The sequence below is a fragment of the Miscanthus floridulus genome, chromosome 6 (assembly GCF_019320115.1).
Source record: "Miscanthus floridulus cultivar M001 chromosome 6, ASM1932011v1, whole genome shotgun sequence".
Taxonomy (NCBI): domain Eukaryota; kingdom Viridiplantae; phylum Streptophyta; class Magnoliopsida; order Poales; family Poaceae; genus Miscanthus; species Miscanthus floridulus.
In genome coordinates this window covers 129,837,107-129,908,901 of record NC_089585.1, presented here as the reverse complement: position 1 = coordinate 129,908,901, position 71,795 = coordinate 129,837,107, and the positions used below count along the sequence as shown (strand labels likewise).

The following is a 71,795-nucleotide window of genomic DNA, read 5'->3' as shown; positions in this document are numbered from 1 at the left end:
ATGATATATTTTGTACAACTGTTTAAGGAATAAAGTGCATTAGTGGAAAATAATTTCCCAACCTCTCAGAAACATTTTATCAAACACATGGAGTGTGGATTAGAATTGATCCATTTCAAATGATTTTTATGAATATGTATGCACGTGATGGATCATTAACCAATTTAGTAAAACAAGAAGAGGAGGGGAGGGAAGACGTGACCTTGTATATGTTCAGCGAGTGAATTGGTGTTGTGTGCCTAATAGCTTTGATGGATTTTCGGCATACCTATTCAAACACCTGGTGCCATGCTCGAGTGGATCTTCACCCCCCATGCACAGACAACCATGCAAAAATTGTGGCTTCGTTAAGATCATTCAATCATCCATATGAAAATTGAGGAAATGATCAATACCTCATGGACACTCATGGTTGAAGGGGAAATGCAGGCAACGGGCAAGGCGATGCTGATGTAGATTCTACCATCGTCTACCGTGTGCTTAACACTGCTGGATTCGAATCGCCTGGTGGGGGAAGGATTGCAGTGCAGCTAGAAGGGTGAGGGGCGGATCTGAGGGTGCCGAGGAGTTAGCCACATGGAGGAAGCCGGAGGGAGCACCGCGAGGGAGAGGATCCAAGGGTGGCTAGCGGTGGCCCACCACCCGCACCCTTCCCCACCCCTATCATAATGGAGAAGGGGGCTTGAGTCCAAGGGTAGGATTCTGTCATGCCGAATAGAAGCTCTAGGGGATCTAGAATGGGAGTAATGGTACCTTGGTCTGCAGCCATGGAGTAGGCCGCTGGTGAGGCCGTCCATGGCACACACGCATCCCTCCCAAACCTCCCGAGTAGGAGAGCACCTAGTCGGCTACAGCCACCACAGTAGGGGCGCAACGGTCCTCCCTGTCCTAGCCACGACCGTGATAAGGCAGCAGCGACCGGTGGAGGGCCCCCACAGTGGGTCATGCGGCCATCGAGACACATGCAACGACGGCGGCGCGAGACACGGTTCTCAGTAGGCCAATAGGATTTCTAGCGTCTTCATTTTTCTTCTTTCTTTTTTCCAGAGCCAGCAGGTTTCGATAGTGGGTGGGCTTGCGGATGGGGTGGTTTCAATTATTGGTGACTTATGGGATCGCACGAGGAAGGCAGACCGACGTGTTGACATTTTTGTCTCACGAAGAGGTGACGGCAGACTAAAAGCTCTAGTTTGGTTTTGGTGAATTGATGAAACCCTAAGTGCTAACCTAGTTTATCAAGTGATCATGAGATAGGTAGCACATTCCAAGTGATGAAGCAAATGAAGACCATGACATGATGATGGTGATGCCATGGTGATGATCAAGCGCTTGGACTTGAAAAGAAGAAAGAGAAAAACAAAAGGCTCAAGGCAAAGGTATAAATGGTAGGAGCTATTTTGTTTTGGTGATCAAGACACTTAGAGAGTGTGACCATATTTAAGTTTTATAGCCATACTATTAAGAGGGGTGAAACTCGTATCAAAATGCGGTTATCAAAGTGCCACTAGATGCTCTAACTCATTGCATATGCATTTAGGATCTAGTGGAGTGCTAACACCCTTGAAAATGTTTGTGAAAATATGCTAACACATGTGCACAAGGTGATACACTTGGTGGTTGGCACATTTGAGCAAGGGTTAGGAACTTCACCGGCGGAGTGTCCGCCCGTAGAGTGTGGACAGTCCGATGGTGCCACCGGCGCCCTATACAGAAAAGACAGAAGTCACTATAAGTGACCGGACGCTAGTCTCAGAAGGACCAGCATGTCTGGTCAGTAGAAGCAGCAAAGACGCTGGCGTCGATCTCTAATCGGACGCTAGGTCACTTAGTGACCGGACGCTTGAGTGTTGCGTCCGGTCCTGCTGACGTGGTAGTGCACAGAGGAGACGCCGAGTGACCGAATGCTGGGTGAGTCTAGTCGAGCATGACCGGACGCGTCCGGTTGTGAAAAATCATTTCTAGATGCTTACTAGAAACGACCGAACGCTGAGGTCCAGCGGCCGATCACTTCATAGCAGTGCGTCCAGTCATCACTTAACCGTTGGAATCAGGCGCTTAGTATTTGAAGAGAGGGGGCACGTGGCGTGCATTGCACTACCAGACGCTGGGGTCCTGTGTCCGGTCACCCCGTGTTGTGCCTAGTGAAGGGGTACAACGGCTCTATTTCGTGGGGGCTTCTATTTAAGCCCCATAGCCGGCTCAAGCTCACTCTCTTGGCCATTTGCATTGACATAGCAACCATGTGAGCTTAGCCAAAGCTCTCTCACTAATCTCCATCATTGATTCATCATCTTTGTGAGATTGGGAGAGAATCCAAGAGCATTGCTTGAGTGTCTGCATCTAGAGGCACTTGGTGTTCGTGTTTCGCTGTGGATTCGCTTGTTACTCTTGGTGGTTGCCGCCACCTAGATGGCTTAGAGCAGCGAGGATCGTTGAGCAGAGGTTGGTGATTGTCTCTGGCTCCGATCGTGGTGATTGTGAGGGGTTCTTGACCTTTCCCCGACAGAGAGCCAAAAGGTACTCTAGTGGATTGCTCATGGCTTATGTGATCCTCATCTTGTGTGGGTTGTGCGGCACCCTATTGAGGGTTTGGCGTGTGATGCCAATTAGCACATGAACCTCCAAGTGAGTGAATCACCACAACAAGGAGTAGCTTGCTGGCAAACAAGTGAACCTCGGTAAAAAATATTATGTTCATCATTTGATTCCGAGGTGATTGGTCTTCATTGGTATTCATTCTTGTGATTGATTGGCTTCTTCTTCGACACGGAAGTATAAATAAATTGCTCACTCTCTTTACATTACCGCAAACTAGTTGTCATGCTCTTTAGTGTAGCTAGTTGTGAGAGCTTTGTTAGTTTGGTTAGTGTGGCTCTTTAGTTAGCTTTTGAGAGCACACTAACTTAGTGTAGTGTCATAGCTATTGTGTGGATAGAAACTATATAAATTAAAATTGTGGTAGGTGGCTTGCATTTTTAGTGGGCTAGCGCAATACTTGTTTCGCCTCATAATTGTCTAACCCGTTTGTTAAGTGTTGTTGTAGAAATTTTTAATATGCTATTCACCCCCTCTAGCCATTAGGACCTTTCACAGACCCAAAACAAATGTCGCATCAAAAAGTGTCCACACTTTGTTCTTTTTAGTTGTAGGAGATTTGAGTTAAATGCACCTTAGGTCCATTAACTTTTGGTGGTGTGTCATCTAGGTTCATCAACTTTCAAACTATATTTTTGGGTCCATTTAGTTTTGGTGGTGTGTCATACAGGTCCATCAACTTTTAAACTGTATTTTTAGGTCCATTAACTTTTGGTGGTGTGTCATCCAGGTTCATCAACTTTTAAATTGTATTTTTGGGTCCCTAAACTTTTTAACTGGTTCACCATAGGCCCATACCCCTTCGTTTAGCGAATACATCTGACATGGCACGCCAAAAAAGCAGCCATCGTGGAGTACTGGACAAGATCAACATTCGAAGATAATCTTCATTATGAAAAACCTGATGGGATCACCATCTAGGGTTTCTCGAGCGGTGGCTCAATGGAGAATAAACTTCACAATAAAATCCAGTCTAATCTACCCAGTACAAGGATGAAGGCCACATGTATAGGCACGCATGACACCGGACACAAACAAAACTCGGACCCTAAGTCCCTGATTCGGCTAACATGCACGGCACGTCCAAACACAGCCACCAATTTGATTCACGTACACAGGTGCACGCAGGCACTAAAAGCTAGATGCTAGATAAAAGATCGTGTATCACAACTGGATATGGAACTAATGCATGAAAATAATAAAATACTACGACAAGGATGCTAATCACGTTGGGAAAATTCCTTTGATGATCTCCACCTCTGTAGAATTAGTACTGATGTATTTTGTTGGCTTTATTTTCTTCTCTTTTCCACGCAATAATAAGGCATCTCTATAAAATATCTTTGATGACAGTCCAGCAGTTGTAAATTTCTCCATGTCCATAATATATTTATCCTTTAAATAATAGTCTCAAATTTAAGACCAGAGGATATTAATGAATTACTAGCTGCTACATTTGAATTATTACTAGACAAGTCTCCATGAATCTTGAGGAGCTATGGACTCATCACCTACTCCACGGAGACTGCTTATTTGGCATGTCATGTCAGATCTATTCGCTAAATGAAGGAGTATGAACATACGGTGAATTGATTAAAAAGTTTAGGGACCCAAAAATACAATTTAAAAGTTAATGGACCTAGATGACATACCACCAAAACTTAATGGACCAAAAAATACAGTTTGAAAGTTGATGGACCTAGATAACATACCACTAAAAGTTAATGGACCAAAAATACAATTTGAAAGTTGATAGACCTAGATGACACACCACTAAAAATTAATGGACCTACGATGCATTTATCTCTAAATATTACGACCGCTATAATATTAATGGACCATCTTATAGTTCATGTATGCACGAGATAATGAGTTAGCAAAATAAAACAAACCGTGTGGCATGTTTGTATGACTTGACGTGACAAATATCCCAGTATATATAAAACAGGACCTATAAACGTAATGAATTGGCATGGCAATATTATTTAAAGAGAATAAGAACAAATTCCACGGCATGATCGACACCATTGGGATTGTTACGTTACAGGTCATGTTCGCTTGTCTTATAATCCTGTCGACACAGAATTTTCGACCCTTGCTGAGGACACAAGCAACAAGCTAGAAGGGTCCGCTCGATGGAGCAGATCCGCCTAGCTTCAACGCAGGGGTGGTCGATTCTCCCGAGATGTGCCAGTCAATTTGACCCTGCAATTGACAAGTAGAGAAAGTTCATCAGTAATTAAGGACGAAACTTGCCGGTGTTGCCGGACAGTCCCGAATGTGCGGCTATGACAGCCCATATGAAAGAAGATCGACTAAATAGTCGATTCTAGTATATTCATGAGAATAAATCAATTAGAGCTCATGGGGCTGTGTAAGAAGATTCGGTTATCATTCAGGATAAATATCATTAATCGAACATATATTAATCAATGGCAATAAAATGTCAACAATGATCGGTTTGTGCTGAGCCAATGATTATAATTAACCGAATCCCTTTTTATATAAAGAAACAATTCAACACCACTTAACCATTTAATAAAGATAAATCTAATGAACATGTTAGATCTCATCTATCATTATGACCAGTGGGACATGAGGCAGAATCATGCAGACCATAGAAATAACAATAGACTCGACGACCCTAACTCATTACTAATATCAGTGGGACATGAGGCAGAATCATGTAGGCCGTAATACAATAATAAGATCATGGGGCTAACATATCTTTCAACCTATCTTTACTTCAACGGTCTCATGATGTGAACTGTTCGTGAAAGTGCTCGATATCGGCTAAAACAGCCGATTCAGGCATAACGCACAGTTAAAGTCATGCCTTACCAGGAATAGATCTACTAAATATCGATCCCCACTCTATGGTGCTAACAGTGGGGTGTGAGGCAGAATCACACAGGCCATGATAACGGGTAGGGCCATGGAACGGTTCTCTCTAGCCAATAGATCTATCCAAGACGCAACATGCCTTAACCGCAAGTTATGCATGATCAAGATTGATGTAAAATAGCTGATAAGACATAACTCATCGTTTAAGGTGTAGATTGGATCAGTTTTAGGTTAGCAAACGATGGGTCAAATAAGATATAAGGCCGATCTATATCAATCTCAATCAGGCAGAATGATATTGCTGCAATTAGATAAATAATGAAAGCAATAAGCAATATCGACAACTTAATGAATCTACCAAAGAATGTCATTCTAAGGTAGAGCCGATAACTTGACCTTGATCTAATTCAAGCAGTGGGGTGTGAGGCAGAATCACATAGGCCATACTTGAATTAAACAAGAGTCGATAACTAGCTTATACTAGAGCCATAGTGGGGGTCGACCGGATCGATGCAACCATACGAATAGAGGCATGAACCATGACGGTACTTATAGATAAACAGTGGAAGTCGACCAGATCGATGCAGCCGTACTCGCTGAAGAACTCATTGAGATCTATTCTACTACTACTCCTAAGGGGTTGCCAGAGCCGAAAAAAGTAATTGGCTTGTATTTGGATTGATTGATTCCTTTTTATAATAGCCGGGGTTTGGTATTTATACCCGGGCCCTGTGCATGACTCCTGTCTAAGCACGACTTATTATAATTTTTTACCCTAGAGAAAACATTCCTAATTTAAGATAACTTGGACTCTAATCTTTCTCTTTTTGTAGAGTCTGGCATGCTTTGTCCTGGCGCCGAACATAGCCTCTGTTGTTATCTGCTGGCGCTATCTGTGGAAAGCCAATTCCATTTTCTGCATCTGAATCAGCTGGTCCCAATTTGCACATAATTGATTCCTTGGTGACATAATCTTGGGAGCTTTCGGGTCCCTGTAACATCTTCTTCCAAATTTTGGTGTAAACACATGCCCCCTAATTTTGGGATAAAAGTAATTTTATTCCAAAATTATCATGTCTGTATTCCTGATTGGTCCACAGTCATGGGTAGAGAACCTTGATCTAGGGTCCACCGTTTGTCGTCGCCTGCGTCCACCCATGAGCCTATGCCTCAAAACTTTTTACAAGAGCATCACTGCTTCATGGGCACTTGGATTCATCTTTCTAGGCCAGCTATAAATGCCTATCCGACCCTGGCGAGAGCATCTCAACAATTCAGCCATGCTTTTCTTCCATCTGCTCCCTCGAGTGCTCCCGGTTCCGCTGGACCCTCCATGGTCTATTTTATGAAGATTTCAAGCGGCTAGAAAAATTCTTGTGCATAGGGCGATTGTATCGCTTATTCTAACGCCTCGTTGGGCAAGAAGACCAGCCATTGTGGTTAGAAGAATTCTTATGATATCACCTGAGTCTTCTCTCCATGCTCACAAGGTTGTTCTAGTGTTTGCAAGAGCTAGAAGGTGTGATCATCTTCCCCTTGTTGCTCCTTCAAACGCCCTTCGGGACAACCTTAGGCTTCTTTCCCAAAGTTTCTCAATTTATCAAGAAATCTATTAAGCATATGTTAGGCGGGTAAACTTTCTTCTTTTCTAGTATAATTTATTGATGGGCCGATGTGACTTGGTTCACAATGAGTGTCGGCCTTGTGGAAATCTAGACTCCCTTCAATCCAAAAAAGTTCTGGTGGGTTAATCTCTGGTCAATGTATCCACCCCACGATATTTTGTAATCTGGGGAAGTAATAAATTCAGGTCTGTTATCTCTTCGTTATCCGTCCTCTAAATTTCTAGAGTGTTGATCCGTTTCTGTTTTTTGATTTCAATTTCACACCTCCATCAAAACCTATCTTCTTGCTTTTCCGGGCTATATATACGGGCTATGGCCGCGAATCAAAAAATAACCCTCTTCGTCTCAACCCCTCTTCGTCTTTAGTACATCCTCTGCCTTTTCGTAGGTTCGAGGTCATGGAGAACAACAAGAGGTCTACTGAAGAAGCCCTCAACGAATCCACATCATCATGCCAACGCCCTCGTCGTCAAGAGGACGCATCTTGGGGTGCTCCCATCGCCTTGGATAGAAGGGCCAATTCCGCCTAGCCCTCAGGGTCATCTTTGGCACCAATCCGCCACCAACTTCCTCGTCACCCGAGGCAATAGATTAGTAATGATGATCTGCTAGCCTCCATCGATCGGACCAACCAGCATCTAGCCAACCGCCTCTCCCTGGCAGAATCGGCTTTGGCCATGATTGAAGACCGATCTCCCCTTGAGGTTGGCCTGGTTAGGGAAAGGTTGGCCAGGGCTGAAGCTAGAATCATGGGCGAGATGTCTGCCATTATTTCTCTGTTTCTTCTTGATTTTACCCTCAAGATTTCTGATCACTCTTTCCTTGAATATTTTAGATTTAACTACTTAGTTGGAGAGTCTTCGATTAGCCGCGGATCATGCAGCGGGATTTGTTAATGCTAGGGGCGCCGTTCTGGTGGTTCGCTTGCATTACATCCCGAATCGTGTCAGGGAGGTCGCCCTTCATGGTGTTCATCATGGCGCCGCCATGGCGTTGGCTGCTGCACAAGCCCGTTCGGGCCATAATCTCTGGCTTCTTCCTCATGGTTTTCCAGATGCAGTGCACCCTAGGGAACATGAGCACTTGGTTGAAGATTTTATGAACGCCGCCGAATCTATAGCTTTTAATACTCTTGCCGATGATATAGTAGGCAAAGTGTTTTCTGGCCCGTAGCTTGTAATAGGTGATGTTTAGTAAATAACTTCCTCGCCTTGAGTGGTTTCCCATTGTTTCGTGCTTCATACCCATCATTTTGTTTATGTTTGCTTTGCTTCTATAGGCGATACACATTGTATCGGCTTTTACTCCTTTGGGTTCATCTTTTGCACTAGAGGCGATATCTTTTCAATATCAGCTATTAAAGCTATCGACCAAACAGATCTTTATCAAGTATTGATCCAAATGTTAGGATAATATTTCTTTAAATATTTCCTGTTGATTGCTTGGCCAAATTCTTCCTCTCCTTTTAATGTTTCCAAAATATAAGCATTACCAGACGCACAATGTTTGATCCGATAGGGTCCTTCCCAGTTAGGTGGCCATTTGCCGAATTTACTGTCCTTTGATCCGATCGGCAATTTCACTTTCCAGACCAAGTCTCCTTTGAAGAATTGCTTAATATTGACCTTTTTATTATATTATTTCGCAACCCTCAGTTTATTGGCTTCGATATTCTCAAGAGCACGCAGTCGAAGGCAACTCAAGTCTTCCAAATTGTCTATCATAAGATTCTTGTAAACCTCAGCTGACAAATCATTCTGTAGTGTAACACGCCTCGATCCAGTATGAACTTCCCAAGGAAGAAAGGCATTATGGCCATACACAAGTTCGTAAGGTGATGTTTTAATTGATCCATGGCAGGCCATCCTATATGTCCATAGTGCTTCATTTAGCGTTGAATGACACTTCCTTGGCTGTTCCTCGCTCTTTTTCTTGATCAGCTTAATCATAATCTGGTTGGACGCCTCTGCTTCACCATTAGCCTAGGCATAGTAAGGGGAGGAATTCAATAGCTTAATCCCCATACTGGCAGCAAAATGCCTGAACTCTTCTGATGTGAACATTGTCCCTTGATCGGTAGTTATAGTTTGAGGAATCCCAAAACAATACATAATGTGTTCCCTGACAAAATCAATCATGTTCTTTGTGGTTACTGTTTTTAAAGGAATTGCTTCAACCCATTTAGTGAAGTAGTCTGTTGCTACCAATATGAACTTAAGTCCTTTGCTTGAAGGCGGAAAAATTTGGCCAATTAAATCAATTCCCCAACCCCGAAACGGCCATGGTTTGATTATTGGATTCATGGCCGATGCGGGCGATCTCTAAACATTACCAAAACGTTGACAGTCCTGACACCCCTTGTAATATTCAAAACAATCTTTCAGTATCGTTGGCCAGAAATATCCAGTTCTACGAATAATCCATTTCATCTTATAAGCCGATTGATGAGCTCCACATATCCCTTCATGCACCTCACCCATCAACACCTTAGCTTCTTCTTGGTTCAAGCACTTGAGCAATACCCCATCGACCATTTTATAATATAACTGATCATCTAACAAAATATACTTAGCCGATTTATACCTTAGCTTCCTGGTAACTTTCCGAGACGGGTCTCTAAGGTAAGCGGCTATTTCAACTCTCCAATCATCACTTGATGTTTCACTACTCAAGACTTCTTGAAACACTCGATATCCTGATACACTTTGCGCTAGACGATTAGCTTCTTGGTTTTGTGCTCTCAGAATATGTTGGAAAGAGATATGAAGAAATCCCTTGAGTAACTTTTGGCACTCGTATCCTTTCAAAGTTTCTTCTTTGCACTCATATAGGCCGATCAATTGATTAATAATTAACTACGAATCTCCAAATACTTCAATTGCTTCGGCCTTTACTTCATGAAGAAGTTGCAGTCCCTTGAGAATAGCTTCATATTCCACTTGATTGTTTGTAATCATTGGCTCAATTGGAAGAGCGAACTCAAAACTTGCCCCTCGAGGTGAAATAATAACAATACCAATGCCACCACCCTGCTTGCATGATGACCCATCAAAGAACAGCGTCCACGGCATTGGCTCTACATAACTAATGCTTGGCTTGGGATGTTGGGTGATAAAATCGGCCATTACTTGTCCTTTGACTGCTTTAGCCTATTCGTACTTCAAGTCAAATTCTGCTAACATAAGAATCCACTTTCCCACTCTTCCATTCAGTATTGGTATTGATAACATGTGCTTAACCACATCAGCCTTGGAAACAACTATACACTCAGCTGATAATAAGTAGTGTCGTAATTTAGTGCAAGAGAAATATAGACATAAGCATAATTTTTTGGTGGGAGAATATCTCGTTTCTGGATCCAAAGTCTTCTACTTAGATAGAAAACAACTCTCTCTTTTCCTTCAAATTCTTGCATCAGGGCCGATCCAATTGTCTTGTCATCAGCCGATATGTACAATTTAAATGGCTTACCATGCTGAAGAGGGACCAGCATAGGTGGACACTTAATATATTTTTTTATTTCTTCGAACGCTTTTTGTTGTATATTACCCCACTTGAATTCTTGGTCATTCTTCAACTTCAACAAGAGAGAAAACGGCAGGATCCTCTCCGACAAATTCGAAATGAATCTTCTGATGAAATTAATCTTACCAAGCATAGATTGCAACTCTGTTTTGGTAGTCGGGGGAACTGCTTCATCAATGGCTTTCGCGCTTTTCTAACCAACTTCGATTCCCCTCTCGTGGACCATGAATCCTAAAAATTGTCCGGCTAATACTCCAAAAGCACACTTATTAGGATTTATCTTCAAACCATGCTTCCTCGTGTATTCCAGAGTCTCACGCAAATTAGCCAGGTGTTCTTTGTATCATTTGGATTTTATCATCACATCATTAATGTGGATTTCAATAATCCTGCCGATCAACTTATGGAAAATATAATTCATCGCCCTTTGATAAGTCACACCGGCATTCTTTAGTCCAAAGGTCATTACAACCCACTCGAATAGAATGATTATGCCGGGGCACCTGAAAGCGGTCTTTGCTATGTCTTCTTCAGCCATAAAAATTTGGTTGTATCCTGCATTACCGTCCATGAAGCTAATAACCTTATGCCTGGCTGCTGCATCTACTAACATATCAGCTATCGGCATCGGATAACCGTCCATAGGTGCGGTTTTATTTAGACCCCTGAAATCAATGCAAACTCCCAATTTTCCATTCTTCTTGTATACAGGGACAACATTCGATATTCACTCTGCATATCGGCATGTTCGGATAAATTTTGCTTTTAATAACCTTTCAGTCTCCTTTTTGATATCATCAAGCACGTTCGGGTTGAATCTCCTCGGAGCTTGTGTAAATGGCCGATATTCAGGTTTGATTGGCAGCCGATGTTCAACAATTGATCGATCTAAACTAGGCATCTCATAGTATTCCCAAGCAAAGCAATCTTTAAATTCCTTTAATAAGTCAATTAATTCCCGCTTATACTCCGGATCCAACTTAGCACTCACGTACGTTGGCCTAGGTCTATCTCTAGGACCAATATCTACTTCTTCTAATTCATCAGCCAACGTGAAGCCATGTCCTAGTGTCTCGTCTGTACCATCTATTAGATTATCCATTAATACAAATTTTCAAAGCCAACTACTTGGATTGACTGTTGGTTTTGACCATTGACTCTGAACTCTGATGGCAACAGAAAAACCATTTGGATATTAGCCGATGGTTGCTTTCTATAGGCTATTTGCTTGATATGCCACAGTTGAGTTTTACCGGATGCTTAAGCCTATTCCATCTCTTTATTCCTTAGGCGTTGCATCCTTCTCTTCTGGTTTCTTGTTAAACCTCCTGGGCACCACTGGCTTTTCTGCCACACATATCTTCTTTCAGTGCCTTCTTCTTCATGATCAGCTCAGTCCTGATCAATGACTCTTTTTCTAAGCCAATCATGAACACTTTTATTTTTTAAGCACCGATCCATGTTATTATAATGATATGCATCTTGAGCATGGATAGACCAGCGGTTGGTTTGAGACTGCCTATACTCCTGATATTGATTGCTGCATTTTGGACAGTCATGTCTGGTAGACAATTTCAAACCTTCATTCCAGCAATGTCTGAAGAAAGGACAATTCCAATATAATTTGGCTTGTTTTCTTTTATACCTTTCTTGCTTCAATTGATGCTGGTACGCTTGATCTTTTAACCACCTCTGATAATTCTTTTCCTTTTGCCGCTGCCACTTATTCAATAGAATCCGAGATGTGACCCGTGGCTTTGTTGTCTCTGCTCTTAACATCTTCCCCTGCTCGTATCGGCTCTTTTGCTCGGCACGCCATCTCCTAATTTCTCTGTACTTGTCAGCTGATATTTGCATCTTGGGGTCGACTGTTCCAGCTTCTTTTGATTTGGTTGATGTTAGGACCTTAGTTTTTCCTTTGAATAGCCCATCATCAACCATGTTTTGATCTCCTGGGAAAGGATTATCATCAACTTTCATTTTCCGAGGCATATCAAATTTGAGCCTCCCCAGCTGAATAGCTCTCTGTATATGCTGCCTGAAGATTCTACATTCATTAGTGGAATAAGAAGTAGCATTATGGAACTTGTAGAACTTTTTATTCTTCAACTGATTAGGGGACAACAAGACATAACCATCGGGCAACTTGATCTGCCCTTTCTCCAGCAAGAAATCGAAGAGTTTATCTGATTTGGTGACATCAAAGTCATAGCTCTCCTCGACTCCTCTTCCCCAAGGATTTGGCACCATCACTGTCTTCTTGCCCTAATTCTATTCAGCTGCAGCAATCTCTTCTTCTTCATCTTCATAGCCATCATCGACTGAATATGGATCATAAGCTTCGGCTACTAAGGTACTCTTCTAGAACCAGATATCTTTGCGCATACTCTAAAATTGGCTATTAAGCGCTGCTACTCGTTGAGCTAATTGTCCCAAGTTGTCAAATTCTTGTCCCAGCAGCTTTTCTTTCCACATCGGCAGCATTCCTTGAACAGCCAAAGCAGCTAGTTGATCATTAGCCAAGTTTAAGGAGAAGCACAAGTTCTTGGTCTCTCGAAACCTCTGAAGAAATTCAATGTCCAATTCATTAGTCTTCTATCTTATGGTTGTCAGATCGGTAATATTCTTTTCTCTAGTCCCAGTATAAAAATATGTATGAAACTTCTTCTCTAGGTCAGCCAAATTGGCAATGGAATTGACTGGCAATGATGAAAACCAAGTGAAGGCTGACCCTGATAAGGACAGAGAGAAGAAATGAACTCGATGGACATCTTCAACTAACGCTTCGCCTAATTGTGTAAGATACCGACTGATATGTTCTATCGTGCTTGTACTGTCTTGGTCAGTGAACTTAGCGAATTTTGGGAGCCTATAATTTGTTGGAAGAGCGACCAAATTATACTATTCTAGATATGGGCATTTATACAAAAAGGTCAGCCCTTTTGGCTTCAGACCAAACTTATTCTTCATCATCTCAGTCACCCTCAGCAATAACTCATCAGCTTGCGGATTTGGATTCCTCTGTACCTGTTGACCCATCTGTGAATTAAAATCCCACGTGCCTTGATATCCTGGATTTGGCATCATGTGGAGGGTGTTATAATCTATGCCATAGTGATACCCTTGTGGAATCTCAATCTGCTGAGTCCTTTGCTGGCTTGTTGCTTGAAGTCTCTGATTATAGATATAAGGATCTATATCTCTATGGATCCTTTGAACTGACGGTGCTATTTTTTGAGCCGACGATGGTATGTGGCTTGATACGCCAAAATTGATCACCTGGTTATGACTTTGCCCCGTCGGCTGTTGCACATGCTGTACTGGTGGTCTAGGATGGTAATGTGTTTGATTTGCGCTAGTTCCTTGAGTTTGTTCAGATGAACCCTAAACTGTCTGGACATCACCACTACCAGCCGATGCTGCTTCTTGATGGCTGGTACTAACTTGATTGGTCTCATGGGTCGACGGATCTACAATGTTGTAATAAGTTAGTCCGCCTTGACCAACTGGAAATCCATGAATTGCCTCTTTCAAGGCGTTATGGAATATGTCCATGAAAGCTTCATTATGGCTCGACATGGCATCACGAATAGATTTGTCCACAATCTCTTTAAAGAAACACATGTCTTCAGCTTCATTAGTGTCCGTCTGTCCGTGTAACAGAACTCTTGGTAGTGGAAATTTCTAAACAATTATGTTGTCACGTGTTTTGGTGTAGGACTACAAACATTTGTTCTAAAACTCTTCTATAGCTTTGCTGATGATACCCTTATCCCCATCAAGTAGATCTTCATAATGTAGCATAAGGATGTCGTCGTTGTTGTGAACCGCCATCAAAGGATTGTGGGTTCGTGTCCCACCGAGCGTGCCAGAAACGTGTGTCAACACAGAATTTTCGCCTGTGCCGAGGACACACGCGGCAAGCCAGAAGGGTCAGCTTGATGAAGCAGATCCGCCTAGCTTCAGCGCAGGGGTGATCGATCTTGCGCGATCCTCCCGAGACGTGTCAGTCAATTTGACCCTGTAATTGACAAGGAGATAAAGTTCATCAGTAATTAAGGACGGAACTTGCCGGTGTTGCCGGACAGTCCTGTAATGTGCGACTATGAGAGCCGATATGAAAGGAGATCGACTAAATAGTTGATTCCAGTATATTCATGAGAATAAATCAATTAGAGCTCATGGGGTTGTGTAAGAAGAATCGGTTATCATTCAGGATAAATATCATTAATCGAACATATATTAATCAATGGCAATAAGATATCAACAATGATCGGTTTGTGTTGAGCCAATGATTATAATTAACCGAACCCCTTTTTATATAAAGAAATAATTCAACACCACTTAACCGTTTAATAAAGATAAATCTAATGAACATGTTAGATCTCATCTATCATCATGACCAGTGGGGCATGAGGCAGAATGGCCGTAGAAATAATAATAGACTCGACGACCCTAACTCATTACTAATATCAGTGGGGCATGAGACAGAATCATGCAGGCCGTAATACAATAATAAGATCATGGGGCTAACATATCTTTCAACCTATCTTTACTTCAACGGTCTCGTGATGCGAATTGTTCATGAAAGCGCTCGATATCGGCTAAAACAGTCGATTCAGGCATAACGCATAGTTAAAGCCATGTCTTACTAGGAATAGATCTACTAAATATCGATCCCCACTCTACGGTGCTAACAGTGGGGTGTGAGGCATAATCACATAGGCCATGATAACGGGCCGTGGAACGGTTCTCTTTAGCCAATAGATTTACTCAAGACGCAACATGCCTTAACCGCACGTTATGCACGATCAAGATTGATGTAAAACAGCCGATAAGATATAACTCATCGTTTAAGGTGTAGATTAGATCAGTTTTAGGTTAGCAAATGACGGGTCAAATAAGATATAAGGTCGATCTAAATCAATCTCAATCGAACAGAATGATATTGCTGCAATTATATAAATAATGAAAGTAATAAGCAATATCGGTAACTTAATGAATCTACCAAAGACTGTCATTCTAAGGTAGAGCCGATAACTTGACCTTGATCTAATTCAAGCAGTGGGGTGTGAGGCAGAATCACAGAGGCCATACTTGAATTAAACAAGAGTCGATAACTAGCTTATACCAGAGTCGCAGTGGGGGTCGACCGGATCGATGCAACCATATGAATAGAGGTATAAACCATGACGGTACTTACAGACAAGCAGTGGAGATCGACCGGATCGATGCAGTCGTACTCGCTGAAGAACTCGCCGAGATCTACTCTACTCCTACTCCTAAGGGGTGTTCGGAGCCGAAAAAAGTAATTGACTTATATTTGGATTGATTGATTCTTTTTTACAATAGCCGGTGTTTGGTATTTATACCCGGGTCCTGTGCATGACTCCTGTCTAAGCACGACTTATTACAATTTTTTACCCTAGAGAAAACATTCCTAATTTAAGATAACTTGGACTCTAATCTTTCTCTTTTTGTAGAGTCCGGCATGCTTCGTCCTGGCGCCGAACGTAGCCTCTATTGTTATCTGCTGGCGCTATCTGTGGAAAGCCGATTCCATTTTCTGCATCTTAATCAGCTGGTCCCGATCTGCACGTAATTGATTCCTTGGTGACATGATCTTGGGAGCTTTCGGGTTCCTATAACATCTTCTTCCAAATTTTGGTGTAAACAAATCCGTATTTTTCAGTTTGTTTTTTTGGCCGGAACAGTATTTTTTTCTCACAACAAATCAGCCGGAACAGTGTTTCGGCTTGTTTTTCAGCGAAGCGAACGGGGCCACAACTTGCTAGCGATAATGGCAGCATTAATTTTGGCACATTTTGAAATCAACCCAAAGTGGTAACCAATTCACGTATGCAAGACACGTATAAGTGGAGGATATAGCAACATCACATCAACCAAAGACACCTGGTTTTAACATGGAAAACCTCCAAATCGAGATAGAAACCATAAAAGCAGGCTCACCAAATCTTTTTCCGCTATTTTCTTGTGGGATTACAATAAATTCATCTCTAAATATCACTAGAGGCATTCATATAACATGATTTACAAAAATCTTGGACATTAATAACAAGATTTTGGAGTTGCTTACTTAGGGCACAGACACCACCCTAGACTCATTTTCTCCCATGGGTGCACAGCTTTCCCCTCGGCGGCTGCGCAACTTCCGTCAGGGCCAGTTCAACATCCCTCGCGTGCACGGAAATACCGTCTGGGAAAGTCTCTCCTGTCGGTGGGGACCGTCACAGGCTGCCTCACCACCAATTGTGGCAGGATCGGCGCGCTACGATTTGGCTTTCATAGGGCTGAAAACGGTCGGAAACGATCGATAGGAGGTCAAATCATTTACAGTTACACATTATTTTTTTTTAAAAAAATGAAATTAATACGATATTGTCGAAAGCGAGAACGACATTGATATTTCAGTAAATGCGGAAACGAAACTATTCGATCAAAAGTACATCGAAAACGATCGAAAATTATGAAACCGATATCTAAAATACAATAAACACACCAATATGCACAGCATGACAATAGCAATATAGATTAACCCAGGTCACATGAAAAATAATAGTGTATTAGTAATGATCCATGGCACAAGAGGCAAGACACACATATTATATAGCAATAAAATGACACGACACAAAGGCTGTGCTCAGCGGAGATAAGATCGTGTGCCCTTGCCTGAGTTCCGTAATTATCGACGGTAGATTATTGACTAAATACGGTATTTTTCGAAAACGATCGAAAGAGAGCTAAATCACTTCCGTTTTCATTATCGGATGCTTTTACCGTTCTCGCTTCCATTTTATCGGTTACTGTTACCGTTTCCGTTTAGGGCACGTACAACAGTCGTCTTTTTGTCGTTTGGGAGATATCATTTTTGCAAAAAAAACCCTCGACTCAGCCAACAGACGGGTGTGCCGTCTCTTCGCGAAGAGACGACGAGGGCTCGTGCTCCCAAGCTATATCGCCCGCTCTAGCACCGTTGTACGACGGGGGCTCGTGCTCCCAAGCCATTTTTTATTACCTTAATTTATGAGTCTGTACAAGAATTAATTATCTTGCAGATAGCCTAAAAGACAACCCATTGTATAATTTGTCTGCATTGCTATCTCTATGTGACATGACCCGTGCTTGCAGACGACAGCCGTCTAAACTGTTGAACGTGCCCTCAGGGAGATCGGTAATTTCTCAAAAATAATTTTCAGTAATCGAGAATTATTGTTTTCATTTTCGGCCCTAGGATTTCGCGCCTGCATGCAAGCAGCTGGCCCACTTGACAGACAAACGCACGCTTTGGCCAAACAAAGAAAGCCCGTGGGAGGGGCATTATTGTGGCACGTAGCCTCACCCGTGACTTTACTTTCCCCAAATCTTTCCTCTTCCACCGCCCCCAGCCACTCTCCAGCCCCTCCATATGCCGCGGCAATCCGGCGGCTCCAGCACCTCTCCTCCCCCTAGCTGCATCCAAGCCACCGGTTGTCCCTATCTCCTCTCATGCTCCTCACTGCGCCACAGAGATTCACCGCGGCGGCGCAACCATCTGCCACCGAGACCACCCCAGCGACCTGCGTCGCCGGTGATAGAAAACCGAACTCGACGAGAGATCGATGAACACACGCGAACACACAGTGGAAGATACGAGAGTATTGGTGCTGCAAAGCGGCAGCGTTTCTTGTTGATTGCTATCTCTATTTAAGCAAATTACATGCAGTATATATGGATACAAATTGACTGAATCAATCACGGCACGCTCGTGATCAGCCACTGCCATCCCAATGCCCTGGGCCGTGCCGTGCACTAATCTACTTCCTAAAAAAGAAGATGTACCCTGGGCTTACTATAACAATCTCCTCCTAAGCCCTGGAGTATATTTACACAAGATCCTTCATGCCGATCCCACTACGGAGTTCCTGGAACCGGCTACGACCAAGCGCCTTCGTGAGGATGTCGCTCAGCTACAGCTCAGTGCCGACGAACTCGACGTCGATCAGCTTCCTGTCGCAGCATTCCCGGATGAAATGGAACTTCACGTCTATGTGCTTGCTCCGGTCATGATGCACAGGGTTCTTCATCAGCGCGATGGCGGACTTGTTGTCCACCTTGAGCTTGGGCGCGAGGACTGCTCCTCCGACGAGCTCAGCCAGCAACCGTGCCGGCCAAACGCCCTCACACGTAGCTCCAGCAGCCGCGATATACTCTGCCTCATAGGAGGATAGCGCGACCACCTTTTGCTTTGCCGATTGCCATGCAACCGGCCCACCGGCAAGGAAGAAGATGAGGCCACTGGTGCTTTTCCGATCATTGACATCACCTGCCAAGTCGCTGTCGGAGTAGCCCAGCAATCTTGGTGCAGCTCCCTTCTTTCCTCCCGGATGATAGTGCACACCCCAGTGCACCGTCCCCGCTACGTAGCGGAGGACTCGTTTTACAGCTCCAAGATGCTCTTGTCGTGGCGCCTCCATGAACCGGCTGAGGTACCCCACAGCATATGCCAAGTCCGGCCTGGAGTTGCACAAATACCTCAGACTGCCAATCAAGCTACGGTACTCAGTGGCGTCCATGCTCGGCGTTGAACCATCCTTCAGCAGCTTCAGCTTCATCTCCATGGGCGTGGCACTTGGATTGCACCCAGCCAGCCCCGCCTTCTCAAGGATTTTGGTGGCATAGGCACCTTGCCGGAGAGTGATGCCATCGGGACCTTGTGTGACCTCCAGTCCAAGGTAGTAGGACAAGGGACCAAGGTCACTCATGCGGAATGTGTTCATCATCTGTGCCTTGAACTTGTTCACTGCACCTGCATCACCTCTAGTGATGATTAGATCATCAACGTACACACCTATGATGAGGCGCGCTGCTCCCTTTCCACGGGTGTACATCCCATGTTCATTGGCGCAGCGGGTGAAGTCGAGTCCCATCAGCGAGGCGTCAAGCTTTTGGTTCCAGGCCCGTGGAGCCTGACGGAGTCCGTACAGCGCCTTGTTGAGTTGAAGCACCTTGTGTTTGTGCTTGCTGTCAACGAACCCAAATGGCTGTTGGACGTATACTTCCTCCTAGAGCTCCCCCATTCAAGAACGCCGATTTGACATCCATGTGATGGACGCCCCAGCCGTAGTGCGCTGCGATGGTGAGGAGCAGGCGCACCGACTCCAGTCGAGCGATGGGAGCGAACACCTCTTCGAAATCGATGCTGGGATGTTGCACGTAGCCCTTGGCGACGAGGCGGGCTTTGTACTTGACGATGCTCCCGTTCTTGTCGCGCTTCACTTTGTACACCCATTTCAACCCGATGGCTCGGTGTCTGCGTGGAAGTTCGACCAGTGACCATGTTGCATTGTCGTGGATCGACTTTATCTCCTCCTCCATCGCAGCAGCCCAGTTGGGGTCGCCGTCGGCTTCTTTCAGCGACCTGGGCTCCTCCACGCTCACGGCGTGGCTCACTGCGTGCAGCTCAGCCTCCACGATGTCGCGGTGTGCCAGTCCGAGTGCTGCATCCATGCCAAGGATGTTGTCTAGCATCCGGTACCGGTGCTCCTCCTCTTCATCGTCATCAGCGTCCAAATTTGGATCGGCGCTGAGTGGCGTCGCAAACTCGACCTGCGTCCCGGCCATCGGTGGCGGCGAGCTCGGTGAGGCAGGCGGCAGGGCTGGTGAGGACGGCTTAGGAGATGTCAACCCTTGGGCCGGCGCCTCGACACATTGACGCCGCAGCTCGTAGTCGTCCTCCATGGTGAAAGGGTACTCGTTGACGGCGTCTGAGGCAGCTCCCCAATCCCAGCGCGTGTTCTTGTCAAAGACGGTGTCGCGAGAGATGTGGACGCGCTCTGTGGTGGGGTCGTAGAAACGGCACGCCTTCGATCCGCCCTCATAGCCGATGAAGATGACCTTTTGCCCGCGATCGTCGAGCTTGCTGAGATGCGGACGGAGGCACTTGATGTAGGCGATGCACCCGAACACCTTGAGGAAGTGCACGGGCGGCTTCTCCCGTACCAGGCCTGGTACGGGGTCATCCCATCAAGCGCGCTCGTGGGCGCCCTGTTGAGCAGGAACATGGCGGTGTGCACTGCCTCGCCCTAGAAGTAACCTGGCAACCCCCGCGCACATAGGATACTTCTCGCCGTCGCCACTACCGTCTGGTTTCGGCGTTCCACAACGCCATTTTGCTGTGGCGAGTAGGGAGCCGAGTGGTGACGCTGGATGCCTTCTCCTACACAGTACTCACCAAATTCCACTGAGGTGAACTCACCACCATTATCGGTGCAGAGCACCTTCAGTTTCTTGCCGGTTTCATGTTCGACGCGCGCCTGGAACGTCATGATCGCCGCCGGTGCATCCGCCTTCGAGCGCAGGAGCGTGAGCCACATGAAGCGGCTCATGTCGTCGACCAGCAGCAAGAAATAGGCGTTCTCGGCCGGCGTAGGTGGCGAGATCGGTCCACAGAGGTCACTGTGGACCAGGTCGAGCTCCTCCTAAGCCCAGTACTTGGTAGCCTACGGGAACGGCGTCCTTTTCTGTTTCGCCAGGATGCAGTCCTCGCAGACCTGCTCGATGTGGTCGATCGCCGGTAGTCCCTTCACCATGTCACCGCGCCCGAGCTTGCACAGCGCCTGGAAGTTTAGGTGTCCATACCGCTCATGCCAGCGCCAAGCGACGTCGCCGACACGCGCGGTGAGGCACACCGGGCGGCGATGTTCATGTCGAGGAAGTAGAGTCTGCTTGGCGAGCGATGCACCTTGGCAAGCAGATGGCGCTGTAGGTCGTAGAGGCGTAGTATGCCAGACTCGATGTCGACCTTGAAGCCGTCCTCATCCATCTGTCCAAGGCTGACAATGTTGGTGGTGAGGCGCGGGATGAAGTAGACACCGTCGAGGCGACGATGTTCACCAGACTTGCAGGCGAAGAGGACGGTGCCTTTGCCCTTGATGTCGACCACCGAGCCATCACCGAACTTGACGGTTCCGATGACGCTGGTGTTCAGCTCGACGAAAACGTCCCGTGAGCCCGTCATGTGGTTCGTCGCGCCGGTGTCTAGCACCCAGCGGCGAGGCCCCACGGCCTCCTTCGCTTCCTCGCTGTGGAGGTGAAGGAGGACCTTGCGTTCGTCGAGGTGGACCGGAGCCTGTGGAACGACGACGTGCTGCGGCGGCCTAGGCGGTGCGGTTACCTCAAATTCCGCAGCGATGTACATCAACGCTCGTTCTTCTTCCTCGGCCTCGGCAACATGAGCGGCGCCCTTCTTCTTCTTCCCATGGCAGTCCTTGGCCCAGTGGCCAGTTTTGCCGCAGTTCAGGCAGCGATCACCAGGCGGTGGCTTACCGCCACCAGTGTTCCCAGCGCCCGCGTTTTGGCCGTCGTGGCCGTCGCGTGACGAGGATCCTGCGCCGCCGCGTCCGCGTCCGCGCCCACGACGCTTCCCGCGGTTGCTGGAGCCCGAGCTACCACCGGACTTTTCCTGCTCACGGCGTGCCTTGCGGCGGGCCTCCCAGTCTTCCTCGCAGAGCATCAGACGCCCCATGGCGTCCGTGATCTCCTTGGGCTTGGCGCGTTCCCCGAACACACGCAGCCGCCCGATCACCTCCTCGATGGTGACCTTGTTCAGGTCAAGGAACATCTCGAGGGAGACAGCGGCCTGGCTCAGCCTGTCCGGGACCACCTGTAGCAATTTCTTCACTACCTCTGCGTTAGTGATGTTGTCGCCGAGGGAGCGAAGATTGGCGGCGAGCGTGGTGATGCGGACGCCGAACTCGTTGACGGTCTCCCCCTGCTTGAAGGAGAGAGCTCCGAATTCCCGACGGAGCTACTGCGCACTGGCGTCGCGCGCGCGTTCGTCACCGATCCGCAAGTTCTTGACCGCGTCCCATGCTTCCTTCACGGTGCCCTTCCTGGCGAGAGTACTCCAGATCTCGGACGGCACCGAGCGCAGGAGTCCTGCCATCGCCTGTCGGTTGTCGTGATACTCGTCTTCGTCGGGGTCGTCGGAGATGCCGTCGTGGACGACGTCCCAGACACGGAGGGTCTGGAAATTCACCTCCATGATCAAGGCCCATTCCGGATAATTTGTCCGGGTCAGCATCGGCCACGCGACGTTCGCGGACGGCCGCTCGACGATGCGCTCGACGACTCTTGAGCCGGAGCGACGGCTGTGGGAGCGGCCACGGCGATGTGGTGGCGAACGTGACGGCTGGACCTTCTTCTCGCTAGAGCCGTCACCGGTCTTCTTCTTGGTTGGAGACTTCGACGACATGGCGACGGCGAGGATCGGCTCTGATGCCAATTGACAGAAAACCGAACTCGACGAGAGATCGATGAACACACGCGAACACACAGTGGAAGATACGAGAGTATTGGTGCTGCAAAGCGGCAGCGTTTCTTGTTGATTGCTATCTCTATTTAAGCAAAGTACATGCAGTATATATGGATACAAATTGACTGAATCAATCACGGCACGCTCGTGATCAGCCGCTGCCATCCCAACGCCCTGGGCCGTGCCGTGCACTAATCTACTTCCTAAAATAGAAGATGTACCCTGGGCTTACTATAACAGCCGGCACCAACCCAGCCACCTGCGCCGCCGCCACCAATCCCGCTCTGTTCCTTCTCTCACACTACAGTGCAACCAGGTCAGCATGTCCCGTTTATCCTCTCCCTCTGAATAGGTTATCGGCCGACGGGAAAACTTCAAACTATCCCTGATGGTGCAGTAGCCGTCAGGAACTAACCCCGGCGGGAAGCTTCTCCCAAACGACACGGCAAATCTTTCTCAACGGTTTTCGGTACTTTCCCTGACGGATCTGGCCATCACGGAAAAACTTGGCTGGGGTGGTGAGAAGAACCTTTATTTGTTGGAACTCAGATTGAAGACACCAAAACTATGTGGATATCGACTTTCACAATATTGAGGACGAATCCTTGTTGATCTCTTGCAAGATCTCATCTTGCATCACCCGTCTTCTCTCTCTTTTTGTATTGTTTTGAAGATTCACTTCTCTGTTTTGGTGCCATCTCTTCTCTCCACATAAGAAGGGGCAGAAAATACTGCCGCTGTCTCTTCTTTCCAGAGCCTTTTTTCCGCTCTCTCGTAAGCAAGAAAAAGGTGTTAGATGTACACAAGATCGATACACTATCTTGAGTTGCACCTATTACATGTGGGTATGCTCACTAAGAGCAATTACTCTCTTAATGCTCACTCATGAGGATGATTTCTTAGCAGGCACTTATACTGACATGTTTAATTCCTTTTTTGTTTTCACTCGGATGGATAAACATCTCACAATCCTCTCCATGGACCACAACGCAATCCTCATCTTCCAAATAAATCAATCAAACAATATGTCTAATCCTACACTCTCTACTAACCAATGACTTAAATAAATCTCCAACAATGGTATACAGGCCCCGAACAATGGTAAATCTCCAACAATGCATGCACAGAGCGAGGGCACGGCCTTGAACTTGAACCCGGCCAGCGGTATAACCGGCGAATTCCAGTCATCCACAGCTCGTCATCCTTCGCTGTGGTGTGGCCTGTGGGTCGGCAAGGAGCGAGGGAATGAGCGCGGGCGGCGCGCGGCACGCTGACGGGGAGCAGCAAGTGGCGGCTAGAGTCGAGTTGCGTACGGGCGCCTCCAGGCCCCACAGCTTAATCCAGTAATCCCGCTCCCCAAACAACCAACAGGAGATAATAACAACGTCTTCCGTTCCGTTCGGTTGAGTTCACTCCGATGCCGCGGGCTCGCGGCGGACTTAACCAACTCACAAATCCGGCGCCAGCAGCCCCTCCCCTCCCCTCGGGTAATATTCCGATCCCCCGTCCAAAGCCCAAAATAGGCTCCGATCGCACACCTTACACCACGGCTCAGCACGTTTCTTTCCCAGCTGTGCTTACCGTGTCCCCTGCACCCTGCGCCGCATCCGATCCTTGCTCTGATATCCACCATCTTGCTGGATGAACATGTTTCTTGAGCCACCCTTCGCTGAATGATGGGGCCCGTACTGGCCGGTCCACTATAGAACTGTTCTACTCCCCCTCCACTCCACTACCACCTGTCTTTTTCCTTCCCTTCCCTCTAACGTCTTGACGAAGCAGCAGCAGCAGCAGGTCGACCGAACAACTGCCGCTCGGGAGCGGCCATTTTTTGCGGGGGCGGGAGAGCTCTAGCTAGCTCTTGCAGCAGTAGAACTCTACTGCAGCCAGGTACGCGTGTTTCTGAGCCGGGGGGCGGGGAGTTAGCTAAGGTTACTTGTACCAGCTGCGAATTCTCCGCCTGCCTCTTTCTTTGGTTCCTACGCTGCCAAGCCCCGAAACCAAATCGGATTTCATGGGTAGAGACTGCAGAGTAACAGCGTGAGAGACAGAGTAACAGCGTGAGAGATTTGCTTTCGCACCCTCAGGCTCGAGGAGCACTCGTTCTAGGGCGAGGACTCGTGTGCTTTTCGTGCGACTCAGGGTCTTGCTTCCTTGCATAGTTACAACACTCAGGGAGTCAGGGTCAAAATTTTGCCTTTTGGGCAGCAACGATTTTTGGGGGAGGGAGGTTGTAGATGCTGCATACTAGATCCTTCGAAAACCTACATACGCCGTACGGCAGTGTGACTATAAAAAGACTCCTGAGTCCTGACGATACAAAGGCTGAAAGAATTTCAGGCGACAGAACTGAGAGGTACGCAGAGGCTTATTAGATTAGATTAGAATTTCCTCAGACTGCTAATGAGAGTGTGAGACAGGAAAGCACATGCTTCGGTATGGGGAAAAATGCTAACTGCTTCTCTCTAAACAAGTGCTTAACTGGGCTCTTAATTATCTATGACAGAGTAAAGAGAAATGGATGCCGATGATAGCTCCAAGAGAAGTCGCCCAGTTCGTCGTGCTGTGAAGGTGGTTCACCAGTTTTCTTCTTTCTATTCTATGGCTCAGAGAATTGTCGAGAAGAATGCTGCGTGTTAACGTGTTTCTGTACTTCTGTCTCTTAATCCCTTCAGAAGCTCAAGTTCAAACCGAAGGTGCCTCCACAGAAGCCAAAGAAACTGAGTGCACAAAAGTAATCAGCACGTTCTTTGGCTGCTAAGGTCTTTTTTTCAGCAACCATATTACAGTTACCATAAGCAGAACACATTTTTCTGTTTCAGGCCACATCAAGAAGACCCTAAGCCAATTGATGAAGAGTTGATGAAGATATTGAGGGTGGGTAACTGGTTATCCAATTGTCATATCATGATTTCAGATAGTACTGTAGTTTGCTTAGGGGGGAGAAAAAGATCAGCACGTTCTTTGTATGGCTGAACTTATATTTGTTCTTTTCAGACTCGCCAAATGACTGCAAAAAGTTCACCAAATACAGAAGGTATTTACTGCCCCGAGATCCTACTGTCAGGCATTTTTTAAGATTTAGGAGAAACAGGCCTTTTCAATCAGATCAAAACAATGCACATACAAGAGCATGTACTGTACTGTCATAGATTTAGTCAGTAATATCAAAATAATCAGACTGAACATATCATTTGTAGATGAGCGCCCAACACAGAATACCCCCTCGACACCACCTTCTGTAGATGCTGTTAGCTTGTCACCAGCGCAATTCGGAGTGCAAAAACAAAATCAATTGGTGAGTGCCCCTAGAAGGCAAGAACATCTCAGTCGCAACCTTGCTGTATTATAAAACACCATGTGTTTGTTGGCAGACTTATTAACTTGTCTTGCTGCACTTTGTCTTGTCTTGTTTCTGTGTCAAATGAAGCCACTCCAAATTCCTAGATCCTTCCCTGTTCCTGTTAATTCAGGTGAATGTGAAGATTCATAAGCTCCTCTGTTCTTCTGAACAATACTTTCCACTAAGAATTTTCATGGGACAGGAATGCTTTACAAAGAAGAGAGTGATGACGACGACGACGCTAACGATAGTGACAATGTTGAGTTGCAGGAGACTCAGCCAGATTCAATTGAATGTGAAGCTTTAACACGTCCAGCAGAGGAGCTTGATTTGCTTGTATGATCTTATGAGCTCTGTTGTGTTGAACAAAAAAAAATCTGAGCTCTGCAAAGTTATATATACATAATGTCTGAACACTCACATTATTCACTTGCAACTTTAGCAGCAACAAGGTAGCAAAGAAAGAATGTTCCTCTTCCAGCTCCCAAAATCTCTTCCTTTGCCCAAAAGGCCGTCCAGTACCAGTATAGTTGAAAGACAAGGAAAGGCCACTGGCAAGGAGGTGAAGGAAGGATCCAACATGCAGCAGCTGCCTCAGGGTTATTTGGGCAAAATGCTGGTATACAAGAGTGGAAAGATCAAAATGAAGTTAGGAGATATCATGTTTGATGTCAGTGTACAGATTTCTCATCTTTTTCAGCTTAGCAAGATATTGCATATATTTTTTGCTTAATTTCATCCGCTGCAGGTGAGCCCAGGAGCAGAAACTAGGATGGCGCAACATGTAGTAGCTCTGAACACTCGAGACAAACATTGTTGCTTACTTGGAGAGATTGAGAATCGGCATGTTATTGTGACTCCAGATGTTGATTCTTTGTTGAACGACAAGTAGATATTAGGTTGTTATCTGTAGCAACTGTAGCAGCTTTGTCACATATTTTGTAGCTAGTTAGCTACGCAGGGTTCGGTTGCCCTCTGTAGCAACTGTATCAGCCTTGTCAAATGGTGTATAGGACTTTGGTTGTGCAGTGTTGTGTACGTTTTACTGTGATTGTACTACTATGTTAGTTCTAGAACTGCCCAGTTGATGAATGTTTGTAAGAATTGACATTTGACCTTAGTGGTACTGGAAGAAAATAAATCACTGTCCTATCTCCTTTTGCCATTGTTGTTGTGTGCAAGGGCTTCTGTTAGTACAAATTTAAGGGATTGCACAATGAAGTTCATATTTAAAAGTGTGGTTCCAATACACAGAAAAGTAAACTAAAAATACCGACCTAAATGCTGGATAGAACAAATCAAGAATGGTTACAGAAGGCTCGAAAAGAACTTGGCCAACCATTCCTTGCGAAGGTCTGGGCTACGCACAAGGAAAATCTTGCCTTCGACCTCATTCTTCAGAAGATATTCGAATGCAGTGATTGACATCCTCTCATTGCAGCTGCAAGCTGTAACCGCTTTCCACTAGTCTTCGGCAAAGTCTCTGGGCTTCAAGCTTTTCACAGCATCTATTAGCTCTCCAATCTTCAGAACTAAGTAGCGGATATCCTCATTAGCTATCTTCTGCTCCATGGGATCTTCAGATATCTTACTATCGTCAGAGTGAGTGTTTTGATCCCTTTCCAACTGAATTTCAGCTGCTGATGGATCATATTCATCACCGAAGATGAAAGAAAGCCAATCATAATCCTGAATAGGCCTATTCAGCAACCCTGAATCCTTCGAGTGATCCTTAGTTGCAAAGAAAACAAACAAGTTCAGCCATGACAATTAATGGTGGCACTGTGCTGAAAGGCCACAAGAAGGGACTTAACATAAGTAGGACCTACACTAACTTAGAGAGAGCAAATCTGAAACTAAGGGGACATCTTGTCATTACCAAGGCATACTGTTGGTAATCTTCTTCTCGTATGTATATAGTCCTAGTAGCATGATCCCATGACGCAGAACCAAGGGATTTAATCCTCTCTACCCTTCTCCATTTATCCTTCAGAGCTGTCAACCTCCTCTGAACATCAGCAACGCAACACTCACGCTGAAACTGCTGAGACACAGCCTCTGCAAGTTCTCGCAGGGTATCCTCCTGCCAAAGGTCCTCTAGCTAAACTGGTTAGAGGGTTTCCGGCGGCACCCCTCACGTCCTGAGTTTGATACCCCATGGGGGCGAATTTCAGGCTAGAGGGTAATAAAATCCCCTCGTCTGTCCCACGCCAAAGTCCCGTCTCACGGGGATGTGGTGCCGACGTGCCGCTGTATATGGGTGGGGCCAGGGATTCAAGGGTTTTTCGCGAGCTGCGTGAGAAGTTCTTCTTCTTAATGAAAAACCGGTGGGGACGTCACTCCCCCGCGGCTCGCGTTTTTTTTCCGCAGGGTATCCTCCTTGAACAGTGCGTCTTTTCCCTTGCCATCTGAAGCCTGCTGCATCAAGTAATTGGTGAGGAACTTGGTCCTGTGTTTACTCCATATGAATCTCCAAGAAGAAGTCTGGCTGCCACTGAACATGCCTTCTGCCTCACTTTGAGAAACTTTTGGGCTCCACTAAAGCTGTTCTCTTGCTGCCCTGCCGAAGGTATGGTCAGTGAGGACGATAATTCTGCCAATCAGATTCCATTCCAAATCATAGACTGAAGTGTGAAATTACAGCATATCAAGCTATCGAGCAACCAGTTATGCATAGATTGCACAGAGGATCTAACATTCTACTCTGAAGAAACACATCGCCCAACAAAGACATGTCAGAAACAAACAAATAAATAAATAGCTAGTTAATAGTACCGTTCCGGAAAGCGGCGGACATGAAGCGGCGATTGAGCTACGCCTGGCTGACAACCCGGGCCGTGCATTGCCGGCGAACCCAGAACCGCCGCGCCAGCGCGAGGCTGTTGTCGCAAACCGCCAGGGTCAGAAATCAGAAACTCTTATTTGCAAGCAGCGGGGAGGGAGGGGAAGAGTGGGAGAAGCGCACCGGAGCGTCGCCGGTGGTATGGGAAAACGGCGGCGGCGGGCGAGGTGGGGAGATTGAGGATGAAGTCCATGCCCGTGCATAAGCTCGGCTCGGATGGCGAACAAATTTTGCAGGTTTTGCCGTGGGCCGTTGGGTTCGAGAGTGCGCTCGGGAATTCCTTTTCTTTCTTTCCTTTTTGGCAAAAGAAGCGGTTTTTTTTTTTTTGGAAACAAAGAACAGGTATAGAGTTGCAAGCGCCGGTGCCTCCCCAGTCCGCATTCAAATCTTCCATACAAAATGTTCTTGATTATAACATCTTGGCTAATTGATTCGAAGTCGTTTGAAAGGATGCGAGTACGTATTCTCGCGAAGGCATGTGACAGTTTGTGAAAGTCAGTTTTTTCAGAATTTACAGGACTTTTTGGATGCACTTGTGTGCTAGTGGATTAGGGTAAAATTAAACTAAGCTTTATTCTAATCCACTCCAACACACATGAATGGATTGGAAGTCAATTCAGAAAAGCAAGCAAAGCGCCGCTACATAATCAGCTACTTCTAGGTGGTAGCTGTGGGTCAACGATCTATTCTTGTTGGTTTGCTATTATTTATTAACAGTGGCATCCCTCCGGGATGTCTTACTACCCTTCGAGTACAATCTCAGGGTATTAGGTGATTTACATGAATAAAAGTACACTCCAACACACATGAATTTATATGAATACGAGTGCATCCAAGAGGAAATCTCCGCATCGCCATAGTCTTCCACCATAAGCTCTTCTTTCCCAACTCTGCAGAGCAAACAAGAGGAAATTATAATCCATCCAACTGTTTACGCTTAAATATTGCCAAATGTGAAATCACAGGCAATTCTCCTACGTTGTTCGAGAAAAAAAGACTGCCAAATGCCTTTCACAATTCCACTAGCTGGGGCATCCCCAATTTTCTATAAAAAAAAAGAATATCTGGGATTATGTAGGAACATTTTAGCCTTTTCTTATGGATCAGAAACAATTAAACTAGTTAACTATTGAAAAAAACAGGTTTTTTCTTGAATTCAATCTAACAATATTAGAAGGTTGTGCAAATGAAAGAATTAGTTCAGTAAACTGAAGGGACACATTCATTTTAGCAATCACTACGCCAGGAAACTCACCTTTTAGCCAAGTCATACTGTTCCTTAGCTCCAGAGTACTTCTTGTTTTCTATCAAGGAGCAAGCAGAATTGTATGCGAGCTCAAAGCTAAGAGTGTCCCTTAAGATCAACCTTATGCGCCTTCATAGCTGCCTGCACCTCAGAAGCCCTTCCAGCAGCAGGCAGAGCTGCAATGATATTTATCTTCAGATCCATTGAGTCAATTTTAAATTTTTGAAGCTTCTCATAGCTACTCATGCAATCATACATTCTTCCTAGTCGGTCAAAGATCTGGGATTCCAGATGGAGAACAGCTGAAGTTTCTTCGTGACCTCTTAAAAGCTCCAGAGCTTCATTGCAGTTTGTTTTGCCTGTAGAAGCAGTAGGCGCCAAGTCCTCCCCACCATCAGCATATTTTACACCTGCGGTCAAAATCACCGTCAATGCAAGCTGTTTTTTTTTTTTACTGCGAAAAGTGTTTGATCTGATCGGACACGCGTGTGTGTCGTGCGTCACGCAGGGGTTACCATCAGCAATATTTTACAGCTGGTTGGAGTCGGAGTCGGACTGAAGACTTCCCGCCGGTGTTGCCTTGGAGTCGATCACGATCAGATCCGCGCCAAAATCAGCTGAGTCCGCGCCAAAACCTTGCATTGCCTCACGCCCTTTTTATAATTCCCCAGCACCCCGACTGCTTCCTCCCATCTCGAATCCTCCCACTTATTTGTAGCCCCTCCCCTTCCTTTCCTGCATCTCGTCTCGTCTCGTCTCCAACCACAGCGCGTCCGATCCGATGCCTTGCTCGGTCATCCCGATGATGATGCCTGACCAGATGTTCCGCCCGGTCAGTAGCATATTTCAAAGTGTTTAATTTGTATTCGGACGTACGTCGTAAGTGTTGCATCTACATGTTTTAAAAATAGATAAGGTGTTGCACATGTTGCAATACGCGTGAAAAGCGGAGATCCTCGCACGTGGTCTAGTGGCGCGGGTTGCGTCCGGACAGCACGGCCCCCACATGGGCATGTGAAACCCAGGCGTAGGCGGGGGCGAGTTGGTTTTTTTGTTTGTGCGAGCGCGGGCATAGATTGCTAGTTAGAGCACGGGAAACTACAGCACGGACGTCTAGGCGCGGGCCTCATGCCGAACGTCCGAGCGCTAGTCTCCTGCTAATATGACCAACGAAGAGGTTTACCTCAGCAACTAACACGACAAAACAACACATGTCGTGATCGCAGTAGCTGCAATTATTTTAGAGTAAACAGTCACAAGGGGCCTGAGGTAACGCGGAAGCTAGGAGCAACAAGAGTTACCATGTTCCCGAATGAAATCATTTAAAGGATTAATGTAAAAATAAATAAAAATAGAATTCTACTGGGGCAACAACACATCGAAACACATCTCAGCAAAATTTTCAATAGTCTCAGTCGGTTGAAACATTAGTGTAAAAGCAAAGCAAATCCACAATTGAATGCAATCCAGCCCAAAATTAATTGCGAGTCATCAAGAAGATAAGCGAACTTATTCTTTTGTACTGTGTTATAACTTACATTTCTCATCTAAGACCTGGACTTCTTCCTCCTGGATTTGTTGCTAGTTTTGGCTGATCAGTATTGCCGCTAGTGTCTTTGATGAACTGGTGGTTTGGCTTCCTTTTGAAGAACCACCGGCATTGGTAGCCACTGTCTCCCTAGAGGCCTAGACACAGCTCCTTGAGCACCTGTGATGATCTAAGCCCCCTTATCCGTCCTCTTCGGACGGTAACTGGATCTCTCTCTCAGGATCTGGTGGTGGCGGCCCCGGGTTTGCTGGATTCAAACCTTTCAGGTATCTATGCTTCCGCTTCCTCTTCTTTGTCTTTTGCTTCTCCACTTCCTTAGGAACATCTATCTTTTGTAACTTTTTTTTAAAATTACACAGTACATCGTAGACGCCCACACCACGTAACCTTTTAGTAAAATAAGGTTTGTAGTTGCCACAGCAAGTGATGACGCATCAGCTGACTGCCCGTTTATCATATTAACATAGGTTTGCATAGCTTCTTCAGACTGTCCTTGTAGCTGAAAATATGATGAAGAAATCAATAGAATAGTGGTTAGACTTTATGTAAGAGAGTTTCTCCAGATTTAGTTACCTGATGCACATAAGCTAGTTGAGTAGACACAGGAGCTAATTCATATTCAATCTCCGCATCGCCATAGTCTTTCACCATAAGCTCTTCTTTCCCAGTTCTGCAGAGCAAACCAGAGGAAATTGTAGTCCAGCCAACTGTTTGCGCTTAAAGACTGTCGAATGTGAAATGACACGCAGTTCTCCTGCGTTGTTGGAGGAAAGAAAGGACAGCCGAATGGATTTCATAATTTCACTAGCTGGGGCATCCCCAATTTCCTATAAAAAAGAATATCTGGGATTATGTAGAAACATTTTAGCCTTTTCTTATGGAACAGAAACAATTAAACTAGTTAACTATTGAAAAAAAAAACAGGTTTTCCTTGAATTCAATCTAACAATATTAGAAGGTTGTGCAAACGAAAGAATTAGTTCAGTAAACTGAAGGGACACATTCATTTTAGCAATCACTACGCCAGGAAATTCACCTTGTAGCAAGTCCAACTGCTCCTTAGCTTCAGAGGACTTCTTGTTTTCTATCAAGGAGCAAGCAGAATGGTATGCGAGCTCAAAGCTACAGGTATCCCTGAGTGCTCAAAGCTATGAAGGCGCATAAGGTTGATCTGCTTGCAACCAGAGCAGCAATGATATTTATCTTCAGATCCATTGAATTGAGTCAATTTTAAAATTTTGAAGCTTCTCATATAGCTACTCATGCAATCATTCATTCTTCCTAGTCGGTAAAAGATCTGGGATTCCAGCTGGAGAACAACTGAAGTTTCTTCTTGACCTCTTAAAAGCTCCAGAGCTTCTTGCAGTTTGTTTTGCCTGTAGCAGCAGTAGGCGCCAAGTCCTCCCCACCATCAGCATATTTTACACCGGCGGTCAAAACCACCGTCAGTGCAAGCTGTTTTTTTTTTTTACCGCGAAAAGTGTTTGATCTGATCGGACACGCGTGTGTGTCGTGCGTCACGCAGCATATTTTACACCTGGCTGGAGTCGGAGTCGGACTGAAGATTCCCGCCGGTGTTGCCCTCTTCCGACTTGGAGTCGATCACGGTCAGATCCGCGCCAAAATCAGCTGAGTCCGCGCCAAAAACCTTGCATTGCCTCACGCGCTATCTATAAATCCCCAGCACCCCGACTGCTACCTCCCATCTCGCATCCTCGCACTTATTTGCAGCCCTCCCCTTCCTTTCCTGCATCTCGTCTCGTCTCCAACCACAGCGCGTCCGATCCGATGGCTTGCTCGGTCATCCCGATGATGATGCCCGACGAGATGTTCCGCCGGATCAGTGCCGCTCCGCCGCACCAGCCGAAGATGACGGCCTCCGTGCCGGTGGTGGCTCCAGCGCCGGCGCCAGAGGAGCTGCGGCTGTCGGACCTCGATTGGATCGGTGACCTCGGCGAGGGCGGCTTAGCCAGGGTCTGCAAGGCAAGCCATTGCCGCACCGGCGCGGTCTTCGCGCTCAAGCTGTCGTTCGACCCGGACCCGCTCGTCGTGGAGGAGGAGGCCGAAGGTGCTCCGCCGCGCTGCTGGGGCGCCGCACGTCGTCGACTTCCACGCCCTGCTCCGCGGGCCCGGCGGCAAGGCCGCGTTCGTGCTCGAGTACATGGACGCCGGGTCTCTCGGCGATCTCCTGCGGCGGCGCGGAGGGCTGGGAATCCCGGAGGCAGCCGTCGCCGAGGTGGCCGCGCACTGCGTCGTGGCGCTGGCCCAGCTCCACTCCCGCGGCGTCGCACACCTCGACGTGAAGCCCGACAACCTCCTCGCCAACGCCCACGGGGAAATCAAGATCAGCGACTTCAACCTTTCCAGGATCCTCTACGGCGGCTCCGGCGAGCGCCTCCAGGTCCCCATCACCGGCGGCACTAGGATGTACTTGAGCCCCGAGCGGTTCGCGCACAATGCCCGCGCCGGGCCGCACGGCGCCATGGCAGGCCGATGTCTGGGGCCTCGGCGTCACCGTCCTGGAGCTCTTCTTGGGGCGACTCTCCCTCTTGCCCGGAGTAGAGAAGCCGTCTGCTGAGGAGCTGAAGCAGGCCATCTGCGACGGGGAGCCTCCGTCCGTGCCGGAGGATGCAGAGGCGTCGGCGGAGCTGCGCGGGTTCGTGGCGGCGTGCCTGCAGAAGGAGCCGATGCGGCGCGCCACGGTGGCACAGCTGCTCTCGCACCCGCTCGTTGCGCGGCGCGACGTGGAGGCGTCAAGGCGCGCGCTGCGGAAGATCATCGTCGACACTCTGTAGACTGTAGTAGGCTAAGGAGAAGCAGTTGGTCTGTGTAACGTGATTATTAATATTAACTGTGTCTCTTTGCTGATTTGATTGTACTTCACAGTTATGAGATTAATATATATTTTTTAACAACCGGTGTCCATTCAATTGGATGCAAATTTTTGCTATAGTAACTAAGACCTGGGTGCATTGCAAGAATGAATTTTGATGTATGCGTATTGCCTTATTATATGTGCTTATGGTTTCATATTTATCACATCACCGAAGATGAAAGAAAGCTCATCATAATCCTGAATAGGCCTATTCAGCAACCCTGAATCCTTCGAGTGATCCTTCATATTGCAAAGAAAACAAATAAGTTCAACAATGACAGTTAATTCAATTGAATGCGAAGCTTTAACACGTCCAGCAAAGGAGCTTGATTTGCTTGTATGAACTTCTGAGCTTTGTTGCATTCAAAAAACAAATTCTGAACTCTGCAATGTATATACATAATGTCTGAACACGGGCGTAATTCACCTGCAACTTGTAGCGGTAACAAGATAGAAAAGAAAGAATGTTCATCTTCCAGCTCCCATAATCTCTTCCTTTACCCAAAAGGTCGTCGAGTGCCAGTATAGTTGGATGTTTGTAAGAATTGACATTTGACCTTAGTGGTATTGGAAGAAAAATATAAAAATGACATCGTCCTGTCTCCTTTTAACATTATTTTTATGTGTAAGGGCTTCAGTCAGTTCACAATGATGTTCATATTTAAAACTTTGGTTCCCAATCTCAATACAAAGAAAAGTAAACTAAAAATACCGAACGAAATGCTGGATAGAACAAGTCAAGAATGGTTACAGAAGGCTAGAAAAGAACTTAGCCAACCATTCCTTGCAAAGGTCTGGGCTACGTACAAGAAAAATCTCGCCTTCAACCTCATTCTTCAGGAAATACTCGAATGCAGTGATTGACATCCTCTCGTTGTTGCTGCAAGCTGTAACCGCTTTCCACAGGTCTTCGGCAAAGTCTCTGGGCTTCAAGCTTTTTACAGCATCTATTAGCTCTCCAATCTTCAGAACTAAGTAGTGGATATCCTCATTAGCTATCTTCTGCTCCATGGGATCTTCAGATATCTTACTATCGTCAGAGTGGGCGTTCTGGCCCATTTCCAACTGAATTTCAGCTGCTGATGGATCATATCATCACTGAAGATGAAAGAAAGCTCATCATAATCCTGAATAGGCCTATTCAGCAACTCTGGATCCTTAGCATTACCCTTCATTCCAAAGAAAACAAAAAAGTTCAGCCATGACAGTTAATGGTGGCACTGTACTGAAAGGCCACAAGAAGGGACTTAGACATAAGTAGGATCTACACTAACCTAGAGATAGCAAATCTCAAACTAAAGGGACATATTTGTCATTACCGTGGCATACTATTGGTAATCTTCTTCTCGTATGCTTATATGCCCTGTTCGTTTGGATGATAAGTCATGGCTGAAAGTACTGTTGGCTGATTCATTGTGAGAGAAAAATATTGTTCGTTAGCTGAAAAAGTACGGCTTATAAGCCAAACGAAACATGGCAATAGTCCTACTAGTAGGATCCCATGACGCAGAAAAGGGATTTAATCCTCTCTACCCTTCTCCATTTCTTCCTCAGAGCTGTCCAACCTCCTCTGAACATCAGCAACACAGGACTCACGGCAAAACTGCTGAGAAACAGGGTATTCGTCGACGAAATCTGGTCCGCAGTCTACCGAGAGGTATGCTCACGGTAGTAGATGAATCGGTGGAAATGAGCGTGAAGAAACCGGACGGTGACACAGAACGTAAGAGACAACAATTAGGCAGCTTCAGGCCGTCGACTTGACGTAATACCCTACGTCCTGTATCTTTCGGTGGGTTGTATTGTGTATGATCAGATGAAAATGAGGGGGTCCCTACCCGCCTCATATAGCTCGGGGGTAGGGTTACAGGTCGATTGTTTCTATCCTGATTGGTTTACAAGATAGGAAGTTACAGATATTACGGGATCTAGCATATCCGAGCAGGTTTCCTAGATCACCGAGGATCTTCACGCAGTCTTGCGAGGCACGGCGACCTGCGCCGTGCTTCGCACAACGTCGTCTTGTAAGCTGGGCCTCCAACAGTGGCGTGGCCCATGCGTGGTCTTGTGGGCTGGACCTCCCCTAGCAACTCAGCCCATGTACAGCTCTATGGGTATCGGGGGTCATACTCCCACAACTAGTCCCCGAGCACCTTGTATCCTCTGAGCAACATCATCCTGAGCATGTCCAAGCTGACCAACACGCCGCTAATTGTTAGGGATGGGCTTCCGACCTGCCTGACTAGGAGCCGAGATGTTGAAGAAGGTGTCCGAGCAATCAGTCAATCGTCCAAGCTGTTGGAGCGAGCGTCTGAGCTGTTCAACCGGGAGCCGAACTCAGACTTATGCGAAGTCGAGGTTTGTCAGAAGGATGTAAGGAGCTCAAGTGGAAATTTTTTTGGAATCTCCATCTTGGACGAAGTGTGCCCGCTTAGAGTTCGGGAGCCGAAGTTGGTCGCGTGGCGTCCTTGACTTAGTTATCGCGGAGGAACTTAACCACTTTGAAGAAATCTGAGCCAAAGAAATAAGCACATTCACCGCAAGATGAAGTGTGCCCACTTAGTCCCCAAGTCTAGGCACTAGGTGAGGTAGTCTCATGATGCCAGGGTCCAAAGTAGTAGTCTTTAGGTGTTGAACCAGTTCCCAGCTTACCTAAAAAAATAGTACAGTCATCGCTAGATGACATGTACACACGTAGTCCCTGAGCCTGCTGGAAGATTTCAAAGGTATCTTGTAGCAGGGTCAGAGAAAGAAAAATATCTTATCGTAAATGCCTAAAAAACTCCATCGAAGCAAAGCTTAGCATTGAATTATGTTTCGTCGTTCCACGTTAGACGCAGTTTAACGCGGCGGCCCACCAGGCCCATTCGGCGGTCCAGCGGTGCGCGGAGATTTTAGGAGGGAATGTGGTGGATCAGGCGCAGGTTTCCCAAAAAACCCTATAAGGCGGAAGGGCAGGGGTCGAACCATTATAGAGCATCGCGTCCTCGGCACACATTCCCCACTTTCTCCCCACCACTTCATCTTCTTGCTTGCGCCCACGCCGCTGCACCCGACAACTGCTCCACCGCTACAATAGATCCAAGTAGCGAGCAACCGCTGTCTCTAGATCTGTTTGATGGCATCGAAGAGGAATCACAGCAGCTCAAGGAGGGCGCAGCGCGAGGTCAACCGTGCCCAGGAGTGGGTGCGGTTCGTCAAGTGATGAGAGGGCGCTCAACAATTTGGCGGTGCTCGGGATTCTACCAGACAGGGCAATGGTGGGATGGCAGTCTGGCAGTTGGTGAGAATTTCCCTACGCCCCATTCTGATGAACTAGCTATTTTTTAAGATTATTTCATCCAGTGGATTTAGCATCCCGATTCATCCTTTCCTCTAGCGGGTTGATTGACCATTATGGCATCATTCTTTGCAACCTTGGTCCGAACTCCATCCTCCATGTTGCTATTTTCATCAATCTTTGTGAGGCGTATCTGGGGATTTTGCCCCACTTCGATCTATTCCGCCATTTTTTATGTCTCAAGATGAGGGCGGGGCTAGGATCCAAGGTAGTAGGCAGTGCTTATCTGTAGCTGCAGGATAGGATGGCGAGTCAATACATCACCAGTCGCGCTGAACATGAATGTGAAGTACTAGGGCCTGCATATGGTTCTACATCAGGCAGGTGGAGCCATATGTCCTAGTGCAACATTGATCAGGTGTCGGTGACCAACGTAAAGTGGTCAGAAAGACCCAGGCCCAGATGGAATGGAGCAAGTAAGGGAGCTCCTATGGTTGATAAAATGGCAAGAGGTTTGATGGAGTCGTTGTGGCGATGAACTTCACTTTCCACTGGATCCAACCTTGCAAGGAGAGGGCGTACCCGATGTTTGAGTTCCTGAGGAGATACTGACGGGACCCGAGAGGTGCTCGAGGAGATTGCCCGAGATGAAGTAATGCGGCGGATTAGGATGTTGTTCAATCTCACGGGTCGGCTGTCCATCAAAGACTAGTAGCGGGCCTTTAGCAGTCGGAAATCTCCCCCTAGTGGTGAGACCTTTTTCTGCGGTGTTTTACTTGATTGTCCTCACTTTGCAATGTATTCATTTGTTTTGTTGAAGATTCATGGATAGGACCGAGCGGTTTACTTTTTAGCAATCCCATCAGAGGAGTGGTCAAGGGTTGTAGATGCCCAGCCGAGTAGTCCTTAGCGTCAGCCAAGAACTGATGCAGACAAGGGGGCTCCAAGAGCCAAGAAGCTAGAGGTAATGTCAAGCAGCTGATTGATGAGGAGTCATCCATGAAGCAGAGAAAAATAGCTAGGCCCTCTCTAGGTGAGGAGGGCCCAGTGAAAATTGGGGCCCCAAATCAGCCCCAAAGGGGGCAGTTGGTTCTATTGGACACTTCTTCTGAAGATGAGCCGGCGGCTTCAACACCTCCGAGCGCAACGAGGCCTCCACCGATAGTCCCAGTCGGGGTGAAGATGTGGGAGAGGTGGTGAGCTCTAGAGGTGACAATAGCAGTTCCTAGGAGCACTCGGGGGGACCATGATGGCTATGACTAGGGCTGACAGGCGAGTCCTCGAGCAGTCAGCAAGAAATTCCAACCATGACCCCCTGAGCCTACCCGAATGGCGGACATCAGACAGCGGCAGAGATGAGAAGCCCAAAGACTGGCAGACATGCTAGGCAGCCTCTACCACTGGGTCAGGGAGGCTTGGGATGGACATGTCAGGTTCAGGACTACTTAGGCAGGGAGTCTCAATTGTAAGTTCCTTCGTTGTGTGCGGTATTCCATTTGTACATAGTCTTGATTTTGACTGAGCTCTTTCTTTGTGGTAGCACGAAAACGACTGAAGACCTACAGTCCATCGGCTGCTAATGATGGAGGGCATGTGGAGGAGATGGAAACTCCCCATGTCAATCAGGAACAAGGGATGGTAGATCCTAGTTGCCCCCATCAGTGGAGCAGCTAGCGACCACAAAACCGGTCTCCCTATAATTTGTGGAGCCACCGGTTACCGGACCGACCTCACCTAGCGGATGGGGTGCACGATGAGGGTGACTTGGGTGATGAGGGGTTGTGGAGTAGGGGTAGGGGCTATAGGAGATGCATCGAGGAACATGGCATAGGATCCGCCCATGGCTATTGAGCAGGCGATGGCACTGGTGGCGTCGATGACAGAGATAAGGCTCGAACGACTTGTCCGAGCATAGCTACAACCAAGGAGGGCACCTCTGTAGGTGGCCGTTGTGGAGGTTGAAGAGATTATGTGGGAGCCCACTCCACCCCCCTAGCTCCTCCACACAGTTATCCAGCGTGGTGAGGAGTTTGAAATGCTGGAGGAGGGGGAGACAAGTGTAGAAACTAAGAGACTGAGGACCGACCTAACGACGATGAAGGGCCATATTGAGGTAAGGCTGGATGCATCCTTTGCTTTGTGTTTTGGAGATCGCCGTCTCTGATCCTTTGCTGTTTGCATAATGTCATGAAGGTGTTCGAGCAGCGCCGACGGCAGCTGGAGGAGATGGCCCCAATGTTGAAAGAAAACAAGAGTCTACAGGCGATGATAAACAACCTCCAGGCGTGCTTGCTCCAAGAGCGCCACCTTAGGGAGGATCTGGTGAAAGTTCTGGCATTGGAAAAGGACTAGCAGCTACTGGAAGTGGAAAACTATTCGCTGAGCGAATAGCTCGACCATAGTGGTGACCAGCAGAAAGGTATGACTCTAGGTTTTGCTTTATTAGTGTTTAGCATTTCGAGATATATGACTGTGACATACAGCACTAGAGATGGAGCTCGGCCTTTCCCGAGAGGCTATCGGCCAGCTAATTGAGGTGAAGGAGAAGGCGGAGGAGAAGGCCGAGAAGGCCACTAAATATCTTCAACATGAGTGCCTCTCACGCGGTTATGACTTGTGCAGCGTTTAGGCGCATGCTTAGCATACAGCTGCGTTGTTTGCATAGTACCTGCACTAGGCGCAAGCGTAGTTCAAGGTCTTTGGAGACCAAGTGAAGGCGCGAGACGAGAAGCTTGAAGCGATGACGGCGGGAATCCAACCCATGCTTGATTGCATTGGGCTTGAGTCGCTGAAAACTCTAGTTTAGTTTTGGTGAATTGATGAAACCCTTAGTGCTAACCTAGTTTATCAAAGTGATTATGAGATAGGTAGCACTACTCCAAGTGATGAAGCAAATGAAGATCATGATATGATGATGATGGCATGGTGATGATCATGTGCTTAAACTTGGAAAATAAGTAAGAGAAAAAAACAAAAGCTCAAGGCAAAGGTGAAATTGATATGAGCTTTTCGGTTTAGTGATCGAGACACTTAGAGTGTGATCACATTTAGGATTGATAGTCGTACTATTAAGAGGAGTGAAACTCGTATCAAAATACGGTTATCAAAGTGCCACTAGATGCTCTAACTCATTGCATATGCATTTAGGATATAGTGGAGTGCTAACACCATTGAAAACATTTGTGAAAATATGCTAACACATGTGCATAAGGTGATACACTTGGTGGTTAGCACATTTGAACAAGGGTTCAAAACTTCATCGGTGGACAGTCCGATGGTGCCACCGGCGCCCTGTATAGAAAAGATAGGGTTTCACAGTGTGCACCAGACGCTAGGGTCTACGTCTAGTCAGTGGCGCATAGTGAAGGCCGCCCTCGGTCTCTTGACCAGACTCAGGCGATCGGACTCTAGCTGAACACTGTTCAGAGTCCGGTCATGCTGATGTGGCGGTGCACAAAGGAGACGGTGAGTGTAACACCTCGGGTGTTTAAATATTAAAACATGCCATGTCATCATATGCATAGCACATCATTCATGTGTTAATGAAAATTTTGATATGCATACACTAAAATAAGTTTAGCTTTATGTGGTATGTGTTGAATTGTATTGTTTTAATCAAGTTTAAAATTTTGTTTGGATTTGAATTTTCAAGAAAACCCTGATTTTCAGTATTTAAATTCAACCCTAAAAACTCATTTAAAAATCTAAGCATATTTTGGGGTTGAGCCTAAAAGCAAAAGTGTAGAGCTTGTCAAGTTATACAAAGTTTGTTTTTGGAGTTTTCAAAGTTGTTATGAAAAATTTGAAGTCATTTGAAAAGGCGAAATTCTTTAAATGTCCCCTATTTGGATTCAAATTTGCATTTCAAAATGTAGACCGAATTAGGGGGTGGTTATAAAAGCAAAGTTGTAGAACTTTAGATTTTGAACAACTTTTATTTTTGGAGATTTTTGAGTTGTTATATAAATTTGGGAGTAATGTGATGAACCTTTACAAAAATTTTGAGCTCAATTGGGACAAGTTGATTTATTTCATAATTTTGAATTAAATAATTAATTCATAAAAGCAAATAGTAACCTTTAATGATTTAGGTTTTTTTTTGAATTTTTGGATTGAGTGATGACCTTGGATCATTAGTTGGTAATGATCCTTGGCAATTGATGTATGTGTTACGAAAAAGGTTTAGTTAGTTTGACTTGTAACTGTACCACGAAGGAAAGTTGTATTCGAGTTTTTAACTTTTGCATTCATTATCAAGCATCATATTTCGTATCACGCGTCATGTTAAACATGTCATTGTTATTACATGTAGTGAATGAAGGTGAACACGTGGTAGTTAATCAAGTTGCGAAGGAGGTTAACCGTCTGTTGAGATCGGATCTGATAATTATGGAACATCTCAGGAACCTGACTTTTCCGTGAACCAAGGCAAGCCCCGGATGCATTTAAACCTACCTTGTGTTTTACAAGTTTTATCGCTTTTGCTTTTATATACTGCATTAAGTGATTAGGAGTCAAGTGGAAACCTAATTGGTGCATTACCAACCTTGTTTTTCCATATCTACCTTGTTACCAGTTTTACTTCGTAAATGCCTAGTTATGCTTAGACAGATAAAAGTCAGGTGATTACCTATCACCTGTGAGTTTTAAATGAATCTTTGGTTACATTTGGTTACTTATGTTATCAAGAGATATGAGCATGTGGAGTAATAAATCTAGACCGGACGGACTTGGTGTGTGAGAGCCACAAGACGTTGAGGTCTTGTGAGCGGGTTCTTTCCGCCTGTGTCGATTAAGGCCCGTCCATTGTTGAATTGCATGAGGTGAGACTTTATAGTACTAACCACATACTCTGGTAAGCCTTAACTTGATTATTCTATTATGAGAATGGCTACTCGCGCACTAGGAGTGGAGAGATGGCGGGAATAGCGTGTACCCACGTGGCAATGGGCTGGATTGGTGGAGTACTGTATTCTCGGGTGGCGCGGACCCATTCTGGTTTTAGAGGATTTGAGGGCAGGTTGGTATATGTAGGTCAGGAGACCTGTATATGTCATGTGGTCTGGAATTCCTAGCTGGGTTATAATTAGGTTCGAATCATCGTTGCTCCTCAGTTATAGGAGACTCAACTCACTGTTCATCATCGTAGTTAATAACTAGAACTTGAGTAAGGTTTGAGAAAGTATTGGATATGAAGTTTCATGATCTCATTATGGATCATGGCAGATTCATATGTGGTTCTTATAAAGTTTTATATGTTGAAGTAAAGAATTTTGTTAAAGAGCTTTTACGCAAAAGAACTTTGATTATTGCTTAAGCCATACCTTGAATCCCTGAGCCTGCATTCCTAAGTCATCTCAGTTTTGATTCTGGTTAAGTCTTGTTGAGTACTTTTGTATTCAGGGTTCGTTGACCCTTGTTGCAGGTGGGCCTCATGAGCAGGTCTGTTTTGGACCTTGCTGCATGACTGTTGTTCAGGTCGATGACGATAAGTGAATGTGTGATCCTTGGGCAGGATGCTTATTTTGTGTGTTTATATTATGATACTAATGCCACTCCACTACTACTATGGGTTGTAATAATTATCGAACTTAGTTTGTAAGGTTTGAAACAACTAGTTTGTAAACTAAGTTATCGTAAGACTTTCCGCTAATTTACTCTGATGTAGATATTTGAATAAATATTGTAATACTGCAATGACTCTATAATGTGATCCTGCTCGGAAATCGTGGATGATTCGAGGTTCCCCGAGGACACCCGACAGACTTCTTAAGTTACTAGGAACATATGCATAGTTGTCAGAGGTCGTTGGACAGTGATAAGTGTATGTGGATCCTATAATTTAGGAGGTTCTACCACAGAATGGTATCAGAGCAATCGTTACAAAGTCTTTGTTGTATTGTTTTACAAAAACTTCAAAATAATTTGGGACAAATATATATAACTTGTTAATTTGGTCCAAATTGCTTCTGGCTTATCTTATTTCATTCTCTCCATTCCTTAATTGATTAAAAAGGCTTTGTGTGGTGGAGTAGTAATCTTATTATGCCCTATATAAAAATGACTTGGTTATGTACCTTATAAGCTTTGATGTTTTTGTTCGTAAGAACGATTTGTGCATCATAATTAATTCACTTGTTACTTCCTTCACTCTGAGTCTAGGTTGGGTAGTGAGTCTGGGTTGAGTTATGTAATCCATCCTGGCTGCTCTTTAGATTTTGATCAGATTATCTTAATTGGATTAATCTTGCTTCCTACAGTATGGCTCGTACCAAGGTAACGCCCTGTAAGTCCATTGGACCTAAAGGAGTTTCTCATCACCAGCTTGCCCCTAGGAATGATGGTGCTAGCAGTAGCAGCTCTAGGCCTAATCCCTAGGCAGAGATACAGAGGCTTTTCAGTAGAGTTAGCACAGGCTACTAGGGATAGGGCCTTGGATGCCATCTAGGTGGGCAAGTTAAAGGATCAATTGAGGTGTCGCACCACCGCTCATAAGAACTACGAGCGTATGTTAGTTCATATGGTGGAAGGGAGAAATGAGGCTTGGCATAGGGAAGATGTAGCTAGAGCTAGAGCGCATGAGCTAGAATTTTATGTAGAAGATTTAGAAGAACATAATACTACTTTGCATGAAGAAGTCCATAGGCTGAGCAACCTCCTGGGATCCAAATCATGAACCTCAAGCTGATGTAATGGACCCTGGTGTCATCATTGCTGATAATGATGAACTTGAAGAGGAAGAAGAAGAAGATCCAGAAGAATTAGTGATGGTAGATGAAAGTGATAATGAAGGCAGAAATGTTTCCGGAATGGATACTGATCACGAGGTTTGATATGGTCGAGGAGAAGAGTAGAGTTGTAAAATAGGAGATCTAGTTAAGTTAAGTAGTCTTGTTTAGGTGCGGGCTTGTGCTTAAATAAGTAAACCCAATATAATGTGTTTGTAGTAAGCTCTTTTAATATTTCAATAAAAGCTTGTGAGTAAAGTTTGGTTTGTCATGAATAGATGCCTCATACTCGTGCTTCAGATATTCCTGGTTCTTCGCAGGACGAGGGTGGCATTCCTGATCCACCACCAGTTCTGCCAACTTAGGCTGATGCTATCGCAACACTGGTCCATGTGACCGTAGAAAATGCTCGATTGCTTCGAGAGATAGCTCAGAGTAATTAGAATATGGTGCAAGGAAACCATGGCCGCAATCATAACGATAGGAGGCTACGTATGTTGATTTTACCGATACAAGACCACCAGTGTTCACCAAGGCCGTGTTCACCAAGGCCAATGAACCACTGGAGGCTGATGATTGGCTTCGGACCATGGAGCAGAAATTTGATCTTATTCCATGCATAGAGATGCAAAAATCTGTGTTTGCCACCCAGCAACTTAGAGGTGCAGCAGGTGCTTGGTGGGCAAATCTAGTGGCTATGCCACCAGCTAGGCATTCCAATAACTTAGGCTGAGTTCCGTACTGCCTTCAGAGCTCATTATATTCATAGGAGTGATGGCCATGAAGTTGGATGAGTTCCTTGCTTTGAAGCAAGGGGATCAAACGGTTATGCAATATATGGGTAGATTCAATCACCTATCATAGTATGCATCTGAACATGTCAATACAGATGCTAAGAAAAAGAAATGGTTCATGCGAGGTCTGAATACCAAATTACAGACAATGATGACTGCATGTACCAATGTTACTTATCATGAGGTAGTAAATATTGTGATTGCTTCTGAGGAAAAGTATCGACAGCATAAGGAGATCAAGAAAAAGAAGAGTGTGCCGTCTGGATCTTTTGGTGGAAATCAAAAGAGGCAAAAGATAATCTATCATCCAGTCAACCATTATCGTTCTCCTTATCGTCCGCCACAGTTCCAAGCCAGGCAACAATCAAATGTCCGTCCTGCTATAACTTACCTGAATTCACAACAGACAAATGCTCCTGGTGTCAATGCTCCAACATCCCAGGGTCACAATTATCCATGTTATAATTGTGGAAGGTTTGGTCATTTCTCCAGGGAATGTCCGTATCCCAAGTAGTCTAATCAAAATTATCAAAAGGCCCCTGCCAATCAACAACAGGGTCAAGCACAAAACAAGGACAACAATCAGAATGCTTAGAAGGACAAAGATGAAAGGAAGACAGGACGGGTGTTTTATATTCAAGCCGAGGAAATTCCGGAAGGGGAGCCAGTGATGATGGGTATGTTTCCTGTCGCCGATCATCCTACTGTTATGCTTTTTGATTCTAGTGCATCTCATTCATTCATCAATAGAACCTTTGTCGTAAAGCATGAAATTCCAATTGGGGAAATAAAGGAAAAATTCTTTATATAGTCACTCGGGGGACATCTGTGTACTAAGGAAATGGTATACCAGGTACCCATAAACCTGGGTGGGTATATTTTTCCCACTACCATGATTATTCTCAAGGATCAAGATATAGATGTGATCTTGGGAATGAATTGGATGTATCAGCATAAGGCTGTTATAGATGCTTTGAATAGGACATTGAGGGTGAGTTTGTCTGATAGTAATTCTCAGCTTCTTATCCAACTTCCAACCCTAAGGAGATCCAGTGGAAAGAGTTTGTGCAACTTTTGTCAAGGAGATTAGAGATATCCTGGTAGTTTGTGAATTCCCTGATGTTTTTCCTAAGGATTTACCCGGTCTACCACCAGATAGGGATGTTCAGTTTAACATAGAGTTAAAACCTAGAACAGCTCTGATCTCTCGGAGAGCTTATAGGATGCCTCCCAAGGAATTAGCCGATTTGAAGACTCAGTTGCAAGAGTTGATTGAGAAAGGGTTTATTCAACTGAGTTCATCACCTTGGGGATGCCCTATAATTTTTGTGAAAAAGAAAGATGAGACCCTAAGGTTATGTGTTGACTATCGTCTGTTGAATGAAGTGACCATTAAGAATAAGTATCCCTTACCTCGGATAGACTTGCTTTTTGATCAACTGGCCAGAGCCAAAGTTTTCTCCAAGATTGATTTAAGGTCAGGCTATCACCAATTCAAGCTTAAGCCTGAAGATATTCCCAAAACGGCATTTACCACAAGATATGGGTTATATGAATATTTGGTAATGTCTTTTGGTTTGACAAATGCCCTAGCTCATTTCATGTATCTGATGAATTCAGTATTCATGCCTGAGCTAGACAAGTTTGTGGTGGTGTTTATTGATGTCATCCTAGTTTATTCCAAGAACAAGAAGGAACACGCGGAACATCTCAGAATTGTCCTGACCCGCTTAAGAGAACATCAACTATATGCCAAATTTAGTAAGTGTGACTTCTGGCTTAAGGAAGTACAGTTTCTTGGACATGTCTTCTTAGCTGAAGGAGTTGCTGTTGATCCAAGTAAAGTTAAGGACAGTGCTTGATTGGAAACTTGCCAACCACTGTTCATCAGGTTCGGAGTTTTCTAGGAATGGCGGGGTATTACCGTATCATTTTATTCTAGAATTCTCTAGAGTATCCAAGTCCATCACTGGGTTGTTGAAGAACCAAGCCAAGTTTGTCTGGTCATCTGAGTGTGAAGAAGCTTTCTAGACTTTAAAGAGACTGTTAACCACTACACCAGTATTAGCCCAACCTAATATCAAGAAGTCATTTGGACGTTTATTGTGATGCTTCGGGTATTGGTATTGGATGTGTATTGATGCAAGAAGGCCTGAGTCATTGCCTATGCTTCTAGACAACTTAAGCAACATGAAGAGCACTATCCCACTCATGATCTAGAGTTAGCAGCAGTTGTCCATGCTTTGAAGATTTGGCGGCATTACCTGCTTGGTAATATGTGTCATATTTATACAGATCACAAAAGTTTAAAGTATATCTTTACTCAATCAGATTTGAACATGCGATAGAGAAGATAGTTAGAATTGATTAAAGATTATGACTTGGAAGTACATTACCATCCTGGTAAAGCAAATGTAGTTGCAGATGCCCTCAGTTGAAAGAGTTATTGCAATTGTCTGACAGTAAAAACAATGGATTTGACTTTATGCCAAGAGATGGAAAAGTTGAGTATAGAGGTAATTCAACAAGGTAGTTTGACCAATATAACTATTGAAGCCACTATTCGAGACTAGATTATTGCTGCTCAAAAAGAAAACAAGGGTATATCCCATATCAAAGAAAGAGTCCGGAATGGAAAAGCGAAATGCTTCAAAATAGATGATGAAGGTGTGTTATGGTTCAAGAATCGCTTAGTGGTACCAAAGGTTCCTGAGTTGCGACAGTCAATTCTTGAAGAGGCACATGCTACTAGGTTATCTATTCATTCGGGAAGTAATAAGATGTACCATGACTTGAAACAGAGGTTTTGGTGGACCAAAATGAAGATAGAAATTGCCCGATATATAGCAAAGTGTGATACTTGTCAAAAGGTGAAAGCTATACATTTGAGGTCCGCTGGAGAGTTACAGCCATTACCTATTCCAGCTTGGAAGTGGGAGGATATTAGTATGGACTTTATTGTTGGTCTACCCAAGACATCAAAAGGTTTTGATTCAATATGGGTCATTGTAGATCGACTAACTAAGTCAGCACATTTTCTTCCGGTCAAGAGTATATATCCTACTATCCAATATGCCAAGATGTATTTAGCAAGAATCATGAGTCTACATGGAGTACCAAAGACCATAGTGTCAGATAGGGGTACACTAGTTTGTCTCTAGCTTTTGGAAACAATTGCATTCTTCATTAGGGTACCAAACTACTGTATAGTACAGCTTATCATCCACAAATCGATGGTCAGACTAAAAGGGTCAATCAAGTACTTGAAGATATGTTAAGATGTTGTGTTCTTAACTATTCTAATAAGTGGGATGAATGTTTGCCTTTGGCTGAATTCTCATACAACAATAGTTATCAGGAGAGCATTAGAATGGCTCTATTTGAAGCACTCTATGGTTGTAGATGCAGAACATCGCTGAGTTGGTCTGAGCCTAGGGAAAGAAGGTTCTTTGGAGTTGACCTTGTGAAAGAAATAGAAGACAAGGTTAGGCAAATACAAAGTAATTTGAAGATAGCTCAGTCCCGATAAAAGAGTTATGCAGATAAACGACGTAGACCATTGGTGTTTAACAAGGGAGATTTTGTATATCTGAAGGTATCACCAATGAAGAGAGTTACCCGTTTTGGTGTTAAAGGCAAGTTGGCACCTCGATATATTGGACCATTTTAAATTTTAGAGAGGTATGGAAAAGTGGCATATCGCTTGAAATTACCAGAACATCTCTCAGCCGTACATGATGTGTTCTATGTTTCTCAATTAAAGAAGTGCGTCCGAGTGCCTGAGCAGAATATTGAGGTTGAAGGAGTGGAACTTGAACCTGATTTGACCTATTCCGAATATCCTATCCGAGTTCTAGATCAAAAAGATCGTGTCACACGAAGGAGGACAATCAAGTTCTACAAGATACAATGGAATCAACATTCTAAAGAAGAAGCTACTTGGGAATCCGAAGATTACTTGCTAGACAAATTTCTAGAGTTTCTTGCGTCAATATAGAATAATGTTAGTTTTGCTTTGTTGTTACGAATCATGTTTGTAAAGGGACCTCAGTTGTTTTATGGACAAGTTTTGGATGTTTTTGGGCTGACACATTTCCTTTTCCATTACTTACCCTATGACTATGAATCTTGGGACGAGATTTCTTTTAGGGGGAAGGATTGTAACACCTTCGGGTGTTTCAAATATTAAAACATGCCATGTCATCATATGCATAGCACATCATTCATGTGTTAGTGAAAATTTTGATATGCATACACTAAAACAAGTTTATCTTTATGTGGTATGTGTTGAATTGTATTATTTGAATCAAGTTCAAAATTTTGTTTGGATTTGAAATTTCAAGAAAACCCTGATTTTCAATATTTAAATTCTACCCTAAAAACTCATTTAAAAATCTAAGCATATTTTGGGGTTGAGCCTAAAAGCAAAAGTGTAGAGCTTGTCAAGTTATACAAAGTTTGTTTTTGGAGTTTTCAAAGTTGTTATGAAAAATTTGAAGTCATTTGAAAAGGCAAAATTCTTTAAATGTCCCCTATTTGGATTCAAATTTGCATTTCAAAATGTAGACCGAATTAGGGGGTGGTTATAAAAGCAAAGTCGTAGAACTTTGGATTTTGAACAACTTTTATTTTTGGAGATTTTTGAGTTGTTATATAAATTTGGGAGTAATTTGGGAAAATAGGCAGGGTGGCTAATTCTATAATTTCGGTGAACAGTACTCGCGGTCGACATCCCACCGCCGGCCATGTTTCCACCGGCTTCTACGCGCAGCCCATAGACGCCACCTCTGACCTTGACGTGTCCAGCGTCATCATGGCAGTGTCAAGCGCACGGTTCACCTGCCGCTTTTCGCCCGCTGGTTAAGTCTCGAACGTCGTCGCCGTTCTCCTGTCTCCTCCTCTGTTTTCCCGACGCTGCCGCCATAGCTCCATCGAGCTCGCCTCGCCTCCTCAGTGCAAACTAGCCTCGACAAAGCAGTGTCTGAGCTCTGCTTGCTCCTTGCGCACCTAGTAGACCAACCCTTAAAGCTTGACTCCACCAGGAACCCGCGGTGCATGTCTTTCTTCCCCGCGGCCGGCAACCTCACCGTGGTGTGCGTGTCGCCATGGTTGGAGCTCCACGGTGTGTCTTTGTCTTTGCTCAGCGTGGCTCCAGCTTCACCTTGATCCCGTGTTGCTCTATGACCGGTTATTTGATCCTTTTGACCATCGCAGTCGCCTGAACGCCGTCACCGACGTGGTTCGCGCCGTCGTGATCGCTGTGACCGTCGACCCACCTCTCCGTTGTTCCTCCGGCTCGTCCATCGCCTTCAACGTGATCGGGGTGAGCTCTTGGTTCTTCCTGATTGGTCTATTTCACCGTTACCGGTCTCCTATCGCCGACGTAGTGCAGCCGTGCAGTCGTGGCCGCCATGGCCGGCGTAGTGCTTGGTCCGGTCCGTAATTGGTCTCGCTGGTGCCACAAATCGATGCGCCGTGATGTAGTGATCATGCTAGTACCTTGGCCGTCGCCTGTGACCTCGCCGTCGGCGAGATTTAGCCAGTCAAAGCTGCTGTCGTCGTGGTCAGCGCGGGAGGTAGGGGATGACAAGTGGGGTCGGATTGTCAGTGACTCAGTGTTTCAAAATGGATTTTTCTATTTTACAGATTTGAATGAATAGTGATGTGATCTGTTATTTTTGTGTAGATTTATTTAGAGCTTGCAAAAATTATGAAAATTTTTATGTGACCTCTCTATGATGTATATTATTTAATAAAAATAAGCAATGTTGTTTTTCAGTACTTTTTGAATGTGATAAAAATTGCTCAATTAATTAATAAATGGGTTTCTATGATTTTTCTAGGCTTAATTAATTATCCAAAACTTATGAAAATTGTTTTGCCACTTAGTTATCATGTGATGAACCTTTACAAAAATTTTGAGCTCAATTGGGACAAGTTGATTTATTTCATAATTTTGAATTAAATAATTAATTCATAAAAGCAAATAGTAACCTTTAATGATTTAGGTTTTTTTTTGAATTTTTGGATTGAGTGATGACCTTGGGTCATTAGTTGGTAATGATCCTTGGCAATTGATGTATGTGTTACTGAAAAAGGTTTAGTTAGTTTGACTTGTAACTGTACCGCGAAGGAAAGTTGTATTCGAGTTTTTAACTTTCGCATTCATCATCAAGCATCATGTTTCGTATCCCGTATCATGTTAAACATGGCATTGTTATTACAGTGTAGTGAACTGAAGGTGAACACGTGGTAGTTAATCAAGTTATGGAGGAGGTTAATCCGTCTGTTGAGGTCGGATCTGATAATTGTGGAACGTCTCAGGAACCTGACTTTTCCGTGAACCAAGGCAAGCCCCGAATGCATTTAAACCTACCTTGTGTTTTACAAGTTTTTATCGCTTTTGCTTTTATATACTGCATTAAGTGATTAGGAGTCAAGTGGAAACCTAATTGGTGCATTACCAACCTTGTTTTTCTATATCTACCTTGTTACCAGTTTTACTTCGTAAATGCCTAGTTATGCTTAGCCATGCTTAGACATATAAAAGTCAGGGTGATTACCTATCACCCGTGAGTTTTAAATGAATCTTTGGTTACGTTCGGTTACTTATGTTATCAAGAGATATGAGCATGTGGAGTAATAAATCTAGACCAGGACGGACTCGGTGTGTGAGAGCCACAAGACGTGGAGGTCTTGTGAGCGGGTTCTTTTCCGCCTATAGTCGATTAAGGTCCGTTCGTTGTTGAATTGCATGAGGTGAGACTTTGTAGTACTAACCACATACTCTGGTAAGCCTTAACTCGGCTTATTCTATTATGAGAATGGCTACTCGTGCACTAGGAGTAGGAGAGATGGCGGGCAATAGCGTGTACCCACAGTGGCAATGGGCTGGATTGGTGGAGTACTGTATTCTCGGGTGGCGCGGACCCATTCTGGTTTTAGAGGATCTGAGGGAAGGTTAGTATATGTAGGTCGAGGACCTACATATGTCGTGTGGTCTGGAATTCCCAGCTTGGTTATAATCGGTTCAAATCATCGTTGCTCCTCAGTTATGGAGACTCAACTCACTGTTCATCATCGTAGTTAATTAACTAGAACTTGAGTAAGGTTTGAGAAAGTATTAGATATGAAGTTTCATGATCTCATTATGGATCATGGCAGATTCATATGTGGTTCTTATAAAGTTTTATATGTTGAAGTAAAGAATTTTGTTAAAGAGCTTTTACGTAAAAGAACTTTGATTATTGCTTAAGCCATACCTTGAATCCCTGAGCCTGCATTCCTAAGTCATCTTAGTTTTGATTCTAGTTAAGTCTTGTTGAGTACTTTTGTACTCAGGGTTCAGTTGACCCTTGTTGCAGGTGAGCCTCATGAGTAGGTCTATTTTGGACCTTGCTTGCATGACTGTTGTTTAGGTCGATGACGATAAGTGAATGTGTGATCCTTGGGTAGGATGCTTATTTTATGTGCTTGTATTATGATACTAATGCCACTCCACTACTACTATGGGTTGTAATAATTATCAAACTTAGTTTGTAAGGTTTGAAACAACTGGTTTGTAAACTAAGTTATTGTAAGACTTCCGCTAATTTACTCTGATGTAGATATTTGAATAAATGTTGTAATACTGCAATGACTCTATAATGTGATCCTTCTCGGAAATCGTGCATGATTCGGGGTTCCCCGAGGACACCCAACAGACTTCTTAAGTTACCAGGAATATATGCATAGTCGTCAGAGGTCGTTGGATAGTGACAAGTGCATGTGGGTTCTATAATTTAGGAGGTTCTGCCACAGTGAGTGACTGGACGCTAGGTGAGTCTGGTTGGGCATGACCAGACGTGTCCGGTCACGAGTGGATGCTTACTAGAAGTGACTAGACACTAGGGTTCTGCGTCCGGTTGTGATCTAACTAACGCGTCCGGTCACGACTGGAACCTTACTGGAAGTGATCGGACAGCTAGGAGTCCTATATTCGGTCCTACACTATAGAGTGTCCAGTCACAACTTAAGTGCACCTAATGACCATTGAGATCAGACGATCAGCATTTGAAGTAGGGGCCACATGGCGTGCATCGCGTGATCTGACGTTGGGGTCCTACGTCTAGGTCGATCTAACCGGTGCATCTAGTCACCTTGATTTTCAGTGGACTGAGGAGCCAACTTATGTATTCATGGGGGCTCTCTATTTAAGCCCCATGGCTAGCTCAAGCTCACTCTCTTGGCCATTTGCATTGACTTAGCAACCTTGTGAGCTTAGCCAAAGCCCTCTCCACTCATCTCCATCATTGATTCATCATCATTGTGAGATTGGGAGATAATCCAAGTGCATTGCTTGAGTGATTGCATCTAGAGGACACTTGGTATTCGTGTTTTCGCTATGGGATTTACTTGTTGCTCTTGGTAGTTGCCACCACCTAGACTAGCTTGGTGCAGTGGAGGAGGATTGGCATGAGTTAGTGATTGTTCATGGCCATCTCCGGTGATTGTGAGGGGACTTGTGCCTTCCCTGGTGGAGCGCCGAAAGATAACCTTAGTGGATTGCTCGTGTCATTAAGTTATCTCACTTGTGGGTAGGTTCGTGCGGTGTCCAATTGTGTGGACGAGGTTCATGCAACACCTCTTAGCCGCTGAGCCACCAAGTGTTGGTCGACACAACGGGGACGTAGCGTGTTGGCAAGCACGTGAACCTTAGGAGAAAATTGGTTGTCTATTGCCCTTTGGTATTCTACCGGTGATTGGGTTAGTATTCATCTTGTGATTGGTTCACTCCTCTGCGTGGCGGTATAATCACCTTACTTACTCATTTGCATTCCCACAAACTAGTTGTAACAAGCTCTTTAGTGTAGCTAGAATTGAGAGCTTGCTTTGTAGCTTAAGTTCATCTAGGGGAGCTCTTTAGAGTAGCAAGTGTAAGAGCTATTAGTGAGTAGTGACTTAGTAAATTGTGTGTCTAGTAATCATAGGAACTAGAATTATTGGATAGGTGGCTTCCAACCCTTGTAGAGCTAGAGCAAGTTTGCTTTTCGCTATTTGTCATACTAACTAAATTACTCTAGTTGGTTTGTAGATTTTTAAATAGGCTATTCACCCTCCCTCTAGATATATTAGGACCTTTCAGCCACCCATGGGGTCATCTCAGCTGCTCGGCGATATGCCGTATCAGTCGGTCATCAATCGTTGCAGAGTAGCCTGGTCGAACTTCATGGAGTTCATGCACAGTGCTGCACATGGAGCCATTGTCCATGCCCTCGCGCAGCTGCGGTCGCACTACCCTTCAGTGGACCTCCAAAGGGTGGTGACTAGGTATGCATGAGGCATAGATGTAAACAAGATCACTAGGCTAGAAGACAAGGCGGAGGAACCAGCGAAGAGGTTGGCCGAAGATGTTGAACTATTCGGTGAAGGGGGGAGTAGTGCTCCGTAGATTAGACAAAACTCATGTTGAATCATTGTATAATAGTGCTTAGAAACTTTTGTTGAACACTTGTTGTTACGGTATGTTTGTGTTTATATTTGATATAAACTATCTGATCAGTAGTGTATAGCTGAGTCCCCAACCCTAGCTAGTCTATTAACCATAACGTAGGGCACAGGGGTCGTGTGTGTGTGGGAAGAATAGGGCGTTGATAAGGAACCGTTGCTGACCACCCATGATGTAGAGGGCGAATGCTCATGCACATGCAGGGAGAAGTCAAAGATTGGGCCTTCTCTGGAGGCGTTCGAGCGTCAACGTGTCTGTTCAGGCATTTGCCTTAGGCATAGTTCTCATGTCATCTTTAAGATGGTGTACGTAGAAACAGAATCGCTTAGTGGAAAAAAGCACAAAGGTAACAATATGGAGAAACAAAAACTTTATTGAATACTCAAATATGAAAGGTACATATCTTTGAAAGCAGACCCTTCAAGGGTAGAAACGCCTAAGAAGATCAATGTGCCAAGAATTTGGGACATCTCTTTCATCCATGTCACATAGCCTATAGGAACCTGGTCGGGTGACCGCCTTGATGATGAAGGGGCCCTCCTAGGGTGAAGATAGCTTGTGCATTCCGTCAGTCTTCTGCTTCTTGTGGAGCACTAAGTCTCTGACCATGAAGAATCGATCATTGACATTGCGGTTGTAGTATCTTCGCATGCTATCAAGGTACTTTGCTATCCAAACACATGAAACCAGGCGCTCCTCCTCTAGGCTATCCAGCTCAATGAGCCGGGCTTGGTCAGAGTTTTCTTTGTTGTAGTTCTCCACTCTAGGTGCTCAAAAAGCGATGTTGGCTGGTAAAATGGCCTAAAAGCCAAAAACCATGAAGTATGGAGAGACGTTGGTGTTGTGACTAGGCTGGGTCCTTAGTCTCCAAACCACAGCTGGCAATTCCTTGAGCCACTTGCTGAGGTGTTTCTGCTCATTCATGTAGAGCCTCTTCTTCAATGCATTGAGAATCATGCCGTTGGCGTGCTCAACTTGGCCTTTAGCCCTAGGGTGCGATATCGAGACATGCTTAACTGAGATGCACCTTATGTTGTAGAAGTCCCAGAAATTAGCACCAGTGAACGTGGACCCTAGGTCGGTGATGATGCTATTCAGCAAGCCAAACCTATGAATTATGTCATCAAGCAGCTCGGTTGCCTTCTTTGCTGTAGTTTGGACTGGTGGTTTGTATTCGATCCACCTGGAGAATTTGTCGATGTAGACGTAGAACCAGCAGAAACCTCTCGGCGTGGGTTTGAAGGGCCCGATCATATCCAGTCTCCAGCATGTGAAGGACCAAGATGTAGGAATCATTTGTAAGGCCTAGACTGGGATGTGGATTTGCTTAGCAAAAAACTGACAATTCTCACGCCGACGAATGATTGCCTCAGCATCAGCAATAGCTGAAGGCCAATAGAAACTAGCTCAAAAGGCTTTGCCGACCAGTGTTCTAGAGGCTACGTGATTGCCACAAGTGCCAGCATGGATCTCCTTGAGTATCTTCTCGCCCTCTTCCACAGAGATGCACTTCTGAAATAGCTCTCCCTTGGTGTTCTTGTGATATAACTTTCCTTTAACTAGGACATAATGCTTGCTGCAGCAGCTGGCTTCCTTGTTGCGGAGGATGTCATCGAGTGGGTACTCAATGACTACCGCTATGTGGTAGGCATCAAAGTAGTGGCAGAGCTTCTGGTATGTGAGCAGGATGGTGTACAACAGCTTCTAGACTAGGGGGTAGCGAGTCTTAGACTCATTTAGAACCTTGCTGATGAAGTAGACTAGGTGTTGGACTTTGTATGCATGTCCAACCTCTTCTCATTCAACAACGATGGCGGTTGTAACACCCTCGGTGTTACACCCTAAATCATTTACTAAGACACGTCATGAGCATCATATTTATGTGTTAGTGCATGTGATGGAGTGCATAGATGAAGCATTGCAATTAAAACAATCAATAAAAGTGTTAAACAAAATGTTACTCCATAACACATACAGTTAACAAGTAGGGTTGTAAACCAATTTTATTGAACAAAAATACTATAGAACATATATGTGGCACTTAAACAAAGTTTGGAGTATGAACTTTATAGATGACAATGAAATACTTGTTGTAGAAAAATAACATTGCTAGCTAGTGTCCCATAGCTTAGAAATGGGACTTGAAATCAGAACTAGCTTAAAGACTTAGAAAATTCTTGAGTTTAAAAATAGTTGACAGCACCGAGTTTGCAAATTTATTCTGAGAAATCTAGTTAAAGATTAGTACTATGTTTTAGTTCTTAGGGGTAGCCTAATATGCTCTCTTGAGGATGGTGAAGGTGGCTTAGTTCCAAGATCATTCGTTTAGTTTTTATGGTTGCTTTAAAATTCGTGCATGACATAGCCTCGAGATGGTTGGCACCATGCACGCGGTCACCCCATGCTGCCATGCTAGGTCAGTCGAGCTTGCCTAGGCTTGGCCAAGGCCAGCCGTAGTGAACTGCTAGCCCCGCGCCCTGCTGCCCTACCTCATGCTGCCACCATGGGTGTGCTACGCTGCCATCGCCTCGCCATTGCATCCAAACCCTCCTTAAGGCTCTGCACCACTGTTTGCCCTACCGGTGGCCCTATCGCTTCTGCGCACGCTTGGCGTATCCACGGCATCAACACATAGTTGTACCTGTTGATGCCTCGCCCATAAAGGCACGATAGTCGCTCATGCCATAGCAGTCGTGGATGCATGCACGCCTTGTCCATAGTGTCTGCGTGTGTGCGTCATGATTGCACCACTCACGTCCCGCCAAGGTGAGGACGAGCTGAGCTCTGACCTACCCCTTCCCATCTCTATTCGCTGCTGCCATGGTGGACTGAGCCATACCATTAAAACAAGCAGAGAGAAGTCACCATCACCTGATTTGTCACATTGTTGGCTCCATCACCTAGGTGCCTAGCTACCCACGCCCACACCGCCTTGAATGGCGCCCAATCGAGCTTCAATTTTGGAGCTTTTCCCTACCACCATGCCGATAAGGCCGAGTCCGCCAATCACCAAGGGTAGCTTCCATCTGACCACCTCGGGACAAATTGGCTGCACTGCTAGACTCATCTCGAACCCCTCCTTGCCATGTACACCTGAGCCATACCCCTACTGTTGTTCCAACACTGCTAATGTTGTCGTGTCCGCCATGGCTCGTTGCTGAGCTCGCCGCGCGTACGTGGCTAGCCTTGCTTGGGGCGTCTCCGGCCAAACCATCACCTCGCCCGGGTCCTTGGTGAGTCGCTGATGCTCACCCGCTACTTCTACTACCCCCTTAGCACCATGGCTCATTAGAACATTGCCGCCAACGTGGAGAAGTCACCCTACTTCATCTTCGATCTCCGAATCGCTTCCCATTATTGCGTGTTGCCTATAGGTGAGCATCGGTCCTCTAGATGGGTCAAGGGAGTCCCCAGTTGGCTGGTGTAGCAGCCCAGTGTCGGCCAATGCCGTACCAGCGAGCGTAGAGGCGTCGGGGACCTCCCCAATGCAAAGACATGTTAATACGAGGGCCTTCTTGCTTAAATGTTGTTTATAGAAATAGTGCGCATAGTCGTCGTGTTAATAGAGGATAGCACATGGGGTGTTTCTGCAAAAGCACCAGCGTACGCGGGCTTCTTCACCACGCGCTCGCGCGCACGCTGTGTCTCATGGGCCACGCGTGTGGGCCGTGCGGGAGAATTCGTTTTTCTTTTTCATAAAGAATTAGAAATAGTTTTCTAATTTAATTTCTGAGCTGATCTTTGGCAATTAATATAAAATCATGTAGGTGTCCAAAAATTGTGAATCAAATTTTGTTAGGTTCATAAAATTGTGCTCTATCTGTTGGTGTATTTAGTTCATATCTATACATGTTGATACCAGGAGCTATTAAATCGTTTGAAAGTGCTTCATATTATTAAAATGAATCATTGTAGGAATTTTGATGGTAAATTGGTGATAGCTTTAGTCCTAAAATTTTTGTGGTAGCTTCATTGTATTATTATGTGCTCACTGTAATTTTTGAGCTTTAGATAGACTAAGCATTAGGGTAGTTAAATGATCGTTGTTTCAATATACATTAAATCATTAGTAGAAATAAAGATATATCCTTCATTTGTAAAGCTAGGTGTTTCTTAGTTGAATCCAACACCTTGTTGGGTAAAGATGATAGTTAGCTTAGTACCTTAGTCATTAGAGCTAGCTTAGTAGCTTAGTATGCGTATTCTTAGTTTAAGAGTTGATGTTGTCTAAATGCTAAGTGTTGCATCATCATCGCATGCATGTAGAGAACGAGTTGGTGGAGATCGTGACCACTGATGATCGTGAGTTTGAGGAGATCATTGAGAAGTATGAGGAGGAGATTCTCATGTAGGAGGAGGTCTCGGAGCCACCACTGACTGACTCAGCTGACATCGCATCTGCCCAAGGCAAGCCTCGCTGCATAACCTCTATTTTATAATTCATCATATATAAATGTGTTGTGCATTTATGTTACAGGAATTTTATGAAAACCACATACATAGATACACCTGTCCTAAGAGTCTTACTAGTGCAGGTTCAAGTAGATGCTATGCTTAGGTCATCGGTAGCATGAATAACTTGCTGTTGCTCACAATAGGGGATTAGTATTACTCTCATAATAAAATAATGAAAGGAAAAATGGAGACGGAGCAAGGATATGGTATGGCTATTGGTGGGTGTAACATGTTGTGTTCCGCGGCCAACGGGGCTTAGCTTGGTTACACTATTTTTCCTGTTTGTGTAGATTAAGGATCGTCCGTTGCTGTAGATGGTAGTTAGGTCATAGACTTATTATCCTGAGCACATACTTGCTTATGGGAGCAGAAAGGCTCATTACGCTCTTGTCGTGGGTTCTGGCTCTTTTCGGACCGACTGATTGGAGGTGGGGTAAGGTGAAGGTCTAAGCACCATATTGAGACCGAGTCTCAAACGTGGGGGCTTGGAGTCCAAGTTTGGACGGGGACCTAGACCCTATGATAGGAGTGGAATGGGTTGGTCTTGTTTGTGCCTAGGGTACAAATGGGGCATGTGTTTTAGGGTATCCAGCTGGAATACATTGCTTCGCGAATCACCATTTCTGTGAGATGGTATGACTTGGCTATGGTCTAGCACCGTAGTAAGAACTGGAAGATGAAAGATGGTGAAATGGTTCTGATTGCTTAACCCTTGCTTGAAAGTAGAATAGGTGCTTACCTAGAATGGTTAGCTAATGAACTAATCATGACTGCTAATTAAAGTTGATCTTAAGGATGTATTTCTAGTAATGCTTTTCACAAACAAAAAGAAAACAATAAACCCATATTTTCTATCATATCTTTGAGAGTTAGAAAACTATTCCCACTAGTCGGGTAAGTCTTACGAGTACATTGTGTACTCAGGGTTTATTTTACCCCTGTTGTAGGTGCAGCTTGAGGAGTAGCTCTTGTGTGGAGGATTCTTCTAGTGGGTATAGACAGATCCGTGTATCATTTTTGCTAGATGTTTATTTTCATTCTGCTGTTTAATTATTACACTCTGAACTCTGGTTTTGTAATAAATAATTTCCAAGAACTCCTATTGTATGAAATGGACTAAGTATTATAAGCTTGTACTCATTATTAGATTCTTGATGTAAAATGTGGATTGTTTTGAGTTCTCCTTTGGGGTAGGCTCGATAGAACTGTCCAATGTAGCTAACTTTCGAGATGCTTAGTGTCTAGTGGAAGACGAGCGCCTCTAAAAGCATGTTATTTCAGGTGGTTCTGCCATAGTGGTGCTGACTACCCGGTTGGTTGCTGCGATGTAGATTAGCAGGGTTTCATCCTTTTGGGGGGCGGTCATGATCGGAGGTGTAGTGAGGAACCGCTTGAGTTTGGCAAATGCCTTGTCAACGTCCTTTGACTAGACAAATTTCTCTTTAGCCTTGAGCAGCTTGAAGAAGGGGAGACCCTTTTCTCCTAGATGGGATATGAAATAGCTTAAAGTCTCCATGCATCCCGTTAGCTTTTGGACATCCTTGACGTAGGTCGGTGGCATCATGATGGTCACCGCCGCTATCTTCTCTGGGTTGACTTCGATGCTACGGTGACTAACGATGTTGCGTAGCAGGATACCGGATGGAACGCCGAAAATGCACTTAGTGGGATTCAGCTTCCATCGGTATACTTTTAGGGCTTTGAAAACTTCGGTGAGGTTGACGATGAGAGTGTCAGCAGTCTTAGACTTAACCACCATGTCATCGACGTAAGCCTCGATGTTCTTCCTGATCTGGTCTTTGAGGCAGCGCTGGATGGCTCTTTGATAAGTCACACCCGTGTTCTTGAGCTCGAAGGACATGGTCGTGTAGCAGTAGGCATCGAAGGGCGTAATGAACGACATCTTGATTGGGTCTTCTTCCTTTAGCTCAATCTAGTGATAACCAGAGTAGCAATCTAAAAAGGACAAGAGCTCACAATCGGATGTGGAATCTATGACCTCATCAATGCGAGGTAGGCCAAAGGGGTCTTTTGTGGTAGAATTGCCTAATCTAATGCCCTCCCAAGAGTACTTGTCTTCCATTAGACACTAAGTACCTAAGAGAGTGCACTAAATCATGCCGTTCTGTCAAGCACACCCCAAGGGAGAACTCAAAAATCCACATTGTTCCATCAGGATCCTAAATGAGAGAATAAAGCTTACAACATTCTCAACCATTTCTTACATCACTTTATTACAACATTAGAATACTTAAACAAGTTGAATACAGTAGCAGAATTAAGACAGTTTTACTTGTAAAAGAGTTTATACATTTTAGGTTTATATTTTTACCTTGCAGTGGAGAACAACATATGATCAGAGTTACATCGGAAATAAAGGTTAATGGTGAATCATTAACATAGTGAACATTTATAAACCAAATATGATGATAGATCATAAAACTTTTCTTCTAAAAACTTTTAGTGAGGGTTATAAATAAACACTATGGTCGTAGCATGAAAGGAATCCTCTCTGAGCCCACCAGGAGTTTTCCACACACAAGAGTCAGATCTATGTATCCTCCGGTCACCTGCAACAGGGGAAATAAAACCTTGAGTACTCGATTGTACTTAGCAAGACTTACCCAACATGAGGAAAATAAAAGACTCCAAGGATATGCAAGGCTATTTGGCTTTTGGGTTATTGCATTTATAGGAAGCATTACTAAACGTGTGTTCTTATATTCAATTTTATTAGTAGACATTATTAGTTCATTAACTAACCATTCTATGTAAGCACCTATGCTACTTTTAAGCATGTGGTAAGCAATCAGAACCATTTTACTATCTTTCATATTCCAATTGTTACTATGATGCTAGACCATAGCCAAGTCATACCGTCTCACAGAAACAGCAATTCATAAATCAATATATCCCAGCTGGGTACACCGAAACACATGCCTCACTTGTACCCCAAGCACAAACAAGACCAACCCGTTCCACTCCTATCAAGGGGTCTAGGTCCCCGTCCAAACTTGGACTCCAAGCCACCAACACCTAAGACCTAGTCTCCGTATGGTGCTTAGACCTCCACCTAATACCCACCCCTAAAAGTCAGTCCAGAAAGAGCCAGAACCCATGACAAGAGAGTAACAAGTCTTCCCACTCCCATAAGCAAGTATGTGCTTAGGATAATAAGTCTGTGACCTGACTACCATCCATAGCAACAGATGGTCCTCAATCGACATAGGCAGAACGAGTGCAACCAGAGCCTCGCTCGATTGCCCAACCCAATCCAATTTCAAATCCAAAGTACAGTTCTGCCCGGTCCCCAATTATTATCCATTCATATTCCATGTGATGATAATAGTAACAATAATATCATTTCCTATCTCTCGTGAATGATAGGTAATCACTCGACTTCTACCAGAATCCTATAGCATAGCAATCTACACAATCCTATCATACTAGTAAGACTCATAGGATAAGGATATATTTATGCAAGTGGATTTCATTCAACTCCTTTAAACTTAATGCGCAAGCATAAACTAAAGTGCAGAATAATAGGGGTTATGCATCGGGGCTTGCCTGGGTAAGATATAACCAAAAGTTAGCATTCTATCATGGTGACATGATCATTAAGGCACCATCTTTTCTGCTACTCCAATTATCTCCATGATCCATCATTGTTCCTATTATGACATACGTGGATGCAGCGCAGAGACGCAATTAATCAACGGTAACCGCAACTCTTAAAATATGATTACGCATCTCAAGCTACAAGCTAGCTCTAATGACTAACGTACTAGGCTATGTATCCACGTTGTTGCATAAGGCGTTGTTTCTCGATAAGTGTTTTAGTTCTACAACCCCAAGGTGTTTCTTTACTTCATTTCATTGATTTAATATATATTCAAACTAGGGCTCATTATCTATCTTAGAAAACTAATTATTATGGAGCTACAAAAATTACAGTGAGCACCTAATAATATTAGGAATTTACTGTGAAATTTTTAGAGCCAACACTATCACCAATTTATTACAAAATTCCTACAAGTTTATATCTTAACAATATTAAGCATCTCAATTTAATTAGATAACTCCTGAAAATATTATGAAGCTATGTGAACAAGATATACTAGCAGATAGATCATGATTTTAGGAACATAACAAAATTAGTTTCATCATTTTTGGTAAACTACACAAATTTATATGGAATTTACAAGTTTGCTTTAGAAACTAAATTAGAAAACGCTTTAGGAAAAAGGAAAAGGCCGGTGGCGACTAATCCGGCCCAATGGCCCGTGAAGCCCACGTGGGGCATGGTCGTGCTCGGATGGTTGGCGTAGCAATAGCCTAAGGCGGGAGAGCCCCGTGCACTTGCGCTTTTACAAAAGAGGTCTCACACTATTAGACAATCAAGCGACATAGTGAATCACTATTTCATTAGACTCAAGCTTTGCACAAACACCCTGAAAAGTGTTGTCTTCACAATGGGTGGCTCCCTAGCGTGCCCACGCGTGACAGCGTGGCACATCGGCGACGACTACGGTTACGCTAACCATCAGCAAGGGTCTCCGGTGACCTACGATAGCCGAGCATCGAAGTTTTGGCATCGTGCTTCTAGAGGCGGCGGTTAGGTACCAGGAGAGGCACTGCAGCATAGCCAACCTCGGTGGCGGTTGGGACAACGTGTTTTGTGATGATGGCAAGGCCGTACCAGTGACCTAGAGCCCTAATGGAGGTAACACAGTGGTAGAAAAGCAGTCAGAGCTCACCGAGGTGCACGCGGTGCTGACAGTTGAAACCAGGAAGGGCCGAGGTGGTCTAGCCACATGCAAGCTAGTGGGGCAGTGATGCTCCGAGGTGGACACCGGCATGTCACCTCATCACCGATGAAGCTTCTAACTAAAAGAAGGTGAGCACCAACACGAGGGGGACAAGGAGAGCTCAAAAACCCCATCAATTGAATTGCTACTAGTGACAAGAGGCTCACCCTCAACATGAGTATGGCATGGCGGTGAAACCGATTGGCGATGAGCAAAAATTCGAATATGACTAGCAACAGGGCTTGCCTGTGCCTTGGTGCAGGTCGAGCTGCTAGCTAACTTGCAAAGTGGTGCAGTTACATCGGCGGTAAAGGGAAGATAGGGTAGCGACCCTTCAAGGCTTAGCCAACTTTGGCTGAGGTTTTGTTAATGAAACGAGGGCATCCACATGGGTGAGGCTCAGAGAGAGAGTGTCGTGGAGTGCCAAGATGGGATGGCTCGTCCTTGGCGGGACGTGGACGGTGGTAGCAAAATAGTGACCGTGCGCAAGGCTATCGCGCAGGGCTAGTGCAATGAAAATAGCACGTGGGGAGGGCAGCGACACGGCGACTGCTCCATGTGTGCGAGGCTACATGCTCCCTGCAGTTTCATGGCGGGACCGGCTCGATAAGGCTAGGTGACATGACAAGAGTAGCGCGACACATAGGTGAGGTGCGCATGATGGGGTAGCTGCAACCAAGGCACAGTGGCTCGGTGCGTCACGGTGTCGAGTCGGCAAGCAGCAGTGGGCCTCGGTGGCATGCTCGGCACTACCAAGGACACGACCGTGGTGCGCAACAGTAGCGCGGTAGTGCAACGGCCCAACCTCGCCGTAGCCGGTAGCCGTGCATAGCAATGAGCCAAATGGCGGTGCACGTGCGGTAGGGCATAGCCTACAGGATAGAGCGTGGCCAACAGCTATGGCATGACGAACCAACATGGTGACCGCAGCCATGGATCACAACCGTCAACAACCGTGACCTTCTTGCAACTTCACAAGATTTTTGCATGGCCCAAACGAGCTGAAACCCCTCTAACCCCTACTCCATTACAAAGATCACACTTCGGTGCAATCAATAGTGCAAAAACACAGCAATAGTATTTAACTATTTTTTTTATAAATTAATTGCCAAAATGGCATTGTCTACTACCTTTCCATACTTAGAAAAAGTAAAGATTTCAGTTTTGGACTAACAGCCATTAGCTCTTTTGCCAAAATTTTAAAAGGTCTAAACCTTGTTAACTCCATCCAACAAGTATGTCATGCAATAGTCCATACTTCATACTAACTCATAGGAACAAAACATTTAAGCACTATTTAATTATTTTGATCAATATAGTTCACCAAAAATGGCACTTTAAACATGGTTCAAGTGTTTACCGACTTAACGAAAAGGGTTTATTTTAATTTCCAATTCGCTTTTTGAGCTCCCAAGAACACTGGTTAACAACATTCATTTTCAAAAATTAAAGTTGCATTTTCAACTTTACTTAAGTACTACACACAAGTTATATTTTATTTTTGTCTATATAAATTGTTTTTTGTGCCAAACAATTAAAATGACTTATCCTATTCTTCTTGTTAGGATTTTCATTAGCACTTTTACGCACTAAGTAAGTTAACTTGGATATTTAGTTGAGTCCACAAAAGTTAGTCACATAGGATTCGCTTATCATTTCATATGCGTTTTAAATTTTTAAAACCTGAAAACTTGTTTGTCTAATCTCTCTCGGGCCTCAATCTCGGTGCTAAGCAAGCTTGTAACACCAGGGGTGTTACATCTTTAGGGCAGTGTTTGTTGAGATCGGTGTAATCAACACACATTCTTCATTCTTTATTCTTTTTTCTTGCAAGGACAGGGTTGGCTAACCACTCCGAATGATACACCTCTTTAATAAAACCGGCGGCTAAGAGCCGGGTTATTTCTACCCTAATGACCTCCTTTTTGTCCTATGCGGATCGTCAAAGCTTCTGCTTGATCGGCTTGGCAATCGCCGAGACGTTTAAGGAGTGCTCGATCAGCTCCCAAGGCACATGGAGCATGTTCGTAGGTTTCCACGTGAACATGTCGACATGCTCCCTTAGGAAGCTGACGAGCATGTCTTCCTATTTAGGTTCTAGGCCGGCCCTGATCCGAGCAATCTTAGACTGGTCGCCGGGGATGAGGGCCACTTCTTTCACCTCCTTGGACTTGGTTGATGCTCAGGCAGCATCCATGGTTGGGATCTCTAGGTCCTCCGGAGAGACCTGCTGTGAAGTCGCGATGTAGTCCTACATGCGGATGGAGATGTCGGTAGCCTCGGTGAGCATGAAGCTTTCCTTCTTGTAGGAGAAGGCGATGTTGAGGTTGGCACATAGGGAGAGGACCCCTGCTCCTTTGGCATCTTTAGTACCAGGTACGTGTAGTGTGGCACAGCCATGAACTTGGTGAGACCTAGTCGGCCAAGGATGGCATGGTACGCCGTGTTGAAGTCGGCAACTAGGAAGTTGACATAGTCAATGCAGAAGTGTTTGGTGGTGTTGAACTATACCGATAGTGTGATCTATCCTAGAGGCAGGGATGCTTTTTTAGGAAGAATCCCCTAGAACAGAGAGTCCATGGGGGTGAGATCTTCCTTCTTGAGCCCTAGCTCATCTAGGGACTCGACGAACAGAATGTTGAGGGCACTCCCACCATCGATGAGGACCTTCTGGAAGCGCACGTCCTTGATGATGGGATCCAGGACGAGCGGGAAACACCCTAGATATGGGATGTCCGACCACTGATTGGCCTTGGAGAAGGTGATTGGGTGCTCTGACCAATCGAGATACTTGGGATCAGTGATGGGTCCATCCTATGTAGCGATCGACATGACGTGTCGGGCTACAAGCTTCTACTCCCGCTTATCTTTAGAGACAGCTCTCCCACCAAAGATGGTGGCAACGGTCTTGGTGGGATCCTGGTAGGTTGGGACCATGTTCTTGCCTTGTTATCCACCTTGACCATCTTCGGTCTCATCGTCGGCACGTCATGGCTTCTTCGATGTTTTGCCACCGAGCGTTGTCTTTAGGCCTCTGCACTCTCGCATGGTGTTGAAAGCTCTAGTTTGGTTTTAGTGAATTGATGAAACCCTAAGTGCTAACCTAGTTTATTAAGTGATCATGAGATAGGTAGCACATTTGAAGTGGTGAAGAAAATGAAGATCATGACATGATGATGGTGATGCCATAGTGATGATCAAGTGCTTAGACTTGAAAAGAAGAAAGGGAAAAACAAAAGGCCCAAGGCAAAGGTATATATGGTAGGAGTTATTTTGTTTTAGTAATCGAGACACTTAGTAAGTGTGATCACATTTAGGATTGATAGTCGTACTATTAAGAGGGGTGAAACTTGTATCGAAATGATGTTATCAAAGTGCCACTAGATGGTCTAACTCATTGCATATGCATTTAGGATCTAGTGGAGTGCTAACACCCTTGAAAATGGTTGTGAAAATATGCTAACACACATGTGCTCAAGGTGATACACCTGGTGGTTGGCACATTTGAGGAAGGCTTAGAAACTTCACCGGTGGAGTGTCCGCCGATGCCACCAGCACCCTATATAGAAAAGACAGAGGTCACTGTAAGTGACCGGACGCTCGTCTCAATAGGACCGGCATGTCTGGTCAGAAGAAGCAGCGAAGACACTAGCATCGGTCTCAGACCGAACGCTGGGTCACTTAGTGATCAGACGCTAGAGGGTTGCGTCCGATCCTACTGACGTGGCAATGCACAGAGGAGACGTCGTGTGACCAAACACTAGGTGAGTCCAGTCGAGCATGACCAGATGTGTTTGGTCGTGATTTCTCGCTTCTGGATGCTTACTAGAAATGACCGGACGCTAAAGTCCAGCATCTGGTCACTTCGCAGTAGCGCGTCCGGTCATCACTTAACTATTGGGATCAGGCGCTCAGTATTTGAAGAGAGGGAACACATGGCATGCATCGCACGATCGAACACTGGGGTCCTATGTCTGATTGATATGACCGAAGCGTCCAGTCACCCCATGTTGTACCTAGTGAAGGGGTACAATGACTCTATTTTATGGGAGCTTCTATTTAAGCCCCATGGCCAGCTCAAGCTCACTCTCTTGGCTATTTACATTAACATAGCAACCTTGTGAGCTTAGCCAAAGCCCTCCCACTCATCTTGATCATTGATTCATCATCTTTGTGAGATTGGAAGATAATCCAAGTGCATTGCTTAAGTGTTTGCACCTAGAGGCACTTGGTGTTCGTGTTTTGCTGTGGGATTCGCTTGTTACTCTTGGTGGTTGCCGCCACCTAGATGGCTTGGAGTGGTGAGGATGATCGAGCGGAGGTTGGTGATTGTCTCCGGCTCCGATCGTGGTGGTTGTGAGGGGTTCTTGACCTTTCCCCGGTGGAGAGCCAAAATGTACTCTAGTGGATTGCTCGTGGCTTGTGTGATCCTTATCTTATGTTGGTTTTGCGACACCCTATTGAGGGCTTGGCGTGTGATGCCAATTAGCGCGTGAACCTCCAAGTGAGTGAATTGCCACAACGAGAAGTAGCTTGTCGACAAGCAAGTGAACCTCGATAAAAATTATTGTGTTCATCTTTTGATTCCAAGGTGATTGGTCTTCATTGATATTGATTCTTGTGATTGATTGGTTCACTCCTCGATATGGTGGTATAACTATCTTGCTCTCTCTTTACACTACCGCAAACTAGTTATTAGGCTCTTTAGTGTAGCTAGTTGTGAGAGCTTGTTAGTTTGGTTAGTGTGGCTCTTTAGTTAGTCTTTGAGAGTACACTAACTTAGTGTAGTGCCATAGCTATTGTATGGTTAGAGACAATAGAAACTAAAATTGTGGTAGGTGGCTTGCATTTTTGGTAGGCTAGCGCAACACTTGCTTCGCCTCATAATTGTCTAACCTGTTTGTTAAGTGTTATTGTAGAAATTTTTAATAGGCTATTCACCCCCCTCTAGCCATTAGGACCTTTCAGGTGTGCTTGGCATCCTTGTGGATAGGGCATGGGCCATCCAGCAACTTCCTGAAGTCGGCGTCATAGGTGCGCTAGGCACGGGCAATGACGGTGTTGATGGACTTATTAGGCTAGTGACGGTGGCCTTGTCTGCCTCTTGAGCTATCTGGGCGGTCATCACGCCAGGGCTCACGGTCATCTTGGTGGTTGTAACACCCCTGGTGTTATGAGCTTGTTTAGCACCGTGATTTAGGCCTAAGTAAACTTTTCGAAATGGGTTTTCTGGATTTTTTATTTAAAACATACTTGGTGTGGAAGCATGTAACAGACGAGAGATAGTGTAGCAGCTTCATTTACTTTTCCTGGTGCGGTGTATAGCGTACTCGCCTTGCGTTGCAATTGTGCACCACCCGTCTCTCATCGTGGCTCTGCACCCCGGCGTGTCTGTTTGCCTACGCCATTGTTTTCTCTCACTCGCTAGCATCTTGTCTGAATTTTAATGGGAGCACACAACTCTGTCGTGCCCACATCCCCGCTAAGCACCACCATCCATCTGTCCGTTTCATTGCATCATCTCTACCTACTTTGCTTGTTTCTGTCTGATCTCTCACGTCCCTTCTCTGAGTATGCATTAATGAATGATGGCCGGGTTGCTGCTGTTGTGTTTAGCTTTGCTTGCATTCCCTCTCTCTCTGCTTGGTATTTCTGGACCTACCTCATTTCCTCTCCTCCCGGCGTGGGTTCACCATCAACGTCATTGTCTGCCTTGCATCTGTGGCCTACCTTGCTTGTCTTGTCTTGCCTGCCTCTGCTGCCTCTGTCTGACTCTACTTCTCTGCTCCCTTTTTCTTTACCACCAGAGCTAGGCATGCATGAAAGCATCGCACGTCCTTGTCGCCTACGGCGCATCTCGAGCGCGCTCGAGCCGCTGCGCTCCACTGTGCTGCTCTCCCTCCATGCTTCGTGGCTGACCGTAGCGTTGCCCCTCCTTAGACCACCCCGGCATCTCCGCCTTGCCAGCACCATGTCGCATCGCTCATCCACCATCGCAGCGCTTTTCGTAGTTCGCCACCCGGTTCTTCTTCGCAAGCACCCGCGTGTTCCACACTGGTGCCCCCTCTTCTTCCTCACAGCCTCCAACGCCGCCGAGCCAGCACCTCCACCAGCGCCACCATTGCTGCCTCTGTTACCACGACCAGCGTGCCCGCCTCCATGGCTCGCGTGGGTAGGCTTCCAGGGGCCGGCTTGGCTCTTGCCGCGATCAGCCCGAGGTCACGCGGGTCCCCGTGTGGCTCGCCGACGGGTGGTCCGCCACCTTCGTGCCTTCCCCGGCCCCGTCACGCTGTTCCCGCCGCTGGCCGGTGCTCCCCGTCTGCCCTTTGCTTTAAAGGATGAAGAGAAGGGTATGAATCCAAGTAGGAATTTTGTACAGGGTCCTAGGTGTAAAATATGTGACTCACATGAATAGTGTATTCTGGACTATGGATCGATTTAGTAAAACTATGGGGTCATTTCTGCATAAGTGGCGTGCACCTCTAGGCCTTGGCCGCGTGGGCCGCAGTCGGCCTTGCGCCACTGGGCCACGCTGCTGGACTGCCATCGCGCCTGTGCCGCTTGGGCCAGCCTGGTGCCGCGATGTGCGCCCCTATGGGCCACGCCGTGCTACTAGGCCAGTTAGTGGCCGCTGGCTCTTTCCATTTCCGAAATGCTTTTCAAAAATAGGTTTCTAGTTTAACTTGTAAAATTAATATAAATGGTATAGGAATCCAAAAATTGTAAAACCAATTTTGTTAGTCTCCTAAAATCATGATCTATCTATTAGTATATTTTGTTCACATAGTGTAATAATATTCTTGGAAGCTATATAATTAATTTAAGGTACTTAATATTGTAAAAATATAAACTTATAGGAATTATTGTGATAAATTAGTAATAGTGTTGGATCTAAAATTTTTACAGTAGGCTCCTAGCAATATTAGGTACTCACTGTAATTTTTGTAGCTCTGGAATAATTAGTTTGCTAAATAGATAATGATATCCTATTACGAATAAAGATTAAATTGATAGAACATAATAAAGAAACAACCTTGGTTTATATAACTAAAATGGTTGTTAGGAAATAACGCCTTATCCAACAACGTGAATAGGTAGCTTAAGTACGGTCATCATTAGAACTAGTCCGTTAACTTGAGAGGCATAGATCGTATTTTACGAGTCACTATTGCAATCAATTAATTACGTCTTTGTATTGCATCGCATTGCATAAAATATAGGTACGATGATGGATCAACGAATCAAGTGAAGGATGAATGGAAATCTACAGACGGTGTGATGGTATTCTCTCTAGTAGATGATACAATGGGCTTTCTATTTAGATGATGTGGATGATCTGAAGATGCAAATACTAACTTTTTGATCTATATCTTACCCAGGCAAGCCCCGGTAAATAACCCCTACTTTTCTACACTTTAAATTATATTTGTGCGTTAAGTTTTCAGGAGTTAAATAAAATCCACTTGCATATATATATAAGTTTTCA

At 45.1% G+C, this 71,795-nt stretch overlaps 2 protein-coding genes and 4 pseudogenes across 7 annotated transcripts; 3 read left to right on the top strand and 3 right to left on the bottom strand.

Annotated features, from left to right (window-relative positions):
• Positions 1 to 18,556: 18,556 nt before the first annotated feature.
• Positions 18,557 to 19,516, bottom strand: LOC136461227 (uncharacterized mitochondrial protein AtMg00810-like). The gene has a single exon (XM_066460609.1). It carries the CDS (start codon positions 19,514 to 19,516, stop codon positions 18,557 to 18,559), a length of 960 nt encoding a protein of 319 aa, XP_066316706.1.
• Positions 19,517 to 21,846: 2,330 nt separating this feature from the next.
• On the top strand, positions 21,847 to 22,725 carry LOC136461226 (uncharacterized; annotated as a pseudogene).
• A 1,913-nt stretch (positions 22,726 to 24,638) lies between these two features.
• LOC136459610 (DNA-directed RNA polymerase III subunit RPC4-like) lies at positions 24,639 to 27,410 on the top strand. 6 transcript variants are annotated; one of them, XM_066459448.1, is made up of 10 exons: positions 24,639 to 24,792; positions 25,409 to 25,473; positions 25,578 to 25,636; positions 25,725 to 25,779; positions 25,900 to 25,939; positions 26,103 to 26,200; positions 26,333 to 26,375; positions 26,448 to 26,581; positions 26,688 to 26,915; positions 26,994 to 27,410. In XM_066459448.1, the coding sequence occupies exons 2-10, from the start codon at positions 25,420 to 25,422 to the stop codon at positions 27,135 to 27,137; spliced, it is 855 nt and encodes a 284-aa protein (XP_066315545.1). In that variant the 5' UTR covers positions 24,639 to 24,792; positions 25,409 to 25,419; the 3' UTR covers positions 27,138 to 27,410. The 6 variants fall into 6 exon arrangements, with proteins under 6 accessions (XP_066315545.1, XP_066315546.1, XP_066315542.1 ...); XM_066459449.1 differs by lacking the exon at positions 24,639 to 24,792 and adding an exon at positions 24,801 to 25,258 and having other exon boundaries at positions 25,411 to 25,473; XM_066459445.1 differs by lacking the exon at positions 24,639 to 24,792 and having other exon boundaries at positions 26,691 to 26,915.
• Positions 27,411 to 27,553: 143 nt separating this feature from the next.
• On the bottom strand, positions 27,554 to 29,344 carry LOC136459609 (uncharacterized; annotated as a pseudogene).
• Positions 29,345 to 33,641: 4,297 nt separating this feature from the next.
• LOC136459607 (mitogen-activated protein kinase kinase 9-like) lies at positions 33,642 to 34,691 on the top strand (annotated as a pseudogene).
• Positions 34,692 to 35,504: 813 nt separating this feature from the next.
• On the bottom strand, positions 35,505 to 61,362 carry LOC136461225 (uncharacterized; annotated as a pseudogene).
• Positions 61,363 to 71,795: the final 10,433 nt, after the last annotated feature.

What these genes read in the sequence shown, in the direction of transcription:
- LOC136461227 (XM_066460609.1), bottom strand. Translation starts at nt 19,516, where the DNA reads ATGGGACTCGACTTCACCCGCTGCGCCAATGAACATGGGATGTACACC.
- LOC136459610 (XM_066459448.1), top strand. Translation starts at nt 25,420, where the DNA reads ATGGATGCCGATGATAGCTCCAAGAGAAGTCGCCCAGTTCGTCGTGCT. An exon ending in CAGTTCGTCGTGCTGTGAAG is followed by an intron (nt 25,474 to 25,577) that starts GTGGTTCACCAG and finishes TAATCCCTTCAG; the next exon opens with AAGCTCAAGTTCAAACCGAA. An exon ending in CAGAGGAGCTTGATTTGCTT is followed by an intron (nt 26,582 to 26,687) that starts GTATGATCTTAT and finishes TTGCAACTTTAG; the next exon opens with CAGCAACAAGGTAGCAAAGA.